This window comes from Ruditapes philippinarum, unplaced genomic scaffold (assembly GCF_026571515.1).
Source record: "Ruditapes philippinarum isolate M1 unplaced genomic scaffold, ASM2657151v2 ctg1942_1_1_1_1, whole genome shotgun sequence".
Lineage (NCBI taxonomy): Eukaryota > Metazoa > Mollusca > Bivalvia > Venerida > Veneridae > Ruditapes > Ruditapes philippinarum.
Window position 1 is genome coordinate 56,057 of NW_026856916.1, and position 72,089 is coordinate 128,145.

At 30.7% G+C, this 72,089-nt stretch overlaps 2 protein-coding genes and 1 long non-coding RNA gene across 4 annotated transcripts; 1 reads left to right on the forward strand and 2 right to left on the reverse strand.

The window, feature by feature from the left end:
- Window positions 1–7,521: 7,521 nt before the first annotated feature.
- Window positions 7,522–18,737, reverse strand: LOC132748134 (uncharacterized). The gene is made up of 6 exons (XM_060737681.1): window positions 17,990–18,737; window positions 17,584–17,689; window positions 17,001–17,201; window positions 16,310–16,402; window positions 15,816–15,899; window positions 7,522–9,831 (listed from the first exon to the last, which is right to left on the reverse strand). The coding sequence occupies exons 1-6, from the start codon at window positions 18,612–18,614 to the stop codon at window positions 8,340–8,342; spliced, it is 2,601 nt and encodes an 866-aa protein (XP_060593664.1). The 5' UTR covers window positions 18,615–18,737; the 3' UTR covers window positions 7,522–8,339.
- On the forward strand, window positions 13,325–17,204 carry LOC132748135 (uncharacterized). The gene is made up of 3 exons (XM_060737682.1): window positions 13,325–15,791; window positions 16,131–16,289; window positions 17,083–17,204. Exon 1 carries the CDS (start codon window positions 13,559–13,561, stop codon window positions 14,489–14,491), a length of 933 nt encoding a protein of 310 aa, XP_060593665.1. The 5' UTR covers window positions 13,325–13,558; the 3' UTR covers window positions 14,492–15,791; window positions 16,131–16,289; window positions 17,083–17,204.
- A 20,181-nt stretch (window positions 18,738–38,918) lies between the features above and the next one.
- LOC132748137 (uncharacterized) lies at window positions 38,919–41,056 on the reverse strand. Of its 2 annotated transcripts, XR_009628225.1 has the most exons (4): window positions 40,884–41,056; window positions 40,416–40,569; window positions 39,844–39,920; window positions 38,919–39,629 (listed from the first exon to the last, which is right to left on the reverse strand). It is a non-coding gene; the product is annotated as an uncharacterized LOC132748137 (long non-coding RNA). The 2 variants fall into 2 exon arrangements; XR_009628224.1 differs by lacking the exon at window positions 40,884–41,056 and having other exon boundaries at window positions 38,931–39,629; window positions 40,416–40,623.
- Window positions 41,057–72,089: the final 31,033 nt, after the last annotated feature.

A 72,089-nucleotide genomic window follows, 5' to 3' on the forward strand; every position in this document is an offset into this window, starting at 1 on the left:
ATTGTGAATAAAGTAAAACATGACGCTAATTATTTGCCCAAATATTGATCAATTAAATTTAAAACCATTTTAAGCTGCTTCAGAATTGATTGTAAGAGGTTATTTGTTTCTATTCAAGTTGAAAAAACATTTCTGAAATTTTACAATGGCCCTTTCTTCGGAAGTTACATACAATAAGGTAGAGAAAATAAGACTACCCCAAAGAAAGCCAAATACGGCAAAATTGAAAATGTTATAGGCTCGTTTTCGATTGAGTCTGTCCGTTGACGGTACTGTCAAGTGCAAACTACCGTCGACGCCCCGTAGCACCGGCTTAAGCAAAACACGAAAAGGCAAAATTTGAATTTAAAAAAACAAAACAAAAAAAACAAAAACACAGATGTGTTAATGTAAATAACGTACTATTTAAAGCTAATATCATTCAGAAAGATTTTTGTATAAATACATATGTATGTTTCATTTAGTCCTATATGCACTTTTTCCTTGTCTTTACTTTTCTGTCACTGACTGAAGACATATTTTTTCCATTTATCCCGCAAATAGTTTTCTCTTAAGACGCCAGTTATACCTTATTTATCAACTCCTTGAATAAATATTGAAATGCGATAAACATGAATACATTGTATATGCTTTATGACCATAATTTACATTTGGATAACTTTTAGTTCGATAAAGACATAATTACTACCCTTCAAAAGTTCATTTTATGTAATAAACAAACAAAAAATATGTCATTGTTATGTCTTTGCTTTTTATTAAAATAACTTGCATATGGGGTTAAGTCAACACCGATTGTTTTCATCTTATGATGATGTTATGTCATATATATATCCATGTATAGAATTGTGAACTTGACTTGTTAAGATACCCGTATATTCCTTTTTACATTCGGTTAATAGTATCCCAAAATTATGCAAAAAGTTAAATATTCATTTGGTAATGCATCGGAAATATGTTGAATGATTAACAAAATGAATCTGAATTTTATTTAAAACAAGTTTTACATTATATACATCATACATCTACATAATAAAATACAAGTATACTTAATATAGGCTGAACTAATGAATAAAATACTAGTAGTTGATGGAAATTTTAAAACTTGTCGAGAATAAAAGTAATGATGAATATGTACGTTGAAAGCTTGGATTCAAGTAGCCTAAGAGACTATTTATTAATAATTGAATGTTTACTGCGATTCGTAAGGCAGATACCATCAAAAGCTCAAAATATGTTACTGAGGATAATTGTCTATAAAATGACTGGCATTCAAAATTTTTAGTCCATAATATATAATAAAGAAAATCTTTCTTTTTTTATCACCCGCAACAATACACTAATGTTCATGTTCATTTTTGTTTGCAATTGTTTCGTGTCTTTTATGTCTTGCAGTGTAATTAATATGCAACATTTACATTTAATTTTCTAATAGAATTTCGGTAAAAAATTAAAGATATACTATGCCCATCCTTAGGTAACATGTTTTTATAACATTAATTAATTAACATCTATGTAAGTCTTACCGAATCTATCAAATCTAAATACAAGAATGAATAAATAATTATTATTTTAAGATGCGTTCCGTATTTCAAGTCAAGTAAAATTGGTCTTTTCTTAAAAAAACTGCCGTTTTTAATGATACTATATACTCGTACTGTAACCACCAATAGTGTGTAGCATTTTAAACACAACATATATACTTTGGGTGAAGTTAAAGCATAGTTATTTTATATTTACAAAGAGACAGTGTGGTAATTATAAATAGTTTCAAATTTGAGCATAATATATCTTTAAAATAATTCCATTAGACCAGTATGCAAATGATCATCATATTCATGATTCCATAATATAATTTTGTAAGCCTATTATTATCTTAATTGTTCAAATAATTGATATTGTTGGTATAATTGTCTGCTGCATTTTGCATTGCATTTAATAAGTTCTTAATAAAGAGAAAATGATTCAATTAAATTGTTTTAATTCGAACGATTAGAATAGCCTGTTTTATTGTCTGTTGCAACACTAATATAATTACAATACAACATTTAATATCAGCGTCCACTGAAAAGGCCGAACGTTCGAATATTTTGGCAGTCTTTTTTGTATAAACTGTATATTTAACCGTTTAGTAAATTAAATATAATCTTTGCGTCTTTTTGAAACAGTTATTAAATAGCTCCAGTCGCCTATGACAATGTCGCTCCTTTTGTGTTGTTTAAATCGTTTTTCTTATTGTGAGTGGTTTTCAAATTAACTTTAACTTTATCTATTAATAATCCACAAAGATATTCATCATGCTACCGTATCGAATCCCGTTAGACAATGTGTAACTATTTTCAAACAGACGACAGTAGCTTGTAATGAAGATGTTATTATGTTGAATAACTTATCATGCATTTTGAAATAAAATAATCAATACAATTTTAGTGTAACTTCTTAAGAGCTAAAACACGTAAAAAATAATTTAAAATTATCTTCTGAAAGGTTATAAATGCTTTCCATTGCTGTCACCCATCATTATAATTCGGATAACATTTTTAACTTACAAAAGCAGCCCTTGTGTTTACACCTGCACGTAAATTTTTACAATGGCTGTGACAAGAAGGAAGTAATATATCAAAAAGCAAGAATTAGAATAAACTATCGAACCCATCTTACTTGAGTTTATTAATGCTAATACAGATTAAATCTGGTAAATACTGAATCTCTAAAGCAGGCCCAAAATGACAAAATAATATAATATGTTGCAGGCTCGGTTGGGTTCAGTCTAATAAGTATCTTTAACAAAATTTAACTAATACACCTGACAATGGTGCGATTTTGAATAAAGAAACATCCGCAGATGTGTTCAAGCGGCGGTTATCATTGAACCTACTATGAGACAGGTTTGTACCATTCGACAAAAAGCGGCATATGTTTCAAAAACAAAGGAATGTGTGAGCCTTACATTAAAAGGAAAAGGCATATAATGTTTTGTTTTACATAATTATGTCAGTGATTCATATTCCTTAAACGTTTTTCAAATTGATAAATGAATAAACAAATAAAATAATAAATAAATTGGACAATCTGTAAAAAGAATTACAAAAAAAGATAATATAATATAACACATGTTTTATCATCATGCTGTCAGACAAGTCTTCATAGTCCTACAAACATGTTATGTGATGCATAGGAACTCGAGACCGCATATTTTCGATCGTGTAACGGTTTTTAAAAACGTTTCTGCTACATCTAAATATCTTTAAGTATTATCCGAGTATATGGCCTCAAACAATATATTATCACTTGAACCCAATCTGTTACTTTTAAAACTGGTAAAATGTTACGGTATTATAAAAAAAGACAAGGAGTGAATCCGCCATTTGCCGCAACGTTTGGCATGAGTTTTCCCCCTTTGGCTACACTTGATTACTATTTTTTCAGAATTTTGTTCCCGTTATCGTCGTCAACTATCAGGTATCGTAACGGTTTATTGTTTACACGTATTCACGGGGGAGGAAGTGTTACACGAAGGATGGAGTTCTTATGATAACTTGTTTGGAGTTCTTATGATAACTGTCACGGAGTTCCTGGAAAACGTTACGGATTTCTGTGGAAAACTTTTCTATTTACTTGGAGAACTCACGTGAAAAATGGTCATTTTAACTTTAAATGGGGAGTTTGAGGTGCTAAATTAAACTTTGATAATTAAGCTTGCCCTACATATTGTATAATGTTTCAGAAAAATCTTTTATTCCATTTTTCATCGCCTATTTATAAAAATTTTTGGTAGTTTTGAGTAAAATTTCCAAATTACTTGCTCATTCGTACATATTGACCTTTTCATTTGTGATCTTCTTCGTTGCTATACATAATTACATAATTATAATGCAGAGTTGCAAACATAAAGCCCATGCTAATAAATTTATACCCGATTTTTCAAATGTCACGGAGTTCTTGTGATAACTCAAAATATGTCCTGGAGTTCTTATGATAACTTTTGTTACTGCCAGTGTGTTTCTTGTGCTAAATTACGGCCCGTTTAAGCGTATTTTATTAGTCAATAAGTGTGTAAATCATTATGAAGCATAGTACGCGTATCATTTGCACACACATTTGGTTATATAACGGTGGTTTAGAGTGTATTTCAGTTCAAGAGATATTTTTCTTACCTCCGTTTCTTGTGTTTTATTTGTGTTTGTTTGGGTTTGTTTGATTGTTGTTTTTTTTCATTTCATTGGAATGACTGAAAACATACTTGATGTAGAGCATTTACTTACAGGATGAAAATACGCTTGAATTTAATATCTAAGCATGATTTCTTCATGTATACATTATTCCTAGCAGTTCTAGAAAACATTAAGTAATTATACCATCGGATTACATGTAAATGGATGGTTTGCAGCAAAAAAGGAAGTAGTATGCACTACCTTTATCTAAATTTAATGAGGTGGGTGTCATCTTTAGATATTCAATGGATATCTTAATTTCTAAAACGTATCAATTTTGTCATAGAAACGTAAAAGTTACTATGACAATGATATGACAATAGAAAGTAAGAATTTAATAATATATGTGAGTCACCATTAAAGGCTAACTTTCTATTGTCATAGAACTTTATACGTTTCTATGACAAAATTTATACCTTTTAGAAATTAAGATGTCCATTGAATATCTAAAGATGACACCCACCTCATTAAATTTAGATAAAGGTAATGCATACTACTTCTTATTTTGCTGCAACCATGTACATGTAATTTGTTTCGGCAGACCGATAGCATAATTACTTTATGTTCTCTAGAACTGCCAGGAATAATGTATACTGAAGAAATCATGCTTAGATATTAAATTCAAAGCGTATTTTTATCCTGTAAGTAAATGCTCTACATCAAGTATGTTTTCAGTCATTCCAATGAAATGGAAAAAACAACAATCAAACAAACCCAAAAACCCAAAGAAACACACAAAAAAAAACACAAGAAACGGAGGTAAGAAAAATATCTCTTGAACTGAAATACACTCTAAACCACCGTTATATAACCAAATGTGTGTGCAAATGATACGCGTACTATGCTTCATAATGATTTACACACTTATTGACTAATAAAATACGCTTAAACGGGCCGTAATTTAGCACAAGAAACACACTGGCAGTAACAAAAGTTATCATAAGAACTCCAGGACATATTTTGAGTTATCACAAGAACTCCGTGACATTTGAAAAATCGGGTATAAATTTATTAGCATGGGCTTTATGTTTGCAACTCTGCATTATAATTATGTAATTATGTATAGCAACGAAGAAGATCACAAATGAAAAGGAATGAGCAAGAAATTTGGAAATATTACTCAAAACTACTATTTTTTTATAAAAAAGCGATGAAAAATGGAATAAAAGATTTTTCTGAAACATTATACAATATGTAGGGCAAGCTTAATTATCAAAGTTTAATTTAGCACCTCAAACTCCCCATTTAAAGTTAAAATGACCATTTTTCACGTGAGTTCTCCAAGTATATAGAAAAGTTTTCCACAGAAATCCCTAACGTTTTCCAGGAACTCCGTGACAGTTATCATAAGAACTCCAAACAAGTTATCATAAGAACTCCATCCTTCGTGTAACACTTCCTCCCCCGTGGTATTGACATGCACTAGTACATGTTTGACATGTATAGTCGGCATTATAACGGGCGTATTCGTGTTATGATTTGTTTACATGGAGAAAACAGACACTTTAGTAATATGGTCTAATAGATTTTGCGTAACTGAAAAAAGGAATATTAAAACATGATCCATAGATAAATATTCAAGGCACTCATCTGGTATTCCTTATTAGGAAATGTGAAAGTTTCCCATGTATTGAGTGACAAACAAAGGGGTCCGACACACTTGGGTGTGTTCATATATAGTGTAATGAAGCTACACAAGCAATTTGACAAAAAATATATGGACAAATATTTTATATAGAGACAAGGGATTTAACTCTAACATTACCCTATCACTGACAGTCTGTGAAAAACAGTCCACAATTTAAACAAATATCACTTTAGCCTTTTCATTTCTCTGCTTATCACAATGTTATACCATGCTGATCACTATAAATACAACTTCAAATAATTCCTGCAAACCGTTAGTGTTCTATAAATGTTTACCTTTCCCAAAATTGTCCAAAATGAAGTTCATTTACACGAGTGTGTCCACACACGCTAAGCCCGTAAATACACGTTTCCGTGATGATTTCCAGCTATTCACCGATACAGTTCGTTGAAAAAACTTCTTGACGATATATTTCCACCTATAGTCTTACACAAAACACTAATCACAGGCGAGAAATCAACTTTACATCGGTTTCTGAAAAATTTACACTGGCCGCAGACATATTGGTGGTCACGTGACTTTGACATTTCCGCCGATGAAAGCGAGGATCCCATTGGCTACACGCTCACAGGTAACTGGTTCCACTATTTACGCTCGTTGTAATAAAACATGCCGGAAAGCTGTACAATGTAAACAAATGCACATGTTTTAACTTTTTAAACGTGGACAAGTATTAATTTTGCTTACGAAAACAACAGACTTGTAACAAGTTATTTATAAGTTTTGTTTAGTTCTTATACTTTTTAAGTATCTATTGCCACCCAACAATGAGTGTAAACTGGTAAGTTTAATGAATACCTAGGATTAAAGTCAATGTACAGCATAGTGAATCAGCTGTTCTTCAGAATGAATTAAAAAAAAATTTCAATCTCTAATTTGCAAAAATAACATGTACATAACTTTTTTTTTTTCATTTAAACTTGCAATTTTCAATTATTTCCAATGTTAAGAATGGCATTGAGGTTATTCCTGCCATTACACATAAAACAATTATATATTGTACAAAGTGCTAAGAAGTCCCCGTGCAATGTTACTACATACTTGTTATGAGTATGACATTTTTAATGCAGATTCCTTTAGTGGTACAAAAAACATGTGGGGAAAGTACTCAGTTTTCAGTTTTACCAACCCCCCAGCCTTGAAAAAAAGGTATTTACTGCTTAGTTAATCAGGCAAGGCAGTTAGCAGTATTGTCTGTCAATATATGTCGCAAAAATGTATCAAAGTTTGCATAAAAGTAAATCGATGAAATAATTAAAGTGTTTAAGATTTACTATTCCATATGTGCAATAGGGTGTGTAACATGTTATTAATCCCCTTCTGCATAGCAGAAAGGGTACTATATAGGAATGGCCTTCGTCCGTCAGAACGTCCTTCCACACTCACAAGACAGTTATTATGTGGGTATGGTCTACATTTTGTCTCCCTCCATAACTTTCTCCCTCCATAACTTTTAAACCTCGGGGTTTTTTTGAATACAAATGTAGCTTGGCAAAAGTGATCACCATTATGAGAGAATGTGCAGAGCACAATAATTGCATTGCTATCTCAAAAGTCAAGGTGAAAGTTAGAGTCAAATGTTAAAAGGTATACATTTCATGTCCGCTCCATAACTTAAATTGCTGATTTTTTAAAAAAAAAAACATAACTTTTTATGACTGATCACTATTTATGAGACGATGTGCAAAGCGCAATACTTGAATTGCTACAACCAAAGTCAAGGTCACACTTACAGGTCAAATGTTAGAAAGTGTACATTTCGTGTTTGCCCATAACATTTAAAACGCTGCAATGTTTTAAGATAACTTAGCAGAAATGTTCACCATAACATTAGCAGACAACAATATTCAAGTTACAACCCTGAAGGTCAATGTCACTCAAAGGTCCAATGTAAAAACATATTTTTTTCATGTCCTTTCTATAACTTATTGACAATTAGAATGTTTTAAAATTACTTGCCACAAATGATCACCACCATGACACAATCTGCAGAGCTCAACATCCAGGCTGCTAACGGCAAAGTCCAGGTTATATGTTCTCCATAATTTTTTTTAATTTATGGAAAATTTTAAATAACATGACACAAATATCAACATCATGAGAGTATGTGCTTATGATATGCATGACCTAACATCAAGGTCCTGGCTGGTAAAAGGTCAAGAAGTACACATTCATCCTCACTGTGGAACAGGATTTAGCTGTCCTTCAGGCTGCCCTGTTACTATTATAATCACACTGTTCAATTTTAATCACTCCAATTTTAAATTTTCTATGAATATTCCATTTAAGTTATCTTTTAAGGCCCATTAAGCCTTAATATGCTAATATTTCATTGTTCAAAAGCTTTTAATTTTGGTGTCATGAAGTTACTCAATGATTAGAAAGCTGAAGTATGCTTCTTTAAATAATAAATCCCAACAATTTGTGACAAATCCTTCACAATTTTCTTTGAATTATTAATATAGAATACAAGTCATGATTTATTTACATTCCTGACATATCCATTCAACACCTTCTTTATTGTATTTATTCCATTGTCTAGTATTGCCTAATTTAGCACATTTTCGGTGGTACCAGCCGTCACAGCCATCGCATTGAATCCACTCATCATCTTTGTTTTTAAAGCATTTTTTACACATATCAGAATCCGATTGTTGAGAAGTAGATGCCTGTTGCATGTTGATAACATGTTCTTCATTGAAAGAAGTTGAGGGTAGTTCCTGTAAGGGCACTGTTTGTGATCTACACTTTTTTTTAGAAACAGTATCACTTGATTTTTCAACTATCTTATGTTTTGCTGGCAATTTAATTTGTTTCCTGTGTGCCATTTTTTTCTCAATTTTACTGGCAGTCTTTACATCTCTCCTAAACTGGGCTAGAAGTACAGTTATATATTTTTCAGTCAATTCTTTAAATATATCTTCAATTGTTTCCAATGTGCCACTGTTACTGTTTTCAGATTGATCAAATTCTATTATGTGTTCGGATGAAATTTTGTTTTTAACAATCCTTGAAAAATTTTCTTTAAGGTTTTCATCCCGATTAATAATTTCAACACATTTTATATACATGTCCTTTCCAAATGTTAACAGATTTTCATATATGAAAAAATTTAAGGACTTTTCAGTTAACAATATAAAGAATGAATACAAACAGTCTGTGATATTGGTCAATCCATGAGATATACCTTGTCTGTTTTGAATGTCAACTAATGATTCTGGTTCGGAAGTATTTTCTTTTAAAAAGTGCTCTTCCTCCTTCAATAAATTTAATATGTAAAGTTTGCTTTTAGCTTCATAATATGCATTTTGACCCTCCTTCGATTTCGAAAACATATGTGACTTGTGTCTTTTTAAGTATTTTTTTCTTAACTTTGCAACACAATAACCACCTGCTACAGAACGAATTCTAGCTTTCGATGCAGCTGTAACATATCTTTTCTTAACTCTTGTAGTTTCATTTGGGATTGAGTCCACTTTCTTCTGTATGCAATATACTCTAATGGATTCCAAAATTTTGTAACAAGTAATTATGTGCTCATTTGACAACTTTTCTTCACTTTCAAATAAAATCATGCAATTTAATTTGTATTCAGGTCCAGTATTATACTCATTAACAAGTGAGAAAAATTTTATCAACTGCCCTTCTGGTATTTTATGTGTTATTGGTTCATCATTCTCACATATTAATTTGATGAAGTCATTCATCTTTAATAAGATTTTCTTCACAAACAATTGTAATTTACTATCCTGAAGTCTGGAAACAATTTCTTTCTGTTCTCTTAATGATGGAGTAACTTCCTTTTCAATTATAAGATCTTTTTTAATGCTATCCAATAATCCATCCGGAATTTCAAAATTCAGTGTTTTTTCTTCATCTGTTACAATTGCGTTAAGAATTTCATCAAATTCATCCTCCAGTTCAAAATTTATTATGTCTTCACTGCTCTCATCATTTGTATCAACATATGCACTGCAAAATAAAGGATAATATTACATTATTTTATACATTATGTATTAATATATTACTGTGCATTTGATAACATAAAAAAGAGCATCATGATGGTCCTTGAAAACCAACCTGATGTATTATGATGAATAAGGTCATAGTACTTTAATGCAAAAGCCGTTTATATAGCATTTGGTTTTTCTTTTATAAAGTTGCATAATGCTAGATGTCTCATACATGCCCAATATGTAAATTCTTTTCACATAGAAGACTTAAATGTGTTTTACAATGTAATTTAAAGCAAATGAAAAAAAATTGAATGAAAAATTAAAAAATTTATTCAAAATTAAAATATTTTGAACAAAACAAACACACAATAATTTTCCAACTGCAAACAGTAATTACAATCCATGTAAATAAACAAGAGCGATGAGTGATCACATGTGTCGCCTCATGATGGCCAATTTCATGTTGGGACAAGTTTTGTGACAGACGGACAGACAGACGGACAGTGCACAACTAGAATTGGTACTGATCATTCCTGTAAAGTTTGGATAAAATTGCACCAGTAGTTTATGAGGAGTAGTCCGGACAAGGTTTTGTGTATCTGGCAACACACAGAAAAAACACCTGTTTATCAAAGGGCCATAACTCGGCCAAACATCATTCAACCGGAAAACCTGTGCAATATGCGCAAGGACTTGAGCTACAAATCAATCCTGTAAAGTTTCATTGAAATTGCATTAGTGGTATAAGAAAAGTAGTGCCGACAAACTTTAAAAATAGAAATTATTAAAGGGCAGAAACTGTGACAAAAATCATTGAACCTGAAAATGCTAACAATATGCACAACTAGACTTGGTACTAATGATTCCTGTAAAGTTTGGGTTAAATTGCACCAGTAGTTTATCAGGAGTAGTCCGGAGAAGTTTTGTGACGGACAGACAGACAGACCGACAGACAGATGACGGAGAAGTGATCCCTATATGTCGCCACTACTCCGTAGAGGTGACACAAAAATTAGGTGAAAATATGCAAAAATAGCTTTTACTGCATTACTATAAAGCATAAGAAATTTTCAAATATGTTTAAAAATAATTACACATTAAATTGAAATGATTACTTTATCTTGAACAATTTTCTAATATTCTTTACATGTCGGTATTTTTTTATAACTATAATGTCTCTTGAAAAAAAGGGATTAATCTGGAGGCATGCAGCTTTAAAATAAATAATTACCAGAGCGGGACCCATGTTCATCATGACATGATTTATATAATTTTTGTAGAGGACCACAACTTAATCCTACATGACAAATATTTTAGGTCTAGGCTGTTCATTTTTATTCAAATAAAATGTTTACATATGTCCAGTAAATAAATGTTTGTAAACTAAATGGCACCCAGGGTGGGGCTATTTTAAGCAGATGGTCATCATTAACATGTATATAACAATTGAACCAGTTAATTTGTTAAATTTGTGAACAATAACAAGTTCCTGTTTAATAAAGTTATCTATAATTGACTAAATTTTAAAAACACATCCAAAGTTTGATAACAGTATAAGTTAACTTAAAATACATAAAATAATTTCAACTTGTTTAAAGAATAGGTACATGTTAAAAATTGATGCTGAAAGCAATGTAAATGTAATTATAATTGTAACTTTTCCTTAATTTGTGAAGCATTTTCCTTGTTGGTTCTTTTCTAATTTGAGAAAATTAACAGAAGTACATAAATAGAATATAAAGAAAAATGCATGCCTCTCTCATTTGTGAAACAGAACTGAACATTTTTAAAAATTGGTTATATTACAATTCTTTAAATAGGAAGCACAATATTGACATAATTTAATTATGAGAAATTTGCAAACTTACTACAATCTATTTGTTAAAGGCACATTATTCTTAATAAAGAATTTTTTTTTATATAATAATGTTTTTTAAGTTCACTATATAATCTATAGAACACACATACAAACACACAAACAAAGGTGAATCGCTATATGCCACCGCATCGCAGATGCTGTGGTGGCATAAAAACATTTCAGAGCCACAATGGGCCTTTAAAATAATGACAAACACACATTATCCAAACTGCTTATAGGGTTACAGAACAATTTTATTAAAAAATATTCTTTTTCCTACCTTCCAATAAAACATTAAGGCTCTTACGAAATTGATAACTTCCTCAAATTAAAAATTTAAAGTTACTAACAGGATAATAACATACAGTGTTAAAAGGCATGTGGTTTTAAAATCAACAACCTGAAACAATTTGCCATAGATGCCCGATTTTTTTCAATAAGCCTCATTATTCTACCGATATAATTTTTTTAAAATATATTTTTTAAAATTCTCCAGGATTCTGTCTACACTGGAAGTGGAAGAGAAAGGTGAAGTGGAGATAAATTTATTGTATGAAACATACAAATTCAGTATTTTGGAATCTGGAAGAAAGGAAGCTACATTAAGCAAAAATGCTTTCATTGATTACATGAAATGTTTGTTTCCTAATGCCCAAAAGAAACGTAAAATATCTGGGGATTCAAAGAAAACGTTTTACACTGGAATTAGTATGAAAGATTTAGAGTCAATTGACAAGAGTGCAATTTCTTTTGACGAAATAACTGATTTGTTGCCAGCTGGAGTTACTGTTCATTCAAAATCGGAAAATACTATTGTTTTAAAACAAGAAAGCAATGACTTATGTAATGGAAATAATATCGTCATGTCCTTAACTCTTCATAACAATGGTACCTTTGAAGTTTCAATTTCTGGAAAAACTGTTGATTTATATAAGGTAAACATTGAGTCATGTTATCAACTCAACAAAAATAGTGTGTCAACTATTCTTTTAATATTTCAATCTTTAAAATTGTGTAAAGGATTGAAGTATGATAAGTCTGTTTTTGTAACCAGATTCCACACTTTAGATACCTGGACAAGTAATGGAAAATCTTTCAGATCTTTACGATCACTGTCATGTCTAAAATTAATACCAGTAAATTCCAAATCATATACATGCAGAGTATGTCAGCAACAATTTTGTAAAAAAGAAAAAGAAAGTCTTCAACCAAGTAGTTCCATAACTTCAGAAACATCAGAAAATACCTCAAATGAAAATACCATTAAAAAACTTTTCCCAAATGCACCACCAGCTATGTTAAATATGCTAAAAGAACAGGCAAAGAATGTAGACAGGCATCCTAATGGGAGACGTTGGTCAAAGGAGTTTATTGCTACATGTGTACAACTATACAATAGAAGTCCTAAATCATATCAGCTACTTGTAGACAGTAAAATGCTTATTCTTCCATCCAAATCTATTCTCATTCTTTATAAAAATGCAATAAAACAAGAACCTGGTTTTGATCCAGAAATATTTGAATGGATGTTTGAGGAAGCCAAAAAACTTAATATAAATGAAAATGAAAGAATTGGTGGACTCATATTTGATGAAATGTCTATTCAAGAAGATATTCAAATTGAAAAAATGGTAACATTTTGGAATTAACAGGATTTACAGAATTGGGAGAAGAGGGAAACTTATGTGAAAAATTACATCAAGGCAGTAACAACAAAGTGGTTGGCACCCACGTCCTTCAACTACTATTTGTAGGAATAAATGGATTTAGATTTCCAATTGCCCATTTTGTCACTGACAACGTACTAGCTTCTCAATTATATGGTCTATTTTGGAGAGCAATATATCTACTGTCTTCTTATGGTTTTAAAGTACTTTATACTTGTATGGATGGAGCACAGTGTAACAGAAGCTTAATGCATTGTTGTCTTGGAAAAAACCCAAAGATATTTAAAACACCTTCTGTTTGTACGGCAAATGAAATTATTTTTATGATGGATATTTCTCATGTTTTAAAAAAAATTAGGAACAATATAATAAAAAGTGGTTTGGATAAACATTGCACAAGATTGTTGAAATTACCAAATAAATTTGAAATTCACTGGAAAATGTTTATAGATTTTTTTGAATGGGACCAACAAAATTCTCTTCAACTTCACAGAAAACTTACCAATGAGCATATTTATCCTGATAGTCAATTGAAGATGAGAAATTACCTTGCAGAGGATGTTCTCAATAGTACAATGTTAAATTCATTTAAAATATATAAAGAAAATTTGGGGGAAAAGGGACAGATTTTGAATGGGGTTATTGAGTTTTTGGAGCATACATCACAACTTGTAGCAATTTTTCGAGATGGAAGACCAATAAAAGAAATGTCAGATACACGTTTAAATGAACTGAAATTAGTGAATTCTTGGTTTTTTGAATGGGAGGAAAATACTCCTCAAAATGAGAAGCAACGAAATCTCATGTCACACCAGTGCCATGAAGATATCCACTCTTGTATCCTTGGATTTTTGGACTTATGTGAAACTGTATTAAAACTTCAAACTTCTTCATTTGTAACACCTAGACTTATCAATTCTGACGTCATTGAAAATATTTTCAACCAACAAAGGTCAACCTATAATGGAGCCAATTCAAACCCAAATGCTGTCCAATATAAGCAAACTATTAACAGCATAGTATTAGGCCAAACTTCGATTTCCAAAAAAGCAAATGCAGCAAGGGCACACACAGCTTTACCATACCCAATTGATGTAAAGAAACCAGCTTTAAAAAAAGGGCTAAAACACCATATGAAAGAAGTCCAATAAAAGTGAAAAAATTGTAAGTTTCAATAAAGAAATAGAGGTAAACATTGAAACCACTGAAGTATTTTCAGTGCTTGACAGTAAAACAACAGCCTGTATAAAGTGAATTTATTAAATATTTAAAGGGACGTTATTCTTTTTAAACTCATGTTGGACTTGTTGCCTATTGACTGTGAAATATGTACTGAAATAAGTGTATGCAATTTCAATCCATTCCGTTCAGTAGTTATGGAGATACCAGCTTACACGCAAAAACTTAACCAAGAATTTTTAAAAAAAAAGGTGCATTATTATGCAATAAGCAAATCAGAGTTATGGGACTTGTGCCAATCATCTTAGATAATCACAGAGAACAAGTGTGTGAAGTTTCAATCCATTCCCTTCAATAGTTATGGAGATACCAGCTTACACGCAAAAACTTAACCAAAAATTTCTAAGTCAAGAAAGGTGCATTATTATGCAAAAAAGCAAATCAGAGTTATGGGACGGGTGCCAACCATGTAAGATAATCACAGAGAACAAGTGTGTGAAGTTTCAATCCATTCCCTTCAGTAGTTATGGAGATACCAGCTTACACCCAGAAACTTAACCAAAAATTTCTAAGTCAAGAAAGGTGCATTATTATGCAAAAAAGCAAATCAGAGTTATGGGACGGGTGCCAACCATGTAAGATAATCACAGAGAACAAGTGTGTGAAGTTTCAATCCATTCCCTTCAGTAGTCATGGAGATACCAGCTTACACCCAAAAACTTAACCAAGAATTTCTAAAAAGAAGGTGCATTATTATGCAGAAAAGTAAATCAGAGTTATGGGACTTGTGCCAATCATGTTAGATAATCACAGAGAACAAGTGTGTGAAGTTTCAATCCATTCCCTTCAATAGTTATGGAGATACCAGCTTATACGCAAAAACTTAACCAAGAATTTCTAAAAAGAAGGTGCATTATTATGCAAAAAAGTAAATCAGAGTTATAGGACTTGTGCCAATCATGTTGACTTATAGGACTTGTGCCAATCATGTTAGATAATCACAGAGAACAAGTGTGTGAAGTTTCAATCCATTCCCTTTAGTAGTTATGGAGATAAAGGCTTACGCGCCAAAAATTAATGACGGAGATGCTGACACAGACAAATAGGTGACTGCATTAGCTCGATTATTCTTGGAATCTAATATTAAAAGGAAACAATTCTCAGTGTGTCAAAGAAGAAGAAGTCACATATAATGTTTTCTTTGTTCTGTTTAAGCTATATTCAAACTTAAACACAGAACAGAAAACACATGTACAGATAAATATGAAACAGGTAATAAAACTATTAAATGTATACCTTTTTATTTCACTTGTACAGGTGTTGTCTACTTTGTCAGCGGAATCATTCTCACTGCTTACTCTTTCTTGTGGCTCATTCAAGCTGAATCATTTAGCAAAATTTAAAATATTTTTTTCTCAATTACATTTCCTTAAAATAAAAATTTTTAAAATAAGCTTTTGCCAAACAACCAAGAAAGTAGTAGCTTTTATTTGCTTGTATTAAATTTCCAAGTTTACATTGATAACAGCTGAAATAATAGTATCATTTGATTGTAGATTTCAATCTTTACTTTTGTTAAAATTCATAATTATTTGTATATACTCTTTGCAGCTATGATATTTGTAAACTGAAGGAAATGCAGATGATTAACACGTGTACTTTATCAAGTCCACTACCAGCAAATTTAAAAATATTGGATACTGATGAAACTAAGAAATGGACACCATGAACCAAACTTAAATCTGTATGCTTCAAAAACAATTGAAACAGGTATTTAAAAAAATGTTTACCTTCTTATTTCATTTGTAAAATTGTGTTCCACTTGTTTCTCTGTGTGAGGGGAATCACTATCACTAATCACTTTTTCTTGTGCATCAGTCATGCTGAAACATTTATTCCATTATAATAATCAAATGCCAATTTATATGCCAGTTTTTTAAAATAACAGATATTGCAATAAGCTTTTTTTCCAAATAGCAAAAAAAGCTAGTTTTTTTTTGCATTTTATTTCTCACTATTAAAATTTTTAATATACAGTCATAAAATATGACTGAGGTACATTAAAAACAGCATCATCGCATATTCTGATTGAATATATATGCATGGTCGATATATTATGATATATATCTATAATATAGACTATATGTAATTTATTTTCATTAAAATGAGAAGAAAATGTTGAATATATACTAAATGCTTAGGTGTTTTACCACAAATGAATTGCCTTGTACTTAAGTGTGTTTGAATCCCTTAAAGGCCTCTGAATTTTTTCATGTTAGGAAGCTACTTCCTTTTCAGCTTCCTTAAGAATTGTGGGTGGTTCGACTTAAGTGCCAGTCTGTTCATGCTTGACATGATGGATGGAAATTCAGCTGGATTATTTTTCCACCATTTAAGCTGGAGAGTTACAATACAAACATTACACTGTTGGTGTGACTTAAGACCCAACAACAGAAAATAAAGAAAAGATATAAATGAAACCTGTTTTTTTTATGGCAACATGATATGTCATATGAAATATCTTTTGAAGGCACATCCATGAATTCTGTAACACTCTTTGCAGGTTTCATTATATACCGACGGTGATAATTAATGACACGCAGTCCAGAGGATGATGACGCTCGAGATAGAGCAACACCTAACTGGCCATGGCGGAATATGTCTCTGCAGTCAACTTCTACCCTGAATAAAGTAAATAATGTTTAAATTTATGTATATATTACAACAATTTTTGCTGACATATTTTATGTTTTAATAATTGACTGATGTGATAAAATTATATTCATTTCCCTATTTATTTTGTTATTAAGAATTAATTAAGACTATACATGGCTAGAGGGTTATTTTCGTGAAAACTTTGAAAACAATTATCAAAATATGTGCCAAACTTACAAACTTTATAAAGTCTGTTTAACATAAATTATTTGAATGCTTGCAGCTTTAAATATAAGATTATAAGAGTAAAGAAAGAAATAAAACAAAATTTAAAATAGATATTATAGAATTTTAAATGAAATACTACGGTTAAAAGGAAATGAATGAACAGTGGAGTTAATAAAATTACCTATCTAATGTCATGCCTTGAGCTTTATGAATTGTTAATCCAAATGCAAGACTAACAGGGAACTGTTCACGGATGGCAGTGTCAACACACATGGAAGGATTGAAAACTACAAGAATGAAATATAAATTTATGAGTTTCAAAAATGTACAAATTTTAGAACAAATGGAAAAAACAACATTAGTAAAATAAATATTTAAATATTTTATCAAACAATATATTTTTATAGGGAAATAAATGTAAATTCATATGCAAGATATTTTTTTTCTGGTAGGGGGGGTGTACAGATTCAATTCTACATGAAAATTTAGGATAGTGGTCATGTAGTGAAGCATTATTCTTTATCCTACATAAACATTTATTTTGTGTAAGAGAGAAATGTTTAATATCAATAATATCACTTTATTACCTGTGAAGTTCACTTTGGGTACTTTTGTGACAAGGCCCAATGTGTTAAAATTAATGACAGGTCCGTCTTCATCAAAACTGTGAACAATTCCTCGGAGACCATTGACCAACTTGTCCGAAAGATTTTGTAACAAAATCACTGGGCATCCTATTTTTAACCACAAGGTATGTGGGGCTTTTATTTGGAATAGCTCCGATTTATCTCCACTGTCTTTTGAAACAAACTCGTATATTTCACCTGGATGTTTAAGTATACAGTTCCTGTTGTAATCATCAACATGCTGATTAATTGAAAACAATTTTACGCTATTTTCATTTTTATGTAGTGGTCGATTAAGATCATGAAGGAATGATTCTACTTCAGGGGTAACATTACCATTAAAGATATCATTTACACTTTTGATAAGTGTATTTTCCCTTGTTCGAATGTTGTCCCTTAGTACAACCCTGTGCGGAAATACCTCAGCAAATTTAGGGGAAACAAAGCAGTATTTTCCATCATCATGGTAACGTATGTTGGCTACTGGAGGTAATTGGAAAAAATCTCCACAGAAAATTAACTGCAACGATGTTTCTTTGGTTGAACATACCATAAGGATAGTTTCGAAAGTCTTAAGACTTATCATAGAACACTCATCAACTATAAGACAATCAATGTTCTTCAGGTTATCTTTTACATAATTAAATTTTGAGTTCTCAACATGTATTTTCTTTATTTCGTCTGCCTGAAAACGACAATCATAAAGTCCTAATAAAGTTTCCTTTTAAAAGGAAAGGCTTGCACAGTTGTGCCTTCATCCCAACATATTTAGTTGTTTTTCTTTTGTAAAATCGAATATTTTTGTCAAAACGATTTGAAATCTATCCTCTATTGTATAGAACTAATAAAGAAAATAATCAATCGTAAAAATACTAACGTGATATCTATCTATCATACTGAAAGGAAACAAGTGTGCACATTTCATTTCCACTTCGTTACGTGGTACCAATTAATAAGCATCGCTATCTATAGATCATCACGTGGTAAGGTTAACGATATGCATGGACTATTTTTAGATTACCTCACCAAGTTCAGTAGAACTAAATATAACTCGATCATGCACTAATATTCTGTGTGAATTGGACCACCCTTTGAAGACGGAATACTACTACAGTCAACATCCTCTATTGTATAAAACTAATACAGACAAAAAACAATTATAAAAGAAACTAACTTTTGCGTCTTGAAAAAGAATTGAAACGGAACAATTTCGTTTATAATTTATTACGGTTTAAATCAATAAATCAAGTTCAAAATATGAATCCTATTTATATAAACAAACTGGGATTACCGAAGTAACTAAAATAGCTTAGATATCCGTAATATTACTTCGTCTGATTCCGCAGCATTCGATTGATTCTGCAGTATGACGGAATCGCCCGAATTGTCACGATTGCAATCGGAACTACATCGGCTATTATCATTAATCCGAAGAGTGACGAAAAAGGCCGAAAAGTTGCGATTGGCACGATTGCAGCTGGTTTCCCGTTCAATCATGCACTTACAAATGCAAGCAGAAAACCACCTAACCGGAACAAGTTTTCCATATGAAATGGCTTGCAGCCGTGGCTGCAAGCCAAAAAGGGGTTACACGACTTACCGGAATCGGCCGAATTACCGGAATCGACCGGAATCGGCGGTGAATTACCGGAATCGACCTGTAACTTTGTAATAAGTAAACTTTTTACGTTTTTTCTTGCAATTTTATAAAATATAAACAATATCAATGATTTATGAAAAGATTTTTGTAAATAAAATTGCATTTGATTAATTTAATAAGAGATCTAATATCGGCGAGCTACTGCCAAACCGGTATGACTAAATACCGAATATGAACTCATATTCGCGAAATTATATGAATTCATGTTCGCGAATATGAACGGGAGTACCGAATATGAATTTTATTTTCATAAAAAACAGCTGTTTTTGGATATTTTTCGTCCACAGAGAATAGAAAATATCATTTACTTGTATCATGTCTTTGAATGAAAAAAATAGATAAATCTGACTTTAATTTGTTATAAATATTGTGACCAGAACGGTAGGCCTATCCGAATATTAACAAGAATAACGAAGATGAACATTAGGCCTATTGTTTATAATCTTCTAAAATTTAAGTATAGAAAAGAAAGTTAAAAGTTAAAATTATATATGTTATGTTAATATTTGCTTTATTCAACTTTATTTAGTCACCACGGCCAGAACGACGTACAGTATATATACATGTATATACATGTATATGTGAATACGAGGTTTTTGTTTTTTTTCTTTTATTTTTTTTTACCCCTATTGTTAATTATTCGGTCACTAATAAAAGTCTGAAAGAAAGAAACCTTGATTAAACATGGATGACAATTTATATTTGCTAGGTTAATTGCAAGTTATCGCACCTTATAGAGATATGTAATTCATATTCGTGAACGAATATACCGAATATGAATTTTAAACATACAGTAACTCAATATGAAATTTGTTGGAAAAGTTTTGTCGATAGAGACTACCATTTACTGCATCATATCTTTGAATGAAATTAAATGAATTTAATGCATTGGTCCCAAATATCGTGACCAGAAATGAACGAGACTACCGAATATGAAAATTATTTGAATATATGTTCAACAATATTTCACAGAAGAGAAAAATAGACATTGTATCTTTAATATGGTATGGTTAATAAATAAATTCTTCATTGAAAATTAAAGTAAATCTACATTAACTGCTTGTAAATAAGTCACTACGGCCAGAAAGATTACAAAAAATATTATGGTATATGAACACGGGAGTTTTTATCAACATTATTATTATTCCCTTGTTATGAAAAAAATTAGCCAGATTGTTTTATTTCGGTCACTAGCAAAGTCTGAAAAAGAAGCATAAAACGGAAAAGAAACCCAATATGATTTTTATATATGAGCTCTGTTCTCAACAGAATATATAATTAACTTTCATATCAGGGAATGAAATTAAATTTTACTGTATTGGTTGCGAAATATCGGGCCCAAAAAGATTCCCGAAAGAGAACACCAAATGCAAAAATTATATCTTTTATATATCATCATGTGGTTACAAATATTATATAGAAAGAACGAATCATCATAATTTGAACACGAGATTTTATATGAACAAAATACCTCATCGTTTTTGTTTTTGTCACTAATAAAAGACGGAAATAGAGATTTGTTTGAACATAATCTACCGGTTATATTTGCAAGATGAAATGAACTATTTTTTGTAACTTAATATAGCTAGAAAGAATCCTGATATATACGAGAATACCAAATTCTAAAAAATGTAGAACTATTATTAATTGAAATATTGCTACTGCTACTGTTATTTTATATGTAATATTGTCAACAAGACATTATTTGGGGGAAAAAACATTATTGATTGCTGGAATATTCAAAAATATATATAAAGAAACAAAACATTTTCGAAATAATAAATAGCATAAGGGTTTGTCCAAAGTTTAAAAATGTCTTACTGAATATATATATATTTATTAACACCACTGGTGGCATTTTTATGAGAAATTGTTACATGTATACGCTTAATAGCGACCATCAGAAAAACTTGATAGAGTTAAACATCAAAAAGATTATAAGTAGAAAGTATATAAGACAGAACATAAAAAGTATATATATAATTTATAATATGTCGACCACGGTGGTTAGGATCCAGCATATAAATATTCGTCAAAGGATCCGAACATCTATATATGAGCTAGGTCCAAAGTTAAGATTTTCTTTGCTATAGTTGAATATATAAAACACGTATTTCATAATGCACATGTATCATATTTTACTTTTGCTGAGTGATAGACAAGTACGAGAACATTCTCAAACATAAAAGGGAATACAGTTTAAAAGCATATATCAGAAATAGGTCTACTGTAAATGTTTTATAAACCCGAGAAGAATGTGACTAGTCATACATTAACACACATGTATTCACGTACACACGTGCTATTGGAATGGTATTGTAAAACTAAGTAATGTTTAAGTTCAGATATTTTTGTTGTGTTTTTTTCTTCATATCAAGTATATATTGCATGGTGTCTGTGTCACCTGTCAATTTTTGCTCCATACCTTCAACATCAACACCTTTTGATAAGAGGCTGCTGAATTTGTGTATAGAACTGTGTTACTGCCCCTTCACACCTTCGAATTGCAGTACCTGACAGGTAATCATGACATTTTTTGTTTGTTTGTTAAGTTTTAAAGTCTGTGTATTATGTGAATAATTATGGCATATGTCATTACACTGGTATATAAAGAATGGAAGATCCATGATCGTTCCATTCAATTCAAATCTACTCATTTTGCTAGTTTTTGAATATTAGTGAACATGTCTGTAAGGCGTTCTGCTAGGTTTCCTTGTGGTGATTGTGCCAAGAGTTGTGCAAGTTCTAACTGCATAAGTTGTGGCATGTGCTCTCGATGGTTTCACATAAAGTGTGAGAAAATTTCTAACATTGACTTTAAGTTGTGGTCTTCTCTAGAAATGGATTATCTCTGTAGATCTTGCAGGTCTGTGAGTGGCGACGGATTCGATTTTGACTACATGATGGGGATGCAACGTCTGACTAAGGTAACATATTTTAAATCATCTAATAGCTAAGACTTCAACTTTTCTTCTCATTGCAGCCAGGTGAATTTATGATGAAAGGGCTGCGTTCCCTTACCCTAGCGGTGTCCCATATAGAAATACCCTAAGTTATCAAAAAAATAAAAACTGACTTAACCATATCAAATAAGCTTATTTTTATGTAGAGCAAGGTCTATACAAAAAATTAGTCCATGATGATTCTAGATGAATATTTTATAAAGATGATGTACTGTGTAAAAATTCTCGGTACCATTAAAATACACCATGGGATTTTTGTCGGGGCAACGGAGTGCAAAATTTAAAATATTACAATAAAATACGATTGGAAATAGATTTTATGAATATGCATTAGTATGTGATGAATAAATGAATATTTTGTTACAATAAAAATAATCTAAAAGCAATGTTTTCTTTATTAAACGCATTGTTTTATTGTAATACCGTTCATATCTCCGTTGTGCCGATGAATTTTAGTTCAACGGAGATTGATTTTTTTTCAAAGCTACCAAATAATGAACTTTTTTTTATTGAATTTGCGTTAGTATATTTTCTAAATAAAGTCATATTTTGAAACAGCAGAATCAACATAAAACTTTTTTTTTCATTATAAGTATTCAATGTATCGTTGCAAAAATTCATCGGCGCAACGGAGATTTCCAAAATTACTGTTTTTTTATCTCTAAAAAATAGTTATTAAAAATGATATAAAAATTTGGTATTGGTCACACGGTAGAATATTCTAAATGCACGGCGAATTGGACTTAACTTCGGCGCAACGGAAAATAAAGATTTGCATAACGGGTAGATCTTATAATAACTTATAATCGTGAAATTAGTAATACAAATTGATAATAATAATTAATAGTCTTTCAAAAATGATCACTTTAAAAATGATTAATTTAATTGAATAAGTATATGTTAAATAGAGGATATTGAATGAGTGTAAGTTCAATACTGAATTTATTGCACGAGTTGAATAAAATTATATTATGCGAGCCTCTGGCGAGCATAATATTATTTTATCCAACGAGTGCAATAAATTCAGTAATGAACTTAATCGAATTTAATATTCTATTTATCACATACCCGAAAAAAAGACCGTTTAAAGTGAAATAAGAGTCATTTTTCATTGACGCGTCTATAGTATAACGCTAACATTTAGCGCGTCTTTACACTATGTTTGTATAACGCTAATGACATCACGTCAAAATATATGCACGGCCGTGCAATACCATATTTACGGAGTCGCAAAATCGGCACGGGTGTGTGATAAAGTTTATTAGTGATAAAGATTTATAATAAAATCAAATTTCAAACTTGGAACTTTATTCGCACAACGGGGTTATTTTGTACACAAAAAATACTAGATCTACATTGTCCATGATCTACAATGACAAATTTGTTGATATTTGTCAAATGTGCTCTTGAAATTCGAGAAAAAAAACATTCTACGACAAATTAATAACTGTTTAAATCATATAAACTCTAAATTTATTGCCGACTGTTTAAAGTTCTATTTTTTATTAATATACATATTAATTTTATTATTAATTTGACATGATCTTTATATTAAATGTAATGTATGTATAGATGAATCTAAAAATCTAATAAACGATATGTTCTGTTTCTGTGTCATTGCGACATCGGAGAATTGTCTCACTTTCATTAACAAAAATGATGAAAACCTTGGAATCACCCCAAATCTAGTTTTTTTCCATGTTAACATGTAGTCTTTTACCTAAATTTGGTGAAAAATTGTTGTTTTGTAACATTTATAATTTTTTTAGTTAACCCTTTCCCCCCATGAGCATATTGTGAAAAATGGCCATTTTTCAAACTGAAAAGCCTCCTGTTACAAGTTCAAACTGCTATGAAACTATGAAAAAATGCTTCAATACTAATCAAAACTTGGCACACAAATGTTGACTGGACCATTACCTTTGTAACGACATGCTCAGTCTTAAATTTCCTGTTACCATGGCAACGAGGGGACATCTCAAAATTGCCAAAAAATCACTTTTTTGCCTCAATTTTTTCCAATCAAAAAATTTATTTCTTAAAGTGCTGCAACTTCTCAAAGGGATTGAGATAGAATCAAAGGCTTTTCAAGCGTTGGTTACACGTTACTTACTTATGATCAACCTGGGGTCATTTTAAGCCTCTCACAAGTCCAAAATTTTCTTGGGATGAGGGGGAATCCGCCCCCCCCTTCAAACCCCCAAACAGAAGGGGGGCACATCCCCTTCTGGCAACCCCCTGATGTAATATTTTGGATGGGGGACGGCGCCGAAAAAATGGTCACTTTTTTAAAAACAATATTTCTCAAACAAGACAGTGTTTGGGGGCCTAAATAGGGCATTTTTTCACTGTTTGAGGCATCAAAAAAGGGGGGGGGGCAAAAAAAGCCGTCGAACACAACGCTTATATATAAGGGACAAAGGTTAGTATATTCCTAGATTCTACTATACACGTCCAACGTATGTTTAAAATTCTTATAGAACTGCTAAATTCAAACATTAAAAAGAACTCAGATACATAATCTTGCAATTTATCTGGTATTAAATGCTGAGAACTGACAGAGAACCTGACGCAAATTAATAACATTTTTTTTTTTGTTATATAAATGATATATGTACTCTAATAACATGCCCTTACTCAGATCACTCTCAACTGTTTGAATTTAGACCAAATATTGTTGTAAAGTTTTATTTACAATTTATATGATTTTGGGTGTATTATTGTAAATGTTATGACGATGAGCTGTATGCTGCAGAAGTCTTTAATAAAATTTATGTTCTGTTCATTAATTATAGTGTAATTTTGTAATAATTGTTTGTTGTGTTTACATTGTATATTTTATCAAAAGCATTTATGATATTGACAAAAGGTTCACGCAATCAATTACGCGGAAATCATTATGAATGAGCAACATATCGTGCACGTGTATGGCACGGTTGTTAATAACACTTAATAATCATTAACTAAAACACTTAGGACAAACGTTTTTCCTCTTAAATTCGCGTTGTGAAAAAAAAGAAAATAAAAAAAAAAGAAACTGACTGAGAAAAAATCTTTTCCCAAAATTATTTTATTTTTTAAAAATTTAAACATGAATTTGTCCTTCAGAAAAAAAAATTTTTTTTTAAATAAAACATAATTTTTCCCTTCCCTTTTTAACAGAATTTTTAACCGGGAAAAATTACCCCAGTGAGTGGGATCGGAATAATTATAAAAATTTTTAAAAAATTAAAAAGTTTTTTATTTAAAAAACTATTCGAAAATTTAGCTCAAATTTGTAAAAGCAATCAAAAGCTGTCCAGCGAATTGCGGAAAGGTTTAAAAAAAAAAGATTCCCCAAGCTTATCTAAAACATAGGGCAAAACATGTTGCTTGCTATCTTTTTTAAAATTAATTAATTATTGGGAGAGGTATGACCTTTCCCACAGTTTAGCTGATTGTGGCGAATTTTTGCATCTGTTGTGTAAAATAAAGGCAGGAAAGCTTGTAACATGGCCAGCGATTGGTAAAAAAGTGCGGGGGAAAAACTATGAGTAAATTTATACATGAGGTGATGGATGAAAGGGGGGTTTTTTTTAAGATAAAACTTTTAAAAAAAAGTAAAATAATTTTTTTAAAAAAATGAAATTTTCTGGTCTCTGTGAAAATTTTGACTTGGATATTTGCTTTTTAAAAAGGTATTAGCCGTGATCAGCAAAAATTTCATAAATGGGGGGGGGGAAAACCCTTTTTAAAAGCATTTTGAAAAAATTTTTGTTGGGGCCCCTATAAAACAGGAAATTTTTTTATTTTGTGGGGCATTTTCATTCTGCAAAAAAAAACTCCCTCTTTAGCATGAAAATCTTTTAAAGGTAGGATTAGGGACCATTTCTTATAATGTAAGTCTATGGAAAATATCAATGTGAGTGTCTGACTATGAGAGAGGTAAATTTGAACTGTCATAATTCATTTGTTGTACTTTGTCTTCAATTGATACAACCACGAAAAGCTGATATTTTGGAAAGAATGGATATTAAAAAACCCCAGCCTGGGTTTTTCTAGGTTAAAAATTTTATTATTTCAATGCAACTGTTGGTGTTTACAGCAGATAATTGTCAAGGGGGTCAATCTACAAGCATTGTTTACATATGAAGAAGAGTATTTAGTGTTACTTTAAAAGTTAATAATGGTTTGTGATTTTCTTTAAACAGTGAATTTGAGTGATAATTAATTGGTGATATGTTGATGATGATAATGTAGGCCTTGGTCATTAAAAATATTTTTTCAGATTTCAAAAGAAATGCTGTAGATTCATTGGGGCTTATACACATACCAAGGTTGGAAGACTTATGTTATAACTTGAACAGGACTGATGGTTAAGACCACATTGTCCACTTTGAATGGGTGTTGCAGGTATATCAATAAAATGCATATTGTCGGTTCAAAAACCAATATATTAATACTAGATATAGTCTAGGTTTTGCATTTTTCGGTTAAATTTTTTGACTTAATTTTAGGGCGGACATTTTCTTCGCTCGGCACAAATATTTTTCCCAAATTTTGCACAACATATTTAACATACAATGTCACAAATAAATTGTTTTTCTTTGTCTGTTCCCATATAAAGAATGTTTTGTGTTTCATTTACAGGCATAGAATAGCATAATAGCCTTCAATATAAATAGCGATTTTAGGCGCCTGTCTTAAAATTACTTGGTTTCAGGGCATGAATATCAAAACACATTCTTTTAGAAATTGAAATCCAGTTGAAAAACCATAGCATAATCAGTTAAGGTAGCCTCTGAAATAGCCTCTTTTTGTGTGGTTGATGAAAATAGTATTAAATTTATTGTTTTGTTTGGGAAAACATATTTTCACATGACAAATTATAATGCCAATTTTAGCTTTATGTCTTTTTAATGCATAATTTAATAGCATCATAATGGAAAGGGGAGAAAATTTTTTTTGTAGAAAAAATTTTATTGATAAATAAAGTTGATCTATTTTTCCAAACTATTAGGCCAATTATAAAGTTTAGTGTCTTGATTGTTATAAAAAGAAAAAGACTTTTTGGGTAGGTAAATGTACACAAAAGGGGGTGATTTGCACAATTATTGAATTACCCTTTTTTTTGAGAAAATTAGTAAATGCTAAAAATTTAGTTTTGGTCCTAAATGAGGAAAATACACAATATATCCATTCCCAATAATTTTGGTTAAAAGGTGATTTTTCTGGTAAAATACCCAAAGAATGTTTCAAATTTTAATTTGGGTCCAAAAGAAAAGCAAAATGGCCAAAAAAAGGGTGTAGAAGTCAAGATTTTAGGCTATTACTGTGCTGTTAAGTCCAGTGGAACTTAGTTTTTTCCATATATTGCATTGTTTATATCCATGTAAAGCAGACAACAAAAATATATATAAAGAATTTTGGCATTTATTGACATTTTGACTTGTATTTTAAGACTATAATAAGTAAAATATTTGGAGTAGAAATACAGCAGGGGCAGTTTTAAAAATACCTAGTTTACAACCAAAATGTTGCTATGTGTGTACAAAATAATGTGTAATCCATAATCAGGTCACTATATAGTAGTTATTAAGTATGTTTGCTAAAGCTAAATCTTCATTCAGGAAGTCTATTGGTAAATAAAATGTTGAAATTTGGGTGAAAAATCACTTATTTTGTTATGGGTGGGGTGATAAAATTGCTCCTTGCTACATCCTTTTGTTAAAAAAAATTAGTATTTTTGAAACACTTCTGTAATGAAAACAGTTTAGTTTTGCTATCTGAGTGATTTTATGGAAGTTGTTTTACAAAACTGGCTTCAGAAATAATGAATTATGTAAATGAAAATCACAATGCTAACATTCATTTTCAGAATATCCGGGAATGCGACATAAAGGCGCTTGTTAGAAAAAAGGGAACTTCAAAGTTTTAAATGACTTAAGAGTGGTGAAAATGCATCCATATAATTGGTAATTGTATATGCAACTTCATTTATCATTAGATATTAGAATACTAAACATTTAATATTCCCTTTAGGTCAGGGAATCGCATTGTAACATGGCCAGCGATTGGCTGAAAAAAAAGTGCAGGGAAAACCGTATGAGTCAATTTATACATGAGGTGATTGGATGAAAGTGGGGTATTTTTAAGTATAAAAACTAATTTAAAAAAGTAACACTACATTTGTTTTCTGAAGAAAATGAAATATTTCATGAGTCTCTGTGATAATTTTTGACTTGGATATTTGCATTTATAAAAAGTGTATGTCAGTCCTGTGATCAGCAGAAAATTTCAATGAAATGGGGGGTTAATCCCTCTTTGAAGTCATTTTGCAAAAAAATTTGGTTGGCATTACCCCTATATAACAGGAACATTTTTATGTGTCAGCATTTCATTCAGCAAGAAAAGACTACCTATTTAGCATGAAAACTCAATTTTAAGGTAGGATTAGGGACCATTTCTTATAATGTAAGTCTATGGAAATATCAATGTGAGTGTCTGACCTGAATCAAAACATGAAGTGTAAAACAAACTTTCATTATGATACTATATCCAATATATATGATAAATTATATTTTGTTAAATACCATTCATTTCGCCTTTTAAGCAAAAATATCCCCAAATACGTTCGCATTTAACATATTTCCAACCGCTGCAAAACCTCTGCAGCTTTTTAAAAAGAAATTTTTTTTTAAGTGGGTCCCCATATAAATTCCGTTTTCGCAGACATAAACGGGGGTTTTCTGACCCCCCTTTATTTTTATTTGGCCTTTTTTTTTACGACAATGTAAACAGAAGGGGGGGGTGGCTGTGGTTAAAGGTTTTTCTGCCTCTCAACCCAGAGATCATGGGTTCGAGCCCTACCCGGGTCACGACCATGTTTCTCCATATGACACCAGTACTGGTTGGTTCCAGGAAGGGGACTCGAAAGTGATTAATATAAGTTGCAAGAACTTGTTTCGCAATCGAGCTTAAATAAATATGTTTAAACCATAACAACATAGTTCGTATTGGTTTTTAAAAGTTATATATATAGTTCATATTGATCATTTCTGTTTTTTGGCTACTATACTGTTAAAGATAAATACTGGTAACGTATTATAAATATAAACTTAAGTCTTTCTTAAGACCTTACTTTTATTTATATGAAATATGTTTTTTCTTCCATTCATTGAAATTCTACCTCAAGAAGCAGAGTTTCCTTGGAGTAAACGCTTTTATTTATTTGAAAACAGTATGTTTTCGAGGTATTATTTGTTTGACAGATATATAGATGATATAATCATATAATTATAATATATATATTCTTTACCTTTTTTTTTTAGCTTAGATGATGTTTTATATGTTTCATAAAATAAGTTGATCGTTATGATAACACGCTTGCGGTACACGAGTACCTTGCCAGTATTATATAAAAATATTATAATTTAACTGATATATATTATTATTATATAAATGGTATTGAAACTTTTAGTAACTTATACTATAAATATTTCTATCATCTTTTTTCAATGATTATACATGTATTTTTATATCAAAGCGAGAAAAGGGCCATTTAATATTATAATAATAGATGCAACTTATTATACCAATAGAATCTAATTTAACTTATAAATTCATACATCTTTTACTGAAATACTAGTACCAAAATTAAAAGCAGGTGTAATTGAGCCGTGTCGCAATGGAAAAGTGACCAGTGGGTGGACTAACAATAATTGTCAGTCCGCCAACCATATCCTGAAAAGCGCAGCAGAATGGAAACATTCTGATATTCCAAAATTTATTGAAATGTTCGCAGACATAGTGAGAAATGAAATCACTGAACGTTCACAGGCTATCAGAGGAACTGGCAATTATGACTTAGATACTATATGTTCATGCATCATCGTGTAGACATAGACAAATGGGCAAACATGACCCAAGATTCTAGAGAGAATAGAGAGAAGAAATTCCGACAAGAAAAGGGAAAGCAAAACCCAAATATTATAGTGTCGACAAACGGACTACGAACTGTACTTAAAACGCCTTCTGCCGGTAAAAAACCATATCAACGAAGGAGAAAACGTGCTGAAAAATCCCGAACAACTAGTGCTAAACGTATCTTATTAACTGGTAATCATGAGTTAGATACTACGTTCATGCATCATCGTGTACACATAGACAAAACAGCAAACATGACACAAGATTCTAGAGATAAAAGAGAAAAGAAACTCCGACAAGAAAAGGGAAAGCAAAATCAAAATATTCTAGTGTCGACAAACGAAATAAAGACTGTTCTTAAAATGCCTTCTGCCGGTAAAAAATCATATCAACGTAGGAGAAAACTTCCCGAGAAATCCCAAACAACTAGTGCTAAACGTATCTTATTGGATAATGTTGAATGAGAACTTTAGCAGATAAAATTAAGCTGAAAACATCTCACTCAGAACAAAAGTGAATGTCATTTGACTGACTCTACAAGCATGTTAATAACTTTATAACATATGTATTATATTGTATTTGTTTTTATGTATTTAAATAATCCTTATAAAATACATTCGTACAACCTACTTTTACATTGTACCGTAACATTTGGTTTTGTCAAATAATTATTTCTTAGCATTGTAAATATTGTTGATAATAGGGACCGTCAAAGGTTCGTTTTAGTATTAAAAGTGTAAGTCTTTCATATTAATAGCACATTTGTTATAAAACAATCATAATAATAATAATCATAATCATCGTCATCGTTATCATCACATATGTCATAATAATTATAATAATAATCATCATCAACATTATCATCACCATCACTTTAATTATTATAATGATAATTATCGTCATCAATATTATCACCAATATCATAAAAATGAGAGTTTCTAGTCATCTGTTTCATCAGCAGCACAAATACCACATACACTATATCATCCCCATCATCAAAATCATCAACATCACCGTCGTTGTCGTCATTATATTATCACCACCACCATCATCATCATCATTATCACCATCATCATCATCATGGAATATAAATCATACACATACATGTAACAAGTCCACTTATATAGAAAAGAACACAAATGTTTTACTGTAATGATACGTACTTCAGTGTGAGAATTTTTCCAAAGTTAATAAATGTACATCTTAGTTAGTTCTATAATATGTAAAATGATCGAAACATCTCTTATATATTGTTAGTAAGACATTATGTTTCTTTATATAACTTATAAATACTTCTAAACACATATTTCAATTCATGATTTTTATTGCAAGTAACAATCAAACTGGATTATAATTATCAATATCTGTACATTCTTTAACCACTTTTAGTGTATATTAGTGATTTTGTATGTGATAAAGTATTCTGCACGAAAGATAAAAATAACGATAATGTAACTATGACCTGATATGCCTTACCTACTCCTATTAAACGAAAACTAGCACCTTGAACATATTATTGTGTTATATGTTATAAATATATATAAATGTGATGAAATAAAGTTAATAAAATACATGTTCAAATTTCATTATAAAACTGTTGTTGTTTATATATATTGATAAATAATGTCATTCATTCATTTCATTCACACCCATTGACAAAATTGTAGAAGGATAAATTAAATAATTTTAAATAAACTTTTGTAAAAAATTAAACACACTTTTAAAGGAGATTCATTAAAACAATAAACTCACAATAACAATAAATATCGTTAAATATAGAAATAATATTCGACAATATAGCTTGTTCTCGCATTACCGTATATCTGAACAAATTAATATACAAGTATTTGTATATTATGATATTATATTGCTTAAAATCAACATCGAAGTTTACAATATTTTTATCATATATGATAATGTCAACTTTATAAGTAGGAATTGAACTATTTCCTACGGAAACGTATAGCGACCAATCCATATATATGATATATATCAAAATTACTTTTTACAGTTTTTACTGTATGTTTGTTATATGCAAATATGATAAGAGGAAAGAATTACATATTTAAAAGATGGAAATGTTTTATTTTTTCATTTTGTCAATAAGTTAAAAGTAGTTTATCTTGCATTAGAAGATAAAAAACGTACGATAAATTAAAAAAATACGGAATAAGGAATATTCAACCCAGCATATGTTATTATAGGAACATATATCCCCAAGCGCAAGCGATATTTCGTCTTATATGATGTACGACTCGAGAAAAGTCAAGACATTTGTATGTGATAAAGGAAACAATTAAATCAAGTCATATTTTCAATCATATATAATACGTATTTTTTCTGACAAATGAAAGAATAAAAGACTTGCATCTTTTACAATATGTATTTCTTCCTAAAATTATATTAACATATAAACAAACATAATATAAACGAAAAACTATACAAAAGTAAATAACGTTAATTATGTATCATATATATAGTGTTGGTCGCTTTATACTTGACCTAACCTTTATAAACGTAATGTTCATATTCGGTATTCACTTCCATATTCGGGCCGTAATTTTTACAGTAAGTCTATATCTTGTTTTTCAATTTATATTTCAAATATATCATGTCATTTTTTAACAGTAAAATTGTAATTTATTTCTCATATGGTCAATTTTATTGATAGAAATCGCGCATTCAAATTTCTTAAAACGGAAATTCTATTCTTAAAAAATATTTTCACCAAAAATAATTCTTGTCGCTGTAATTTACAAAAGAAACTTATCAAAAATACTTTTTTTAACATGCTAAATATTAATCATGGTTAATGTTAAAAATACTGTCAATTTATGACTTTTAGCCTTAAATATTATGAAAGCAATATTCATATACGGTACTCCCGTTCATATTCGCGAACATGAATTCATATTTGCGAATATGAGTTCATATTCGGTATTTAGTCATACCCCTGCCAAACTGCCCGTATCGGCGAGGGATGACCGGAATCGGCCTGTTATTTCGTTGTTTATGCAACTTTTAATGTTCAATTTGCATGTTTTCATAAAACCTAAATATTATCATCTATCTCCCTATAGATTGTGAAAAAAAATCGCTTTTTAATAATAATAAACAAATATTTATGATCAGCGAAAACGGGCAAACTGCCGGAATCGGCGAAGGATTACCGAAATCGGCCTGTAATTTGCTTATCTTTGAACTTTTAACAAAATTTTTGCACCCTAGATTAAAAATAAACAATAGCAATGATATGTAATCAGATTATTGTCAATAAAATCACTTTTTATTAATTAAACAAGATATTTAATATCGGCGAGTTACTGCCATATTGTCGGAATCGACGAAGGATCACCGCCGGAATCGACGTATAATTTAGTCTATTGTACTTTTTAACGTTTCTGTTGCATTGTTAATATTCGTCTTATAAAATATAAATATTATGAATGATATTTAAAAGTTTCTTTCTTTCTTTTATTTTGTAAATTTCAATTCGCCTTTGGTTAATAAAGCAAGAGAACACCCAGCAGGCACTCGACGTTGTTTCAACGTTGAAACAACGTTGAAATATGGTCGTGACGTTGTTCAACCAATATTCAACTATGGACGACCATACGGATATATTGCCAATGTATATACAACGTTGATTCAACGTTGTTTATGGTCGAAGTTTTACATTTAGTTTAATCATTATAAAAACTTTTATACCACTAATTTCGTGTTATTATTCCTTTATTGAATTAGTCTGTAAGTGATTTTTGTCAGGCAAATTTGCGTAACAATCTTTTTCCGTATATTCAAAAGTAGCGCTTAAACAAATAAAGTTGGAAATAATTTTTCACTTTCTATTAACGCTTTAAATATTAGTTAATATGTTTGTTGTTTGTTGTTTTATTTTTTTAGTTCTTTATGAATAATATTAATTAATAAATTGATATTGGTCAAACCCCCGTTTATAAAAATAACGCTGGTCAGGGGAAGTAATTGTTGAATGTCTATGATTATCGTTCGTGCAAATGGTGGGCGCTGTTTGGAAAATTTGAAAACAACACGATTGGCAATTATTTGGATTTCGAAGGTATTACCGTAATGTTTTACTTTAGTTTACTAATTATTTTATAAAATATTATTATTTATTCTTAAAATTCTACTTTAATTTACTTTATGAAATAAATGAGAGATGAAAACACATGATTGAGTTGATTTGGACACGTTTTCGCGACCTAATTGAATGATTTGGGTTCGGTAGGCCTTCTAAGCATGAAGTTATTGATGTCCTTGGCAATTTATGATTTTACAAATCTTGTCTTTCTTTAATTTATTGTTCATATTATTAAACATTTGTCTGTACTATATCCTAATTAGAATTTAATCAATTATAAAATTGAAACCTATAAAGTAGTTCAGCCCACTTTATTTACGTCCCAAGACGATTCGTCAATATATATAAATATATATGTTTATATTTTAGTGATAGTATAATACAGTGTTAATTAGTTTGGAAAAAAACATTATTATTAAGTTAAATAACAAATTTGAGTGTTAAACTTTAAAGTTCAATAGTCCTAAATTTATGGGGAATAATAAATCTATTTCTATTTTATTATATATTATTTTATATTCTAGATCCTGGTCCTGACTGAAATTTAGAGTATTGCAGCTGTAGCCTGTATACCATACATTCAACATGAAAAGGACTGACAAGGTTTGTTTAAATTGAAATTTATTCTTATTAATTTATATATTTGAATTTCTTTACAATACAAAGTATAAATTTTTCAAATACTGGATATTTATCTTGTCTTAAAATATATTATTTTCGGAATATTCCTGTAACATTATTAATATAAAATTTACATGTTTGTTGATTTCAGGATGCTGCATAAAATGGTCTTACCTAGAGCCTAGAATGTTAATTTCTTGGGAATATGCTGCAAGCAACTGACGGGGAGCAGTTTTTCTTTACCAATCATAGGTGGGACTTTTAAATAGCTTCTTTTTAAAAAGATTGTGTTGTCTTATATACAGTAGTTTTGCTTCAATATGAAACTTAGCTATGTTTCAATTTCTATGCTGTTTTATGATGTAAATCTTAGAGAAAAGCATTTTAAGATAAAAACAAATCACTAAGTTGAGTAATTATATGTATAATTTGAGATTGACCAAGTCACTTTTAACTACAAACTTCTTATTTTTATTTGCAGAAGCAGTAAGAGACAGCCAAAGAAGTACTCAAACACTTGACATACCCAGAAAGATCTAAAAGAAAAAATTGGAACAGATTGTAGACTATAAAAGTGAATTTAAACTGCACTTGAACTGTATTTTTGGAATAAAATATTTGAAGTATTTAATATTGTCTTGATATTTTGTTAAACTTGGTTACTTTGCTTTATATCCAAAAGTTAAAGTATGGTGGGTTTTCAACGTTGAAATGACATTGAAACTTCAACGTTGTGCCTACGTTGAAGCTGCAACGTTGTATCAACGTTGAAATTTCAACGTTGTTTCAACTTTCAAATCCGAATATAAATCCAACCTTATTTCAACGTTGAAATCTGACCATAATTCAACGTTGAAACAACGTTGATGTGCCTGCTGGGCAAAGATCGGCGAGTTACATATACTGTCATACTGCCGAAATAGGCGAATGATTACCGGAATCGGCCTGTATGGACATTGCAAGAAAAAAAGCAAACAATATAATAGATATCTAAAAAGATTTCTGAAAATGAAGAATCCTTATTAAATAATAAACTAGAGATCTAAGGTCGGCGAATTACTGCCATATCGCATATATGCAGTGCCAGGGCTATCGGACAATTACCGGAATCGGTCTGTTTTTCCCCACCAATGTTTCAACGTTTAAAAATACCTTGAATTATCTTCTTAAATATAAACAATTTAAACGATTTTTATAATGTTTATTGAAATCTGTATTAAATAAGAAGCAAAAGATTTATGAAAAATCGCTGTTATAAATAATAAAAAGATTAATATTGAAGATCGGCAAAAACGGGAAAACTGTCCGAATAGGCGATGGATTACCGGAATCGACCTGTAATTTGGTTATTTGTGAACTTTTAAAATATTTCTTTTGCATGTTTTTATAAGATATAAACATTTTCAACGATATTCATTTTTATAAATAAATTCGCTTTTGATTAATAAAACAAGAGACCTAAGATCGGCGAATTACTGTCATACTGCCGATGTAGGAGAAGGATGGGCGGGATCAGCCTGTAATATAATTATTTTTATGTTATTTTATTGAATGCAAATAATATCATTGATATACAAAGATTTTTTTGAGAAATAAAGATCACTTTTTTACTATAAACTAGATATCTAAGATAGGCTAATTACTATCACAGTGCCTGAATTAACAGGGAAATACAGGAATTAGTCTGTTATTTTGTTATATTTCAGCGTTTTAAAAATATCTTGCCATATGTTATTAAATACAAACAATTGAAATGATATTTAATAATATTTATTGTAATCGTTATTACATAATAAACAAGGTGATCTATGATTTCTTCCATACTACCGAATCGACGAGCGATTACCGGAATCGGCTTCACTTCGTCTAGGATTACTGGAATCGGTTCTAATTTTGTTATGAATGTGAACTTAATATTATTATTATCATTTATTTTTGCATGTATTTACAAACATAATCATTGATCTTTTATGGAATAATGCAATATCGTCTTTACATTATATTTTTCAGGACATTGCTAACAGAGGATTGTTTGAAATGACGGATAACAATAGGTCAGTTTAGTCTTTCTTTATGTTTGCATAACTCAATTCTTTATTTCATAAAGTAGTCGATTTATGATTACATACAATAATTTTTATTTGATTCTTTATTTAAACAATACAAACCTCATAAAATATTCAAATGAAATCAATGTTTTACTAGGCAGTTAAATCGTACTTACTTGACAGTTCATGGTCATTCTGGAGTATCAAATCAATTGTCGTCATTTGCGTTATTGGTGCACCATAAAAATATTACAAAAATTGCGAATTAGTCAATCGTTGAAACATAGATTCTTTAGTCTTAAATAGTAAACAATTAAATCATCTATACCCGTAACGTATAAAACAGTGAGATATGGATGTTAACTATATACGCACAGATGTTACTGTCACTTTATTGGAAGTTAACGAGCTGTATATTGGGAGCTGTGTATTGGGAAGTGTGATATACTACGAAACAGTGGGGTGCCAATATACGGTATGCTGATATATTTCATAGTGGGAGGGACTATCTGCACTTTGTTTCCAGATTGTTATACTTCACAACAGCAGGTGTCAAGTGCTGTGTGGCAGCTGTAAAGAGTTCCCCCGTACTTCACGTCAGTGTTGTTATATTTTTCTGGTCCTTCGGGATCATTGATGCCAGCACTATTAATTAAGGAGAACGCCGAATTTAGGTCACGGTAGGATAAGTGTTGAGAATTGAGTACCGCTCAAGCCGGTGCTAGGGGGCGTGAGGGATGATGCACTTCTTCAGTATCCCTCATGTACAGACTGAATCAAACCGTGTCTGCAATTCTTATATTTTGTTGTGATTCATGCTTCCGCCACATTTCTATTGTTTATTTTTATTTATTGGTATCCGTTTCAGATAATCACAATGTGAAAGGATGCGGGAACCAAATATCAAGGGAAACTACTATTGTGAGCATCCACAAAGACCAATCAAAGCGGTACGTTACGATTACCGAAATCAACTTGATTTCGGTAAAGTTACCGAAATCAATTTTTCATTACCGAAATCAACTTATAGAATTAAGCGTTTTATTAAATTGTTTTCATTGTAATATATTACAATAGGTTAAGTTTGACTTACATGCAAAAAATCAGTTTAAAATAATTGATAATTATGAAATTAGAATCAAATAACTAAATATCAAGATTATTCCCTGATTTGTCACGAACCGAAATATATGTTACAATACCGAAATCGACTTGTAAAATCACAATTAAGCCCAGCAAACACAAGTCGTCATACTGACGTCAGATTTAAGTCAGGTTCTGACGTCGGATGACGGTCGGGAAAACGGTTGGATTTGAAAGTTTTTTTGACGTAATAATCTGACGTCAGGTAAACGTCAGAATCTAACCATTATTTAACCTTTTTCTGACCAAAATCTGACCATTATCTAACCATTTTCCGACCTCAATCTGACCATTTTCCGACCTCAATCTGACCATTTTCCGACCTAAATCTAACCAGTTTTTAACCATTTTCCGACCTCAATCTGACCATTTTCCGACCTAAATATTAACCCTTTTCTGCCCTAAATCTGATCATTTTCTGGCCTGCATCTTATCATTCCCCTAATCCTTTTTGTTTCACCACGTCATAAATATTTTCTGGCTAATCCTGATTTGATCTAATTTAATGTAACTCATTCTATTAAGAAACTTTCCCTCAAATGAAATGTATAACAGAAAACTAAAAGCAAAAATATGTTTCGTGCTTTTTTAATTTAAGATAAAAGTTGCAATTTTAAGCTGTTACATACAATTTTAGTAAATTCTGCAAGGTTAAATAATTTTCATAAATTAAACAAAATAAAACATAAAAAAAGTTAATTACAAAACAAAAAGTATTACAAAAACAATGACATAAATGAAACTAAGAAAACATGTACAAATATTAAAGAACAAAACAATGTATGCACATTTCTATCAAAGTTTGCCTTATCAAATAAAACAATGAAAATATTATAATTTTAATTAAAGTTAAAAGATTCTGATAATAATGTTTCAAGCAATTAATGACAGATTTTCAGTACTTTAACTATATTTCTACAGCATTTCTAAAACATTTAGTGCCATTTTGCATATTTTGACCTCCTTTGATAATTGTCAGTAATGTATAAATTGCTGCCTTTTAGTTACTTCACAAAGTTATACTTTTAGATATCCATGAGAATTAGCACGAATTTTGAGGTGTGATGCTTTAAGATATGACCTTCTTTCAGCACCCCTCGTCTGTCCGGAGGATATGTAGCGTTTGTAGCGCCCAATAGCGTGTGTGACATCATTTTCACTGAAAAAAAAAAGAAATTTATGAAACATGTAAAAATAACAAGCAAAAATGTTTTCATGGTTATCTTAACTTAATGAACAATTTTGCCAACTTTTTATAAGAGAGCTTTAACAAAAATTAAAAGTAAACATAAATACTGAACATTTAAAAAGCCGCTTTTAAACTCCAGTTTAGTATGGATTAAAGTATGTAATAGAATTTACAAAAATCTTACTTTCATATGTTTCTTTTTACATATTCACGTGTTTCCGTCCCTCCGACCTTTGAGAGCATGTCCAACACTTTAACTACCTGAAAAGAAAATTATATTCTAACTTATGTATATATTCTACGTTTGAAATAGAACAGTTACGCAAGTCTAAAATATTTCATAGTTTTAAATTAAAGATTTAATGCCGAAATGTCTGGAACCAAAACGTCTTGCGTTATTTGGGACCGGAACGTTTTGGGTTATTTGGGACCGAAACGTCTTGGTCCGAAATGCTCGAAATCGTACAAATTCATTCTCAATTCTCAGATTTTAACTGACAAAAACATCACAGTTTAAGAAAAATATGAAAACTAAGCATTCTCTTTGGTAGTACTGAAAGGCATATTATAAACTCTTCACAAGCAGAGTTAAAACATGTCAATTTTAAAAAGATTTATTATTAGACATTATCGCGAATTTGTGTGACATTTTACTTCAGCTGTTCAAATAATGATAATTAAATTTAAGAGTGCTTGCAATCATGCAATTATTTATCGAATACAAAGTAGAAATCAATCTAAATAAATTGAACTGACCTTTTTGTTCAAGAAAACCTATAATATTCACTTATCAATGCATCCCGATTCCTGACCGACAGCCAAAACGTAACGCCTACGAATTTGAATTTCCATCCACGTGACTTTAGATTCGAATTAAAGGTTAATTATGTTTTCTTTCCCTTTTCTGTCACTATGATTAAATGTTAAAGCACTATTAAAAACTCGTCATTTTGATACACATAATATACCACAAATGATAATATTACAACGTTAAATGATTGGAACTTGTAAACAGATCTGTAGCTATAAATAGATTTTATAACAATAACACATGTAACTTGCGTATATACAGCGCCATCTTTATGTTTTATTAGGTTGCAGCGCCGCGATCTTGGTCTGTATTCATATAAGAACACTTCATTTGTAATCCAAATAACATTTGAAAAAAAGTTTAAATGATTACAACAGCGAATAAGGATTATTTTTTGTTATTTTTTTACCTACCGTCAGGACACCGACCATAACCTGACGTTAGTACGACGTCAAAAAGAAACGTCTATTAGACATCGGTATTTTAACGTCAGATTTACGTCGTATTTTGGTCGCCGACGTCGTGACCAAAATCTAACATTAATCCGACGTTATTTTAACGTCATGTGTTTGCTGGGAAGCGTTGTTTTGTTATATTTTTTTCATTATAATCTATTACAATAGGTTTGGTTTGACTTTCATGCAAAAAATCAGTTCGAACTAATTAATAATTATGAAATTAGAAACAAATATATGAATATCAAGATTACTTCCCTGATTGTCACAAACCGAAATATATGTTACCATACCGAAATCAGCTTGTAAAAGTTAAAATAAACATTTTCATAGATCTTGTTTAATTAATTATTATAAAATCATTCAAACTGAACCATAAAAAAGTAAAATAATATTTAATTATAAAAAATGATGATGTTATAGACGGATATTTATACATTTTATATCATGATTACTTCCCTTGTTATTAATGTGTTGCATTACCGAAATCAAATCAGATTTCATTTCAAAGATGAGAATAACCCCTAAATAATTTGCATGAATTTCAGAAGTCTATGAAAAACGTTAGTTGAGTGAGTTTTAAACTTTGAATTCATATCGCTTATTTTCAATGTTTAAATTTTTCCTTTAGTCAGATAACATAGCAGCGTATCATCTCTTTGATGTTTCTTAATGATTTCGAAATACAAGATTTACAAAACTGTGTTTTAAGTTATCCGCCTAATTTAACTCACTATTAAAATAGTTGATTGGAAAATTATCACAGTATTTAATTTAAATCCAATGATTATGATTTGATAAAAATATAAAGACGTAGAGGTAGCGGTTGCCATTAATCATGTAATCATAACACCTTTACTATAAAGTAAAATGAAAAATTTACGATCATCGTGTAAAACTATTCAACAACAATCAGCCGAGTTCCTCGCGCAAAAAAGTGGACTTGAGGAACAAATTACGAACCTCGAAATACAGTCTCTTCAAAACAACCTCCTGTTCTACAGTTTCCCAGAAAATGAGCATGAAAACTGTGAAACCCTAATTAAGGAATTTTGTGCTGAAACGTTAAAAATCGAAGACACTCATGAATTTATATTTCAAAAGGTTCAGCGGCTTGGCAAAGCCAGTGCAAAAAAATCTCGTCCAATCCTAGTTTCATTTCATTATCGCCATCAGCGTGAAAGAGTGAGAGCAGCTTCGTTCGATCATGCCGACGATTTGAAGGAAGCCGGACGCGGGATAGGGGCCCAACTCCCTAAATCCGTTCGTGACGCCAGAGTTCCATTGTATCCCATAATGAATCAAGCAAAAAAGGACGGCAAACATGTCAAATTTGTGGGCAAAACATTATTCGTTGACAATATTGAAGTTAAACCGGATTCGTATTAGCGGGGTCATGAGGGGTCAATCAAGATACTATCATGGAACGTTCACGGATTAAAAAGAAATTTATGTGACAATGACTTTTTACAACTTATAAATAAATATGATCTTGTTTTACTAAATGAGACGTGGTTGTCAAAACTTGACACAATTAATTATGATATTCATGGCTTTCATAGTGTACATATACTCGGAAATAAATCTTTAAATACAACAAGAGGTAGAACGAGTAGTGGCATATCTCTTTATTATACAGATAAGATAAGTAAGTACGTGTCTATTGTTGATAAAAATCAGTTTGGCTACATTTGGGTCAAATTAGATCGTTGTTTATTTGACTTTAACGATGATGTGTTTATTTGCCATACATATATCACTCCTTCTACCTCGAAAGTTATAAATAGAGATCAATTTGACTTTTTTTGAAAATATTGAGATTAATGTTTTAAAATATAAGGAACTCGGCAAAGTATATGTTACTGGAGACTTTAACAGTCGAACCTCAAATGAACCAGATTTTTTCATGCATGATAAATATATTGACCATAATATGCCATATATAAACAGAAATGATATTCCTCCCAGGTTTAACCGAGATAACGTGATTGATTCTCAAGGTAAACGTTTAATTGACCTGTGTATATCCACAGGCTTCATAATAGCAAACGGTCGTCTGCTCTCGGATAAAAATATTGGGTCTTTCACTTACTGCTCTAGTCAAGGGGAAAGCACTGTGGATTATTTGCTGATATGTCTTGAGGATTTATCTACCTTGATCGACTTGCCCTTGTTCTTCGAACTTAAATGTAAGAAAAACAATGAGACCACTTTTAATTATTCATTTTCTGGTAACAAACAAACAAAAATTTTATGGGATAATGCAAAAAATTATGCATATGTAAAAGAATTAGAAAATTGCAGAAGCGAATTTATTGATTTAACCAATGCTCTTGAATCAAACCCAATAGACGCTGTAATTAATTCATTTTCATCTATTTTAGTTAAAAAAAGGTCAAGACTTATTTGCGAAGAGTATACCAAATAAGCTAAATGAATACAATCACATGCGTAAATGTAAATGGTTTGATAAAAACTGCGTAAACGAGAAAATTACCTTCAATAAAGCACGAAATAAATTTATTAGGGACAGAAATGACATAAATAAAAATAACTTCATACGTTCGAGAACAAAATATAATAAAGTTAAGAAGAGTGCTCAAAATAGGTTTAAAATAAATGAAGGAAAAAGACTACAGAATCTAGTTAAGAATAATCCTAAATCATTCTGGCAAACCTTGAATAATACATGTAAAAGTAAATCATCACAATCACAGACACTAACAGTGAATGATTTATATGACCATTTTAAGACTCTTTTTGGTGATACATCGCAATCTATAAATGAAGAAAATTATGAGAACCACACAGACGAAAAATTAGATAAAAACTTTAGTGAAACTGAAATTAGAACCGCTGTATTTTCACAAAAAAATAACAAATCTCCAGGGACAGACAATATTATCAGCGAAATGCTTAAGTCAGCATATGATATTATATCACCATTTTTGTGCAAGTTATATAATAAAATTTTTAATTCAAATGAATATCCTATCTCATGGGGAGAAGGAATAATTGCACCAATATTTAAAAAGGGTGACATTAACGAATCTAAAAATTATAGAGGTATCACATTAATAAATATTTTGGCTAAAATTTATTCACAACTTTTACTCAATAGGTTAACCATATGGGCAAATGAACATGACAAAATTTCAAAAAATCAATTTGGTTTTCAGAAAGGGAAGTCAATTATTGATTGCATATTTATTTTACATTCTATAATTGCTAAAGTCATTAATTCGGGGAAGAAATTATACTGCATCTTTATTGATTACCAACAGTGTTTTGATAAGATTGAAAGATCATTTCTATGGCAAAAACTCATTTCAGAAAAAGTAAGTCTCAAATTAGTGAACGCTATAAAATCTATGTACAAGACTGTTAAATCATGTGTAAGGTATAAAAACTCATATTCAGAATATTTTAGCTCAAATATAGGCCTAAAACAGGGAGACCCCAGTTCATCTCTTCTTTTTATGCTGTTCGTCAACGACATAACACAATATATTAATTCAGACCTTGATGGGATTTTCACTTTAAACGAGCTTAAACTGTTTCTACTTCTATATGCCGACGACCAGGCACTATTTTCTTCTTCGCCAGTTTCCTTACAGTTAATGTTAAACGATGTCGTTAATTATTGTAATATTTGGGGATTAAAGATTAATACTTCTAAAACAAATGCTATGATTTTTGAACGTGGCAGACATACGACATTTGATTTTTACATTGACAACACTCTAATTGAAATAGTTCCCTCTTTTAAATATCTAGGAATAACTTTGTTTAAAAATGGTAACTGGTTTCGTACCCAAAAAAGTATTTCGCAACATGCTTCATTTTCTTTATTTAATTTATTTAAAATACTTAATTACGCCGAATTTTCAATGTCCCAAAAGCTTTCGTTATTTGATACTCTTGTCGGTTCCGTTCTTAACTTTGGTTCACAAATATGGGGCAGTCATAAAGCACCAGATATCGAAGCTGTACATACAAAATTTTTAAGACGGGTTCTTTGCGTCAAAAAGTCAACCAATTTATGTGCACTATATGGTGAAACTGGACGATTACCGATGGAATGTAATAGAAAAATAAATATGCTTAAGTATTGGGTACACATATTAAAACAAGATCAAAATTCGCTTATTAAACAAACATTTCTCATGCTGAAAAATCATACAGATAATAGAAATAATTTCTCTCAAAATTCGGCAACTCAAATCAAAATGATATTAGATAGTCACGGTTTCAGTTATATTTGGCATTGTCAGTTTGATATAGACATTCCGTTTGAAGAGATTAAGTTAAAAGAGTTATTGATACTTACAAACAAAATTGGTACTGTGAAATAAATAATTCTAGTCGCTTACATTTTTATTCAATATACAAACACGATTTTATGTTGGAGAAATATTTTTCAGATGTTTGTGAACAAAAATTTAGAATAGCTTCAACTAAATACAGAATATCAGCACATAATTTACGTATTGCAACTGGAAGATATGACGACACACCCAGGCAAAATCGACTATGTACCTTTTGCAATTCTAATCAAATTGAGGACGAATATCATTTCTTGTTGGTCTGCCCTTACTATAGAGATATAAGAATAAAATATTTGCCAAGTTATTATTGCCATTGGCCAACAATCACAAAGTTTGAAAGTATCTTATCATCTAATTCTAGAAAAATGACTCAAAATTTATCAAGATATTTATACTTTGCCTTTAAAAGAAGAGGTAATTAACATTTTTCTCTTAATTTATGTAGTAATCTTTGTTTTTCATCACAAAAAAAAAATCAAATAAAGATTTATATTTTTGTCATATAACAAATATCCAAATATCCCTCCGCTAACACAGATTTCATAACATTTTGTTTTGCATATTGTTGCTAATAACTATGTTACCTGTCTATTATTATGCTTGAAACGTTGTTATAATGTTTAAAGCAAATAAACTGTATTGTATTGTATTGTATAAAGAGCAAACATACACGTGCTCGGACAATGAAAGTGCTAGTTGACATTACATACTCGTTAACCGCAATCCATTAATATACATCGGCGCATGGAAACTTTAGAAATACTTTTGTTTTTTTTATAGTTTTATAGTATAAATATTTCAGATCTAGTAAGCTGCTGGTAAAAATATAATGTTATATTACATAAGTTGTCAAAAGGTCTGTTTTAACTAACATGTAGGGGTGGTCGCTATACGTTTCCGTAGAAAACATTTCGGTAAATGAGACAAGGTGCTTTGATATTATTATTACCAAATTGCATATCAGATGTTCCAGCAATGTACGTATGCATTTTTTTGATGTCCCGGATACTTTATAATATATTAATAACTACATATTCTACTTATTGAAAAAGTTGTTAAGTCATGATTTTATGTTGATCGATTTATAATCATTTTAAATTTCGTATCTGTAAACATGTAAACAACATAAATTTATGGAATGACTGATATATATTTATATGATGGAAAAAATGTAACACTTTAAACTGACAAATTTCAATTATGTAATGTTGTAACTTGTACGATATGACATGTTGTGTATTACTGTATTAAGTAAGGTGTGAAGTAATTAAGACAGGAAGTACAGTTGACATACAATGTATGTTAAAGATAAAAGATTATAATGAACCATCGATTTATTTCGTAATAAACATTTAAATAAATGACTAAAATATAAAAAAATATTATAATAAAGAGTCCCCATAACATATGTTAGCGATTTGTTAATATATAGTTTAACTGTTCAATAAAAGAAAGACACAAATTTTCCAATTTCCAATTTTACTGCCTAATACATTATACAATGTTTATGGAATTTTTTTAGAGCAGTCGAATTATATATCTGTATTCAAACTCATAAAACATAAACATGTACAAAATTTATAATTAGATTTAACTCATATTACAGAGTATTATATTTTTCCATCATAGTCCGATCATAGCTTTTTAAAAATACGATTTGATTAGAAAATTGTTATGCACGATAATCACGTGCAGATATATAACATGCTTGTGCTAATGTCTTGTAATAAATGGTTGCTGTACATACATAATTTTTGTACCAAATATCTCTAAACCTGCAATATATTTTATTGCATAATAATGACTTAAAAGTAAATCAAACCCTGTTTGAAAGTTCATTTCATAGGTTAGAGAAAAAATCTTACTTCGTTCATTAATATTGTACCGTGTTAAATGAATATATATCACTTTTTCATATGCATGTTCCATATTCTATTAATAATCGGTGGAAATAGAAGATATGTTCTGTTCGTTATAAATATCGGCAAGTTCTTATAGGCCGGAGGAACATTTATCTTATTGTTGTTTCCTTGTCTATGAATGCTTTACACGCATCATTGTTCTTTTATACTCAAATAATGTACAATAATTAAACATAAGTTAATTTACATTTTATTTACCCCCTGTTCGGGCCTGTATATTGAAATTATAGCACGTGTATAATTATATAAGCATCAGTGACAGCGCACGTTTAGTATTTATTTAGTTATTTATTTAGCTATTTGTTTATTGGTTTATTAATAAATTTATCATTAGTAACTTAAAAAAAAAGAAGAAAAAAAAGAAAAGAAAAAAAAAGATGGGCCATGATGAGAGCGATTCCCCGTGGTGTGGCCAGGATCAGGTACGTATAATTAATATACGTACCTGCCAGGATGCACTGAACAGATATTACACGCAATATCTATTCAGTTGCAACTGAACGCTCTCATCAATGCAGTCGGGTTTCTTTAATTTCAAAAACATAAATTTTCTTAAATAATCACTATATATGTATTATACATGTATTTTATATACATAATTTAAACTTCACAGCTGATTTCGGTAATGCTTAACACATAACGGGTTGTTTAGAACAAAGGGAAGTAACTCAATAATTACATTTTTGTTAATAACATCATTAAAATAAAATATTTTCAATAGATTTTTTAACTGAAAGTCTATTTCACTAATTTTCATCAAATAATGAAGAAATAATAGCAATATTTTAACTAGGTTGGTTTTTACGAGTTGATTTCGGTAATGAAAAGTTGATTTCGGTAACTTTACCGAAATCAAGTTGATTTCGGTATCGTAACGTACAAAGGGCGTGTTACTTTACTGTCACGTGACTTCCAAAATGACAGCGGCCAGTGTAAATTTTTCAGAAACCGATGTAAAGTTGATTTCTCGCCTGTGATTAGTGTTTTGTGTAAGACTATAGGTGGAAATATATCGCCAAGAAGTTTTTTCAACGAACTGTATCGGTGAATAGCTGGAAATCATCACGGAAACGTGTATTTACGGGCTTAGCGTGTGTGGACACACTCGTGTAAATGAACTTCATTTTGGACAATTTTGGGAAAGGTAAACATTTATAGAACACTAACGGTTTGCAGGAATTATTTGAAGTTGTATTTATAGTGATCAGCATGGTATAACATTGTGATAAGCAGAGAAATGAAAAGGCTAAAGTGATATTTGTTTAAATTGTGGACTGTTTTTCACAGACTGTCAGTGATAGGGTAATGTTAGAGTTAAATCCCTTGTCTCTATATAAAATATTTGTCCATATATTTTTTGTCAAATTGCTTGTGTAGCTTAATTACACTATATATGAACACACCCAAGTGTGTCGGACCCCTTTGATTAGGGCCCCGTGACTAGCCTCAAGGTTGACTGCTGTGACTAGGTGCTCTGGAAGCTGGTTCCACAGGCGGATTATTTTATTACACGTAGTTTTACCAAAAACACTTTTAGTTTTATCATACAAAATATTAGATATTTCATTTATTCCAGCGCTAACATTAGTTTCTTTTGAAACAATACAACTAACAATGTCATTCATATTAGACAGTTCAGCAGATATAACGTCTCTGTAATAATCAACTTTTTCATTATCCCATACATTTTTTTCACATAATACAGGCTTCGCGAAAGTTGCCGGACCGTCGGACATGTCCGGCAAAAATCAGGGTGGTCCGATATTTTTTTTCGGAGTTCCGGACTTTATGTCCGGTACGAATACCGGGATATATCCAAGACCGATCAAGACCGAGTTTTCTCCCTTGAATAAAAAAATGTAAAAACGAGTTTTGATTCGCCGTTTCATTATAAGTGTCCGATACATACGACTGTCAATAACCAAAATGTCGGTGTTACTACATTATTACGCTGGCGGTACGTCCGGCAAAAATCGTAATCTATCCAATGAAGAAAAAAAAGCGAAACAAAAGGAATACGAGTCCAGGCGCCCGCCGAGAAAATTTGTGGGTAAATGGAAAAATGGCCGCTTTGATCATGAATGTTTTGATTTCCAAACAGAGTCCATCCACAGGTGCTTGAAACAAACTTTTTAAAGTTTCATATGGGCTATATACTATATATCTTTATATACATATATAGACTGGTTATGTAAAATATTTGAATATATGTGACTAGCGCCTGTGAGTCCATCAATCTGGATAAACTAATGTTTTATTTAAGGGAATAAAATTGTGTTGCAAATCTTTAAAAGATGTTATGTCTTTAAAAAAAAACACCAAGGTATTACCATATCAGGGCTCGACATTAACGGTTGTCCGGCTGCCCGGGACAACTAAAAGTTTGGTGCAGGCAAGTTATTTTGAAAAGCACTTGTCCGACAGGGCAAGTGAAAATAAAAAGCATCATTGACAAAATGCATGTACAAAATGAATAGAAATAACATCTTTTCATTTATAAACATCTTTACCAACAAAAAATACACCATGAATCATTATCAATAATGTGAATATATCCTCGAGTGACCAGTTTCGACGCCCGTAAGGATTGTTTTGTATGCGTCTATTAAAACCATGTGATTGTATTGTATAAAATGTTTTAACTTATTAAAAAATCTCTAACCTTTATGAAATGAGTAAATTTAAGCTGTTTTCCAGCTATTCCTTTTCAAGAACAATCCTACTTTCACTTCATCCGGGAGCGGCCATTTTGATTGAGAGTGCCCTAAAACGACGCTATTGATTGGCTAATTTAATTACACACTACAGGAGACTGTACACCATAATACTTTTACTTACGCTATTCACCAATATCAAGAGCATAGACCTGCAAAGTATCAACAAGTGAAAAATAGTTTATATATTCTTTATTTCTTTCAATAATAAAGCATAATTATATATGGTAAATGCTATTGTTGTATTTTTACAGTGGTTTGGGTGGTTGCCCTAGTCTGTTTGACCTCCTCTGCTGAATAATAAAGGTTGGAAAATAGCACATTAACTTCCTTTGTTGAACCTGCAAAAACAAAATAATACATTTAGCAGAGCAACTTACTAAATCATGGCAATTCATTCCATCCAAATAAGATAAACATATCCAATTAATTTTCAATTAACATTCATTCATCGATTAATAACCGTTAAAAAAATATACAACACGTACAGGTTGCTTTAGGGTGAAAAAATGCGCCAAAAACAACACTTTTGGGTAATTTTACTGCCATGTGACCTGAGAATGAGGAAATGAGGTCAGCAGACAGGGAGGTATTTTCCAGCCGATTTTTTCAAGGAAAGCATGACATAGTAAAGTTAGGGTCAAAATTGCATTAGTGAACTCATACAAAAATCTCTTAAATAAGGTATAACATGCTAAATCTTACCTTTGGGTGTCTTACTTACTACATATTGTTACCTGAAAAACTAGAGGAATCCCCTTTTGCTATAGCGTAGTACAGTAATGACGTAAGCGGCCGCTTATATCAATTATGAGGCAAAATATAAATGGCGTCGAAATAGGGCAGCGTAAAAACGGGTCACTCGACGATACTATGGTCATGTACATTTGTTGATATAGGAAACGGAAGCAAAAATATGAGCATGCGCCGCGGTAAGGTAATTCCCCGTTCTAATAATAGACTATATCTAATTTTGTACAAGGTAATTCCCGGGTTATGCTGTTGTTTAAATTTTGATGTTTGCATGTAAAGATATCATTGAAAATATGTAAATAATCATATTGATCTTTAAATATAATTGTTAAATAAAGTTTTTGCATTTAAAATGATTTATTGTTTAATCTAATATAACAACATAATGAACTTAGTCAACGAAGACTTGTTTACGGCTGTTGACTTGATGATTGAACGGAGAATTACCTTACCGCGGCGCATGCTCATATTTTTCCTTCCGTTTCCAATATCAACAAATGTACATGACCGTAGTATATTCACATTGAATAAACAGATGAACCGATGTTTTAGAAAAACTACTAAATACAAAAAATATTTGTGTCTAACTAACAATCAATTTCATAAACAATATGTCCAGTTTATTGCCTTATGTTAACATTACCTAATACAAGAAGTATTAATGTATGAGCTTGTTTGTTTTTCTGATCACAGGAACCTGAAATTCTATCCAAAACAGAAAAATAATTAACGATTTAAAAAAAATTCCATACATATACTATAAAAAAACACAAGGAAGGCAACAACATTTCCCCACCCACCGCCACATTTACCAGGAATATTCGTAAAAACGCATGGAATTTACTTCCGAGCACACTAAATCAATAAAGCGCATTAAAATATATCAGAAACACAACTTACTCTTATCAACTATCCAACTTTTACGCCAATTGAATGAATTTATTACTGCTCTTCTCCCATCGTCGGTTCCATTGCCAGTTCAATCAATAAACTCCGTCATACCGTTATTGACCGGTCTTTGAAGATCCCGAAATTCTATCCAAAAAAATAAAAAACGATTTAAATAAAAATCCCATATATATAAAAGTAGTATTTAATTTGGGATTTTTATTTAAATCGTTCTCTTTTTTTGTTTTGGGTATAATTTCGGGATCTCCAAAGAGACCGTCAATAACGGTATGACGGAGTTTATCGCTGAAACTGGCAATGGAAACCGTACGATGGGAGAAGAGCAGTGATAAATTCATTCAATTGGCGTAAAAGTTGGATAGTTGATAAAAGTAAGTTGTGTTTCTGATAGATTTTAATGTGCTTTATTGATTTAGTGTGCTCGGAAGTAAATCCCATGCGTTTTTACGAATATTCCTGGTAAATGTGGCGGTGGGTGGGGAAATGTTGTTGCCTTCCTTGTGTTTTTTTATAGTATATGTATGGGATTTTTTTTTAAATCCTTATTTTTCTGTTTTGGATAGAATTTCAGGTTCCTGTGTTCTGATTTATACATTTTTACCATTTTTAGGTCAGGACAAGTAAGTCTTAGGTCAGGGCAAGTAGTTTTAAAAACTACTTGCCCGACAGGACAACCTGATTCAAAAGTAAATGTCTAGGCCTGCATATACATATATTTGGGGAAAAAATTCGGTCAGACAAAAGTTCTTTCGGTCAGACAAGAATTGAAAGTTTGTCTGACCGAATGTCAGGCAAATTTTTCAGCAGTTTCGCGAAGCCTGATAATACTGGTCGGGGACCATCAACCGGACACTTTTTTAACATTATTCCATTCAGATTTCATAATTTTTAACCTAGAAACCTAAAAATTTGACACAGTTCAGCTAGGTTCTTCTCCTAACTAACAAACTAGTTTGTTTATTTCTGATTATATTGACACTTATATCTGAGGCTCGACAAGGAGGGTATAAAAATTACCTAAATTGTCTACACTACAGTACCATGTGCAGTGTTAGCGATTTTCCCTAACTTTACCGAGTACCTGGGACTCGGTGCTTATAGATCTGTTACGTCCCAATTCAAATGGGACAAGTCCTCAATTACAAAAATGCCTATGTTTGCATAACTTCATAATACAATCAAATTTGTGACTGTTGATGTTCGCGGATACCATTGATTGGCCCAAAACGAGGCCGAGCACTTGCTCCTAGTCTACGTTTGGGATATAAATCTGCATTGCTAATGAGAAGGGAACAAATCAAATTAAGGTGAAAGTCAAGTTCTTATAAATAATACAATTTATTAAAAGTGAATAGAAATTTTTTTTTTCAATTAAAGCAAAAAAACTTAAGAGAGAATTAACCAATTATCGGGGAAAAAGTGTTTCATCCCAGGGACTTAACAGTCCTTTTTTTCTTTCCTCCCAGGCAATTTTAGCAAGTAAATTGATATGTTTACTCAGTAAACGCGAACACTGATGTGTGCGGACAGATATGTACATGATGTAATTTAATTCAGATAAAAGCTTGGGTATTCTAATTTTTGATTTTTAACATGTTATACAATATTTCAGCAACAAATGCTGAAGATTTGGACATTCTTAGTGTTTACTCTAGCAAATGATTATAGTTGAATATTGAGGTCAGGCATTTCTTGACCCCCAAATTTTCTACGTCAACATTCTATGAAATAGACATTAAAATAATCATTTTATGGAGGTTGAAATTTAAATTTATTTATTTAGAAGAAACATCAATTATGTTGATAAAAAAGTGACTGACAACCACTGAACAAAAGAAAAATACTAAATTAAGCATTTTTGGGACCGTTCCGGGTTTGGTGGTTGTCCGGTTTTTTGGTGGTCCCCCCAACCAGTAAGTAGAATCTATTATGGTGAACATTTCATTGTTCATAAACTATTTACATTTAAATCATTTGGATAGCCAATGTGGTGAAAAAGAATATAAATCATGTACTATAAAAGTTCAGGGGAAATAAATCCTCCGAGCATATAGCATAGTCAATTAAACTATTATCGTTCGGCCACGTACGTTACGATACCGAAATCGTTCGCTGACAAATATGTGTAACTTCCGGTTCCGGCATCATCGCCAACTCTACAGCAGTGTTATTCAGTTTACTGGTGTTAAATATTTTATACGTATATCTCGATGTGATACACTTTACGTGTTGAATGATATATATATATTTATACTGATGTATTTAGTTAGATAAAGATTACTCCATATGGAGTGTTTGGATTTAAAATTGGATATGAATTAATTCCAAATGCACTAACAAAGTTCTATGCTCCTGCGTTTATGGATAAATTATGCAAATGAGCCAGGTTGAGCCGCCATGTTGGAGTTTCGGTAAGCGTGTTGGAAATTGCTACCCCTGTTCGTTTTGAAAGCTCGTCCTAACTTACAGTTTTCTTGAATGTAGGAAAACTTGGTTTTGTTTGATTGCATGATGAATGATAGGTATTACAAAATAAATAATGAAAATCGATCAATCAATAATTGCATACTCCGTCTCGTGAGCGTTATAAAGTCAATTTAATTCGTCAGAATAATAAGGTTCTGTTGCAGGGTATCGGTAAAAGACTGCTTTTTTCCCCGTTTTTGAAATTTATTTGAACACGGAGACAATTTTTCTCAAACAGGTTTATGAATATACATTACGTTGCAACAGAGTTTACCGTGTGTCCATTCCTTATTCACACCGTACAATCAAATGGGCAGACAGCTGTTCCAGCGTCCACAGCCGGTCTCACTAAAAAGCGTCCCGAAGAAATTTAGCGTCCCGAAGCGTCCCGAAGCATTATTCTTAATTTAAACAGTCAGAAGGGTTATATTTATTGTAAATAATGTATATTATTATGTATTGAGGTATTTGTGGTAGAAAAAAATAATCTTACTACATTTTTTTCTAATTGTTATATAAAAAAAAACTAACATACCTTTCGACTCCAGTTCACTTGCTCAAAAAACCCACCGATTACGACAAAGCCGTCCGGAAGTTTAATGTTATCGAAACCAAAATTATTTTGAAATACTTCGTAATTTTATGTAATGAAATATTTATAGTAGTAAAAATAATAAGAAAAAATGTTTCCATACATAAAATTATACTTTATAGCGCCCGAAATCGTACGAGGTCTATCCGCGCATAGTTCAATGGCTAAACTGACTACATGGATCCATCCTGGGGCAGGATTTTTAGTGAGAGATTTTCTCTCCATTGAGAAAATTTTGTGAGAAAAATTAGATTTTCTTGCAGAGATTAAAAAATATTTTCATGATGGCGAGGTAAAAATATGCGAAAATTCTAATTTTTAAAAATCACTGTACATATAAACAGTGTTTATCTAATGAGGATATAAGAAGATGTAGCTCTGTTATACAGTGATTTTTTTCACTTTTTAACACATCCCCTATCCTTTTCTTTGTGATTTTTTTAAAATATAAAATTTAATTGGTGGAAAAATAAATATAAACACCCCTTTATTCTGAAATAATAAAAGAAATATTATACAATGATATCTACTACAACTATTATTTGCAGGTCAATGCTTCCTAATGGACAACACTGTACTGTACAGAAGTGATTGTTGAGATTTGAAAATATTTTATTATAACCTTTCATTTTGTTTTCTTTATGATTCTCTTCACCACACCTCCTCCATTAAAAAATATACCTTTGAACACATAATGACCAAATATTCTCCATATCCACAAATATTAAACAATAACTAATAATTTTTATTCATAAACATTCATTTTTAGTGTTAATAAAAACACCTTTAAATAAACACTCGGCTTCCTTTTAGTATTTTTTTTAATCACGACATCGCGAAATATGTGGACAAATGAATATTTGTCTGTCTTGCCGCCGCTGAAACATTCACAATTCTAGCTGTTGCTGATTTGCAATTATATAAAAATTAAATATTTTTGTTCAATAAAAGAACATTTATTATCGGCTATTTCATCAGGAAATCGTAAAACAAAAATTTTTTAAATTTGTCCTTTACGGCAAAATTTACCGTGGTTTGATGTGACATTTAGAAGACAAATCTTTACCGCGTTAGATTTTTTTTGACATGTCCATTTTTTTATTTAGTCTGTGTCTAAAATTTTATTAAAATCAATTAAAAGTGTTTGTGTAAATTCTTCGACTTAAGATAGATAAAGGTTTTAGCCATCATACAGTATTTTTCTGTACGGGTTGAATTTGCGGTCTCCGATCGGCAATTATTTTAGGCTAAATAATTCAAAGTTGTTGACTACTTTTTTGGAGTTTTTTACACCGATTTCATTAATTAACAATTTGAAATTAAATTCTTGATGGGAATCGTGGAATTTTTCATCATATGGTTTTGTTGTAATTTTTAGCATTCCTTATTGGATGTGTTTAGAAACCCATTTTCCCGGGGGCTTCAAATTGACCCGTGCGGAGTTTTCTCTCATTTCACAAATTTCTCTGAGATTTTGGTGATATTTTTGCGAGAAATCGCGGAAATCGCCCCCTAGAATGATCCCTGTGACTAACATAGCGTCCCGAAACGTATTCATGGTTTTTATTTTTATCTAAGCAGAGATAAATCGTAATTAAGTTAGCAACCCCACACTAATTTTTTTATTTTATTGTATTTATAAACAATTTATTTCATCTTATAGAGCTCATTATAAGCATTTCAGAACAGTTTTCCTTTTCTAAATATCTTTAAAAATAAAAAAGTTATGGCATTTAATAATGTTGAAATTTGCGCATTTTTTAAGAATTTTTACTACATACAGTCAATAAGAAATGCTTGCGCGTTGACGGAACCGAAATGACTTCGTTTATGACAAATTTCACATTTAAAATACCATAACAAACTTTTTTTATTATTTGAAGATATTTTGATGAAATTTGGAATATAGGTAGATTAGGTGTTACTGAATATAAGTGGGTTATTTTACAGACCATTAAATGTAGAAGAGCAATTACTAAGTCTAATACAGTGGGCAAGGTATCGATAAATTTTTTGAAAAATTTATTCATTTTTTATTTATCGACATATATAAAGTAACAAGAAACTACAGCAGCACTGTATATGAAATCCAACATGAATGAATATCAAATTGCTCTACAGGCATCTGCAATGTCATGCTTTTATCTTTTTTTTTTCTCAAAAAATAATTATTCACTTCTTTTGCAGTTAGTAAATAACTCTCTTCTTCCAGAACTCCCGCCAGTCTCGAATTATTAGCGCAGGTATATTCTAAATTGAACATAATTAAGTCAAACAGCCCGAAATTCCTCACTAGACCAAAAGAAATGAAATTGATTTGATTTGCTATTAATTGAGATCAAAATTAAGAATGTTTTTCATTGCTAACATAAATTGATGCACCTGGATATCAGTTTGTCTTTGTCAAGAGCTCTATAATATGCCCAATATGATTTATTTTGCCGATAAATGCCAGTCGGTAGGACATAATTGTTTAATTAATTAATGTTATTTTAAAGGATCTGCTTCTCCCATTTTCCCAGATTTGTTTTAAAAGGAGTCTTCTTCATCTTTAACCATTTTCTTTGAAATTAGTTGACTTCATTTCATCGGATTTCAATGAATAAAGCATACATCTCGGCAATTAAACATACTTCCACATTACAATTTTGGGGCAGTTCTTGCAATGATTGGTAATGTATACTGTTATCATTATATTTGCAGAATAAATGCCAGTTGGTATCATATACTTTTTAAATGCTATTGAAGGATCTGCTTCTCCTGGTTTTCCAGATTGTTTTTAAAGGAGTTTCATCTTTTGCCATTTTCTTTGAAATTAGTCGACTCCATTTCTTAACATAGCTGATTTGGGATTTCAATGAATATAAAGCAGACATCTCAGCATCCCCATTAACAACTTTGGGACTGTTCTTGTTGTGTTTGGTAATGTATACTACTATATGACAAGATTTATTCATTAACAGCATTGGTTTGTCATCTTATATTTGTCCAAATGATCCAAGTGTTGTCAAATATTGTCATCATCATTATTATTTCATGATATTTTTTTTTGTCAGGTCTGTCATGCACCTGGAAAAAAATAAAGTATAAAGTTAGTAATTATAATAAATCATACATGAATTAATAAGAAATGCTGGCAAAATAAGTTTAAATACATTGTTTAAAAATATTATTTATCCTATATATATATGCGTAGAGGTTAACAGATTTTTTTCGAATTACAGTCAACCCGGCCCCAAGTTAACCCGGCCCCAAGTCAACCCGGCCTCAAAATTGGTCAACCCGGCCCCAAAATTGGTCAATCCGGCCCCACAGTATTTTTATTTGGTCAATGCGGCCCCAAAATTGGTCAGTGCGGCCCCAAAATCGGTCATTCCGGCCCCAAAATATTATTTTTCAAAGAAAACTATTCAGGTCATTTGTTGTACGATGGAATAAAATTATTAATTGAATATTATTAACTATAGAACAATAGTAAAAAAACCCGCGAACTGGCATAAAAGTGTCGGTAAATTTAATTGCGCCGATTAAGACTTTACTACGCAATAGTGATAATGAATAATTATATAACATCAACAATTATATGTAACTCAACATTATTTCAGATGTGATAATCAAACAGTTTAAAGCAATCAATTAACAAAAAAGGTATAGCTGTGAAAACAAATCCTTTAAATTCGATGTAAATTAAAGATGGTTTCATAAGTGTTAATGCGAAAATTAGAAAGAAATGCATAGAATTTCGAGTTAAAAGGTTTGTATAAATTAAGTTTACAACAATATTTTTTTCAGTTCATTTGAATGTTTTTATTGAATACGTTCATCAGTATAATTAATATTTGTTTCGTATTTTATTAACTTATTTTCAAAGGATATTTACTGTGTAAAAAGTATTGGAATATCAATAAGTGTTTGAAAAATTGATAGTTTTTTGTATTAAATCATTTTATGTCATTATATATGACTGATAACTGTATTGATTGTGGATATATTGTGCGTGACAGACAGGAGGCAGTGACCTGCGATACCCGTGGTAGATGGCAGCATCTCTTTAATTAATCTTACTTAAAAACTGTTACAGGAAACACTTCAGTGTGCTTTTGGTCATTTCTTTTTTTTAACAATAACATAGTAATGATTTGAACACATAAAGGTTTCTTTTCCATGATTTGTCAATAAAAAAGTTTAGTTTTTTCTTAATACTTCTATCGTAGAGAGGTTAAGGTTGAAGACAGACGTCACCTTATTTTCGCGACGGTAAAAACAGTAAACTATGCTTGTGTTGCTTGTTTGTTAATATTGATAGTTTTTATATAAAATAAATAATAAAAGATATCATCGTTAAACTTTTGTTTTTGTTGTTATTTTTTATTTATTTCTTGATAATTGTTTATATTTTAAAGCAAAAAAAAAAATAATAAAAAAATGGGGCCGGGTTGACCAGAAATAACATTGGTTTGGGGCCGGGTTGACCAATTTGGGGCCGGGCTGACTTGAGGCCGGGTTGACTTGGGGCCGGGTTGACTTGTACCGATTTTTTTCATTTAAAACTGTCACTGGCAGCAGGTCGACCCTGCATTCACCATGTAAATTGCTCATTAGAAATAAATTTCTGCTTTAATTAATTATAAAACCGTAAAAAATTAATTTAATATTTAATAAAAAATGATTTCCTTGTTAAATATACGATATCTCATTGAAACCTGAAGCATCGGTAAAAAAAAACAAAAAAAATTAGAATTTGAAAATTGGCCGAAACTGAGCAGGTGCCCGCCGAAACATATATCTTAATTTTAAAGACAAATGCGCTAATATTTAAAAAAATAATTATATATTGATATATTTTATTATAAACCAAGACTTTATCTACCATAATTTTATTTTGTTACTCGTTTATGCGTGATAAATCAGTAATGGAAATAATCGGATTTCACCGCGTCGGTGAATTCAAAATGGCGGACTCTGATGGACTGTTGAATTTCCACAACTCGCTGTATTTAATCGTAGATGCGGGTGCTTTAATGGCAACATAATTTTATGATTTATGAATCATTTTAAAGATAATTCAATTTATTTTCTAGAACACTATTCGTTTTTCTTCACTTACCGATAGTTTTCAAGCAAATCGTCGGCGAGTATCGGGCGTCATAACTTTTTTGTTTGTAAACATATTTAAATGACGAAAATTCCACGGTGAAATGTAAACATATTTCTGATTGGTTGCAAAAAATCATGAATATTAATTAGCAACAAATGACCCGCACATAAGGTCATGCGGCATACATGTGACAAGCGCGTGTCCACAATCGGGTTTTGTAAAATCGGCCGAAAATACACCTGTATATTAAGATTAACTGATAATGATTAAAATGCATATTATGCATGAATAATGAATTTTATATCATTTTGAAGACAATTTATCACTGATTTATTTCATATAACTTTTATAATGGTCAATATTAAAATTTATTGTTTTACAATCAATTTTATGAACACACTATCGATTTTTACGCTAATTTCTTAAGCTGTAGGCTTATCAGTTGGGGTTGCTAATTAAGTTCTTATATGATATGTGTAAGTGACATTAAAAAGGAAATAAACATTTCATCCACAAAATATTATTTTACAGCGCGAAAACTGACGTTTCCCATGTTGCGCTATGTTTATTTCCTTCTTTATGTCACTTACACATATCGTAAAGAACTTAATTACGATTTATCTTTGCTTAGATAAAAATAAAAACCATGAATACGTTTCGGGACGCTATGTTAGTCAGTTTGCAACTTGAACTATGCGTGGATAGACGTACGATTTCGGGCGCCATAAAGATAATTTTATGTATGGAAAACATTTTTCTTATTATTTTTACTTACATAACTATTTCATTAACTAAAATTACGAAGTATTTCAAAACAATTTTGGTTTCGATAAACATTAAACCTTCCGGACGCTTTGTCGGTATACGGTGGTTTTTGAGCAAGTGAACTGGAGTCGAAGGTATATTAGGTTTTTTTATATAAATAGAAAACATGATAAGTAAGATTATTTTTTTCTACCACAAATACCTCAATACATAATAATATACATTATTTACAATAAATATAACCCTTCTGACTGTTTAAATTAGCAATAATGCTTCGGGACGCTTCATGACATTTCGGGACGCTAAATTCTTCGGGACGCTTTGTTAGCGCAACATGGGAAACGTCAGTTTTTCGCGCTTGTAAAATAATATTTTGTGGATGAAATGTTTATTTCCTTTTTAATGTCACTTACACATATCATAAAAGAACTCAATTACGATTTATCTTTGCTAAGATAAAAATAAAAACCATGAATACGTTTCGGGACGCTATGTTAGTCAGTACGCGACTTGAACTATGCGTGGATAGATGTACGATTTCGGGCTCTATAAAGATAATTTTATGTATGGAAAACATTTTTTCTCGCTATTTTTACTTACATAACTATTTCATTAACTCAAATTACGAAGTATTTCAAAATAATTTTGGTTTAGATAAACATTAAACCTTCCGGACGCTTTGTCGGTATATGGTGGTTTTTGAGCAAGTGAACTGGAGTCGAAGGTATGTTAGGTTTTTTTTATATAAATAGAAAAAATGATACGTAAGAATATTTTTTTCTACCATAAATACCTCAGTACATAATAATACAGCTCATTTACAATAAATATAACCATTCTGACTGTTTAAATTAACAATAATGCTTCGGGACGCTTCAGGACGCTTCGGGACGCTAAAATCCTTCGGGACGCTTTTTAGTGAGACCCACAGCTGTACCAGTATATACATGTCGGCGCGGGGAATACACCTGTACGAAAAAGTCTGGGCAGAATGCAGACAGAATCTGTACAGACTTTATTTAGAAAACTCTGTACAGAGTCTGTACAGAAAAAAATCTGGTTAAATGAAACAAAGTTGAACCAGAATTCTATTAATAGATTTAAGCAATAAGGATAAAGAACAAAATCTGTACAGATTTTTTCTGAAATATTTAAATTAAGCCGAATATTTTCTGGGCAGAAAAAAATCTGGGCAGAAAAAAAAAATCTGGGCAGAAAAAAAATCTGGGTAGAAAAAAATCTGGGCTTCTTCATATTCTGTACAGAATTAACCCTGTCCATAGAAAAAATCTGAAAGGGAATTCTGCACAGAAAAAATTCTGTACAGAAAATATTCTGTACAGATTTTCTTTTTTTTTTGCTAAAAACAAAATCAATTTTCCTTTTGGACATTTCTTATTTATTAAATTTCAATTAACAATTTATATTCATTTCTTTCCTGGAGTAGTCTATCCAACGAGTAATAGCCTTGTTTGAGGGCGCTGTCATCAGGAATTGGCTTGTCTCTTTCTTTATTTGCACCACACATTCTGACATAATCTAAAGAGTAAAAAAAATGTATTTGAATTATGTTCATTCTATTATTAAATGATATGCAAAATTTGTGAAATATTTCAATGTGTATATAAAACAGTTACAATTGTATCCCTATATACCTAAGTTTTTTTTTTTTGGCTACCAGTAACATCAAAGTCACTGACTAGCAAAACTGTTTACATATATCATCCCTGACCAAAGCTTGTGCATGTAAATTGAAAAAAAAACTTAAAATTGTAACACAATTACTGGGAGTTTTGAATTGATTAATATAAACTAAATTAATTAAATTATAGAATAGCAAAACAAAAAGCCAAATTATTTATTGCATAAAAGAGCAATATATGAAATCTAAAAACATAGATCTTGACCTATTAACTGATCAAAAAGCAATTTATGAACTAATAATTTCACTGTCCCAGCTTTGACATCAGTGCATTTATACTCATTAGACCATAGTGGTCTAGCTGTCTCAAATCAGAGTAAAATTCACTATTAAATATAGATAATCCATAGACTATTAAAAGATTTATAAATAATTTCTTTTATCTATAATGGAAGGTATACCCAAAAATTCAAAGAAAACATTGCAAAATCTTACCTCTGGTTTTGATTATAATTCCATCATAATTCTTCTTTGGCCCCTTAATCTGAGAATTTCAAGTCTCTACATGATTGCTCTGCACAACAACTAACTTGTTAACTTATCATTAAAAAAATAAACTAAACAAAACAAAAATCTCTGCCAATATGAAGACACTTTGTGTAATAAAACCTCACGTGGCAGCCTGAAAGGTTTGAATTGACCAACAGGGGTTACATGGGGGTTACACCTGATATTACAGAATATCTACTACTCTGAGATTAACTCATTAGTGAAATTCTGGCTAGGAAAGTAAATACTGTCTCAAGATTTATCTAAGTGTTTAACATTCTGTGTGTCAATGTAAATTCTGCCTCAATTTTTTTCTAAGTATTGAAATTCTGTCTTGTAAAAATAACTAAGAGCAAAATATCTGTGTGAAAATTTTTCTGTACAGAAAAATTTTTGATTCTGTTTTATTCTGCACAGAAAATCAACTATTTCCTAGGCCAATTCTGTGTCCAATTCTGTGTCGGTGTCTACTCTGTACAGAAAAATGAAAATCTGCCTCTATAACAACCAGAGTTGGTACAGAGTCTGTACAGAATTGGCTCAGAATTTTCGTACAGGCAATTGACGTACGATAAGTATTCATCTATTTTTAACATATCCCAACTGTGTTCGAGAAAATCAATGTTATGGATTCATAGTCAACATCCAAAGGAGCATGCTGAACAAATTTCTGGCCCTGTGCAAGCTTTACTTCACATGAATTTTGACTTAAAATAACCACACTATCCGATGAGATGCGGTATTTTTAGTTTGAAGTCACAAAAATTTATATTTTCTCATGAAAATTAATCCTTTTTTCATACGATTCGTAAACGTCAACATTTCGTCATTAAACATTCCAAACCATACCTTCAAAAAAGCTTTTCTGTTAAAGTTATAAGGTATTTAAGTTTGAGTGTCATCAAAATTTTAGTAACGTCAGCAGTTGTTCGCCTCTTTTTAATGATAACATCGAGTCGATGTCGATTCGACAGCAATTCATCGGCAAGAACGAATAACGCTGAAAGCTGTTCAAAGAAACAATTACATGTATTAACAACAGCGCTTTTGCCATATAGTAACTAGGAAAGAGTAAAACTTTTTTGTTAATTTAGAATATTACTTTATTCATGATACTTTCTAATTATATTATTTTTATAATTACTTTCTATTATTTGTTATATCTTAACTTAGAGACCTTGATCTCCATTTAACGCACTGTATTTCAATATAAAAAGGTAGCAAAATCTATTAAAGGGACTCCACTAAGGTTTTTTGACATGACGGGACTGGAAATAATTTTTTGAGATTATTTCTCCATATGATGTAGATCTATACTAATAACTTATGTGCAAAATTTCCAATCATTAGCTTGCTCCGTTTTTCCAGAATATTATAATAGTGAAAAAATGACCCAAAATTGAAAAGTGTTTAAACGCTTTTCACTCAAATCGGACTGAGAATAGCACAAACATATGATTTCCAATGTGTTTCTCCTATATTTTTCGGTGATATTTTATTAATATTTATGTTTTAGTGCTCATGTTTTTCTATGTGAAAAAATAAAATTTCATGTTTTAGGCTCATAAACCTCGGTGGAGTTCCTGTAATAGGTTCATGAAATGTTTAAGTCAAAAGGCAAGGCAAATTTAACGCTTAATATGAATATTCAGGCTTGTAAATGAAGGCCTCCATCAAGTGTTATTATAAATAAAGGCATATAATGGACAAGTCCTATGCAGTGAATGGCTGTGTAACCCGAGATATGAAAGTGCATGGAAAAACACGTTGTTATTTATTCTTGAAATCTATTTTAATGTATAGTGCAATAGAAATAATAACAATTCTTAAAAATTATTTAAATTCTTATTTTTTAAATAAATCATTTTATATGGCAGACATCTCGGGTTAAACATCCATTTACTGCATGGGACATGTCTACTATATGCCATTATTTATGATAACGCTTGATGGATTTAGTTATAATACAGAGAATTCGTATTAAGCGTTTAATTTGCCTTTCCTTTCTTTGAATTTAACATTTCAGAAACATATTAATAGATCTTGCTACCTTCTTATATTATGATAATAATAATAAAAATAATATCTTTATTTAAAGAAGGTTATGCATTAATAACATACAATAACAATCATATATATCTTATTTCCAATGTGGCCTTCTGAAATAGAAAACAACAACAACAACATCAACAGGACATGCATAGGAAGAAAAATGAATGTATAATATGTAATTTTTAGAATATTACAACTCATAAACTTTCTACAGACAATTTGTTTTAACATATACGTATATTGCATCATTCGTTCGTTCATTCGTTCATTAATTAATTCATTCATTCATTCAGTCATTCACTCACTCTTTCATTCATATGAACAATAACAATATTGAAATACAGTGCGGTAAATGGAGATAAAGGCCTCTCAGCTAAGATACAACAAATGATAGAAAGTAATAATAAAAATAATTTAATTAGAAAGTATCATGAATAAAGTAATATTTTAAATGAACAAAAAAGTTTTACTTTTTCCTAGTTACTGTAGCACAAAAGCGCTGACAATTGTTTCTTTGAACAGCTTTCAGCGTTATTCATCCTTGTCGATGAATTGCTGTCGATGTTATGTCGTATTGTTGATTGCACAGGCTAATTAGTCATACATGCTATATTCAAAAAGAATGACAAGTCAACATGTATATACATATATTAGGGTTTTTATTTCATAATGTGCACTATGGAACATGACATGATTTATGAGTATTATAGTGCAGGATGCATGCGGACTGAGCTTATGTCAAAATGATTAATATATGTAACTCTAAAACGCGTGTATTTATATACATTATAAAATGTCCTTATGACAGGTTGTCTTTATATATACTATTCTCAAATGTCCATGGAGAAAGAGTTCGGCTTTGGTATTCCCCTCGTTCACTTGTGTGTTTGTATTTGTATATTAAAAGTATGTAACATCCGTGAGTTCTTTCTCCGTTATACGACAACGGTTGATTTGGCGCCTATTTCATATTAGAATAACATGTGTATACATACATGTTTCAACTGTCAACGCACAATCATTAAATAAAGTTTAAATTGGGATAAGTCTTATTGTCGAAATAAACTAAAGTTAATAGCTTAGTTAAAACTAACAAAAAATATGTCTAAAAATTCAATATGAAAAGTAAAATTTTAAATATCAAGTATTACATAAATAAGATACTTACACTTAAGAACATCTTTCATTGGAATTCTTATCCTATGCATTTTATGACAGTTGTCTTGTTGTTCAAATATCTGAAAAAACAAAATTATGTTTATTGTATATAATATCTATTAACCGATCTGACAACGGACGAAAATGCAAAATATTGGTCTAACGATCACTTGTCGTCCAGCCAAGACAGAGAGGTGCGAGCGAATTCGCCGGTACAGTAAAACACCGCCTGACTAGAAATATTACAGTCAGCCTCTACGATGCCAACAGTCTACGATGCCAACAGTCTACGATGTAAAACCATGCAGATATAACCATAAACACCTTCTTCGATGTAAAACCATGCAGATATAACCATAAACACCTTCTTCGATGTAAAATTATATGAAATAAGCGTCTACGATGTTTAAAATATATAACTATGCTGACACAGCCGTCAACAACAACAACAACAAAATTGTGGAATCAAATAAACTTTTGTTCCTGTCTTCAACCAGAGAAGCCGAAAACTTCCGTTTATCAATAGAATGTGTTTTTCTATGTGTTATATAAACTTAAAAACAAAAACCCAGAGAAATACTGATGACAACTTCTTATCAAAATAATTATTTGTGCGCGACAGAGATATCCAAAATAAATATCACATAAACATTTGCGAGAATCGTGCAACAGCAAACTGTTAATTTAATTATCTTTTACTCAAAAACATTGCTACATAAATGAAGAATTATAGATCTATCATCACTTTGTTGTATTGTTCAATACAAGACATTCTTTTTACAACGACGAAACAAGAACAGCGTTTACAGATGTGCCAATAAATATTCGAATATAACTTTATCAACTTGTGTATAAAGTCTACGTTTACACATATCAAATACATATATACAAATTTAAAAGAATCTTCAAGAACATCAAACATTTATGAACAATTATGAGTGTCAATTTAAAATTATACTTTAGAAAGCTACATACCAACGATTTGAAATTCCCGACACGTCACGAAGACCAAGCCATACTGATGTCAGCAAGTACCTGTTACAAAAAATATACCTGTCACAGGAAGTGTTCAATGCGCATGCACAATACACGTTTTACAGGAAATGAAACACCTGGACATTTTATCAATTATCAATTGTTTATAATATTTTTTAAACTTTTTCGTATATAAATATCTTTTCTACTCTTATCATACATATAATTCTGTTAAATTTTATACCTTAAAGTTTTTCTAATTAATATTCTTAAAATAATTTGTTCTTTGAAAATTGTTAACTTATTTGTTTGTTTTTTATGTTTTCTTGATCTCTAGAAATTAACTTTTTTTTTCTTTTTTTATGATGAAATAAAGGAAATTTAATATTTATTGAAAAACTTATAAAGCTATAATATTTACCTTATGTTACTTTAACATATTATTTTTGTATTTTTTTGCATAAAGATTAATCGAACATTTAACAATAATTATTATTTTACTTATTCAAAACTTTTAAAACTAATATCAAAAGTAAACTTACCTGTGCTACATTGTATCTATCCAAATTTCTCTATTAAAATGAATTCAAACATGAAAAGGTTACACACGATATTCAATTGACCAATCAGAGATGATATGACCTAAGGTGATTTTTTCTTTTCAAAATAAAGTAACAAAAGTCGTTAGATAACATCTCTGACCGGACATCTCTGACCGGATATTACCTTAGGTGATTTTTCTTTGAGAATAAAGTAACAAAAGGTTGATGTATAACATCCTTACCTTAGGGGTAAAACAGATGTCAAGTTGATTTTAGATTTTTTTTTTTAATTTGTTAGAAAGAGTTTGAAATATTTGATATTTAATACTTTGTTTAATACTTTTTTTATGTACATACATGTAAACAAACAGATTTAACTTCTTAGACAATTTAAATAACACACTGTACAATCAAATGGGCAGACAGCTGTTCCAGCGTCCACAGCTGTACCAGTATATACATGTCGGCGTGGGGAATACAATTGACGTACGATAAGTATTCATCTATTTTTAACATATCCAAACTGTGTTCGAGTAAATCAATGTTATGGATTCATAGTCAACATCCAAAGAAGCATGCTAACAATAATTAATGTGTACCGTCATTTTGACCGACTGGAATAAAAACTATGACGGTACGTTACGTTACCGAAATCAACTTTTCATTACCGAAATCAACTTATAAAATCACAATTAAGCGTTCTATTATATTTTTTTTCATAATAATCTATTACAATAGGTTAAGTTTGACTTTCATGCAAAAAATCAGTTCGAAATAATTATTAATAATGAAATTAGAAACAAATAACTAAATATCAAGATTATTCCCTGATTTGTCACGAACCGAAATATATGTTACAATACCGAAATCGACTTGTAAAAGTTAAAATAAACATTTTAATAGGTCTTGTTTAATTAATTGATATAAAGTCATTCAAACTGAACCATAAACAAAGGAAAATAATATTTTCTTATAAAAATGATGATGTTATAGACGGATATGTATATTATATCATGATTACTTCCCTTGTTATTAATGTGTTGCATTACCGAAATCAAATCAGATTTCATTTCAAAGATGAGAACAACCCCTAAATAATTTGCATGAATTTCAGAAATAGTTTATTGGAAATTATCACAGTATTTAATTTGAATCCAATGATTATGATTTGATTAAAATAAAAAGACGTAGCGGTAGCCATTCATCATAACACCTTTACTAATAAGGAGCAAGCATACATGTGCTCGGACAATGGTGGTGTTAGTTGACATAACATACTCGTTCACCGCAATCCTTTAATTTACATCGGCGCATGGAAACTTTAAAGTATTCAAACAACATAATTAGACATAATTATTTTACATGAAATTAAAGCTGCTTGTCTCCAATAAGACAAAAAGAACATTACAGTTTAATATAAAATGACGTATAGCGACCATCCCTATATAATATATATCAAAATACTTTTTTTTATAGTTTTATGGTATAAATATTTCAGATCTAGTAAGCTGGTAAAAATATAATTTTATATTAAATAAATTGTCAAAAGATCTGTTTTAACTAACATATAGGGGTGGTCGTTTCCGTAAAAAACATATCAGTTGTTCCAAAGTTGTATGCAATTTTTGATGTCCCGGATACTTAACTACATATTCTACTTATTGAAAAAGTGTTAAGTCATGATTTTATGTTGATCGATTTAAAATCATTTTAAATTTCATATCTGTAAACAGCATAAATTTATGGAATGACTGGTATATATTTAAATGATGGAAAAAATGGAACACTTTATACTGACAAATTTCAATAATGAAATGTTGTAACTTGTACGATTTGACATGTTGTGTATTACTGTATTAAGTAAGGTGTGAAGTAATTAAGACAGGAGGTACAGTTGGCATACAATGTATGTTAAAGATAAAAGATTATAATGAACCATCTGTTTATGTCGTAATAAACATTTAAATAAATGACTAAAATTTAAAAATATTATATTAAAGAGTCCTCATAACATATGTTAGCAATTTTTTAACTTAATATATAGTTTAACTGTTCAATAAAAGAAAGACACAAACTTTCCAATTTCCAATTTTACTGCCTGATACATTATACAATTTTTATGAAACATTTTTAGAGCAGTCGAATTATATATATGTATTCAAATTTATAATAGAAAATCATAAACTTCCGGTTGAAGTTGGATATTTTTTCTTCATAAAAAATAAACATGTACAAAATTTATAAATATCTTTCACTCATATTACAGAATATTTTATTTTTCCATCATAGTCCGATCATAGCTTTTTAAAAATACGATTTGATTAGAAAATTGTTATGCACGACAATCACGTGCAGATATATAACATGCTAATATGGCGTTATCAGACTTTTTCTTAAATCATTATATACATTGCATTATAATATGAAATGGTATAAATTTGTCTTCTAAGACATTACATGAAAAACATTTTCTATCATTTAAAGGTGTATTATTTGGTTAATTTAGTTCATCTACCTGATTCTATGTGCAACCTATGAGATGATACTCTTAACCTAGTGAGATCATTACAAAACCGTTCAACATTGATAATATTAAGATATGGTTGAAACTTCAAAACAGAAATATGTCTATAAAATAGAGCTCTACTAGAGTTATCTAATCTATTATCTACTAATTATATACATAATTTAAACTTCACAGCTGTTTTCGGTAATGCTAAACACATAACGGGTTGTTTAAAACAAAGGGAAGTAACTCAATAATTACATTTTTGTTAATAACATCATTAAAATACAATATTTTCAATAGATTTTTTAGATGAAAGTCTATTTCATTATTTTTCATCAAATTATAAAAAAATAATAGCAATATTTTAACTAGTTTGGTTTTTACGAGTTGATTTCGGTAATGAAAAGTTGATTTCGGTAACTTGAATGAAGTACATTGTGCATTAATTGCTACCCCAAATAATATTCCGAAATAAACAAAATATTGCGCATGCGCAGAACAAATTACATGCCCCAAAGGGATATAAGGCTGTTTTTAAAAAACAGGTAAGATATCCTCACGAAATTTTAATGATGTATCAACTTGGAAGGAAGTTTATTTTCACAAACAATCAAACCAAGCTTCTTCATGATATATAATACAGATCGTTATTGATAAAGCCAAAATTAAGCCGTTATAATACTTGTCCGGAAACTGGTATTGTCCGGAAACTGATTCCTACCTTAAGTAAGGTTTAAATGCCTAAAAACTTAAAATTTTAATTTCTTACAAAAATTAGTTGGTCAAAAATCATTGTGAAAAGATATGCAAAATATAAAGGAAATAAATTGAAATCGTATTTTTGATCTATTTCTGTTCTGTTTAAGTGATAAGCGTTTCAACGTTTATTCATTTTCGGTCATTTTTGTGTTGTCTTGAAAAGTCGACATTTACGGGTTATTTCTGTGCCGACGTCGGCGGCGTTCCCTTAGTCTTGTCCGGAACATGACTCAGTCACTAAAAAGTTGATATGCATGCTTTTTTTTCAATGACCCAAAGTGCAGTGCACAGGGATTGTCACTCTGCACTCTAATTTTTAGCTCGACTATTCGATAAGAATAAGTAGAGCTATTGCAGTCACCCGAGCGTCGGCGTCGGCGTAACCACTTATGTTAAAGTTTTTATACCCCCAAAAACGAAGTTTGGGGGGGTATATAGGAGTCACCTGGTGGTCGGTCGGTCGGTCGGTTGGTCGGTCGGTCGGTCGGTCCAGACGTCCGTTGCATTTTCCTTGTCCGGAGCATAACTTGAAAACTAATGGTTGGAATTCAATATAACTACATACAATGGTCAAGCACATTGAGAGGAAGTGCAGTGCACAAGAACCATAACTCTATCTTGACTAATTACAGAGTTATTGCCCTTTGTTACTTTTTCTTGTCCGGGGCATAACTTGAAAACTACTGGTTGGAATTCAAAACAACTTCATACAATTGTCAAACACAATAAGGGGAAGTGCAGTGCACAAGAACCATAACTCTATCTAAAGTAATTACAGAGTTATTGCCCTTTGTTGCTTTTCCATTGCTTTTTTTTTTGTCCGTTGCATTTTCCTTGTCCGGAGCATAACTTGAAGACTAATGGTTGGAATTCAATATAACTACATACAATGGTCAAGCACATTGAGAGGAAGTGCAGTGCGTAAGAAACATAACTCCATCTTGACTAATTACAGAGTTATTGCCCTTTGTTACTTTTCCTTGTCCAGAGCATGACTTGAAAACTACTGGTTGGAATTCAAAACAACTTCATATTACAGAGTTATTGCCCTTTGTTGCTTTTCCATTGCCTTCTTTTTTTTGTCCGGACCATAACTTGAAGACTAATGGTCAAGCACATTGAGAGGAAGTGCAGTGCACAAGAACCATAACTCCATCTTGACTAATTACAGAGTTATTGCCCTTTGTTACTTTTCCTTGTCCAGAGCATAACTTGAAAACTACTGTTTGGAATTCAGTACAACTTCATACAGTTGTCAAGGACAATAAAAGGAAGTGCAGTGCACAAGAGCCATAACTCCATTTTGACAAAATACAGAGTTACTGCCCTTTGATACTTTTCCTTGTCCGGAGCATAACTTAAAACATACTGGTTGGAATTCAAAACAACTTCATACAATGGTCAAGCACAATAAGAGGAAGTGCAGTGCAC

Coding starts and splice junctions, on each gene's coding strand:
- LOC132748135 (XM_060737682.1), top strand. CDS start 13,559: ATGGATGGAGCACAGTGTAACAGAAGCTTAATGCATTGTTGTCTTGGA.
- LOC132748134 (XM_060737681.1), bottom strand. CDS start 18,614: ATGATAAGTCTTAAGACTTTCGAAACTATCCTTATGGTATGTTCAACC. Junction 15,900..16,309: donor TTTACAAATGAAATAAGAAG/GTAAACATTTTT, acceptor TAAATGATTCAG/CTTGAATGAGCCACAAGAAA. Junction 9,832..15,815: donor TGTACAAGTGAAATAAAAAG/GTATACATTTAA, acceptor TTTATTTTGCAG/TGCATATGTTGATACAAATG.